At 39.9% G+C, this 72,089-nt stretch overlaps 1 protein-coding gene and 5 non-coding genes across 6 annotated transcripts; 2 read left to right on the top strand and 4 right to left on the bottom strand.

Annotated features, from left to right (window-relative positions):
- Positions 1–999: 999 nt before the first annotated feature.
- Positions 1,000–1,107, bottom strand: LOC148573588 (small nucleolar RNA R71). The gene has a single exon (XR_015905667.1). It is a non-coding gene; the product is annotated as a small nucleolar RNA R71 (small nucleolar RNA).
- Positions 1,108–7,990: 6,883 nt separating this feature from the next.
- LOC148573587 (small nucleolar RNA R71) lies at positions 7,991–8,098 on the bottom strand. The gene has a single exon (XR_015905520.1). It is a non-coding gene; the product is annotated as a small nucleolar RNA R71 (small nucleolar RNA).
- Positions 8,099–15,604: 7,506 nt separating this feature from the next.
- On the top strand, positions 15,605–15,712 carry LOC148573586 (small nucleolar RNA R71). The gene has a single exon (XR_015906002.1). It is a non-coding gene; the product is annotated as a small nucleolar RNA R71 (small nucleolar RNA).
- Positions 15,713–26,182: 10,470 nt separating this feature from the next.
- Positions 26,183–26,290, bottom strand: LOC148573585 (small nucleolar RNA R71). Its single transcript, XR_015905519.1, has one exon. It is a non-coding gene; the product is annotated as a small nucleolar RNA R71 (small nucleolar RNA).
- A 26,750-nt stretch (positions 26,291–53,040) lies between these two features.
- Positions 53,041–53,640, bottom strand: LOC148573584 (uncharacterized). The gene has a single exon (XM_088504631.1). The coding sequence runs from the start codon at positions 53,638–53,640 to the stop codon at positions 53,041–53,043; it is 600 nt and encodes a 199-aa protein (XP_088360757.1).
- Positions 53,641–60,608: 6,968 nt separating this feature from the next.
- On the top strand, positions 60,609–60,716 carry LOC148573583 (small nucleolar RNA R71). Its single transcript, XR_015906061.1, has one exon. It is a non-coding gene; the product is annotated as a small nucleolar RNA R71 (small nucleolar RNA).
- The last annotated feature ends 11,373 nt before the right edge of the window (positions 60,717–72,089 follow it).

Genomic DNA, 72,089 nt, shown 5'->3' with positions numbered 1-72,089 from the left:
TAACTTCTTATCTTTTCAAAATTTGTTTCAACTAACTAACTAACTTTTTGTTTGTTTCTTAACTTTTTCAAAACTACCTAACTAACTCTCTCTCTCTAATTTTCGAAAATATCTTCCCTCTTTTTCAAAAATTTCTTTTTAATTAACTAATTATTCTTATTTTTATTTTTGATTTTAAAAATTTTCGAAAAATACTAACATTTTTCAAAAACAATTTTCGAAAATCACTAACTCTTTTTCAAAAATATTTTTCGAAAATTCTCCCTCTCCCACCTTATTCTATTTATTTATTCATTTACTAACATCTCATCTCACATCTCAACCCTCCTCATAGTTGTGTTTCTTCCATTACATTACATCCTTTGTCTCCCTCTCTTCTTCTACTCACACAGGGATCCCTATACTATGGTATAAAGGATCTCTATTATTATTATTATTATTTTTCTGTGCCTTCTTCTTTGTCATATGAGCAGGAGCAAGGATAAGAACATTCTTGTGGAAGCAGATCCAGAACCTGAAAGGACTCTGAAAAGGAAACTAAGAGAAGCTAAAATACAACAATCCAGAGATAACCTTTTAGAAATTTTCGAACAGGAAGAGGAGATGGCAGCTGAAAATAATAATAATGCAAGGAGGATGCTTGGTGACTTTATTGCACCAAATTCCAGTTTACATGGAAGAAGCATCTCCATTCCTGCCATTGGAGCAAACAACTTTGAGCTGAAACCTCAATTAGTTTCTCTGATGCAGCAGAACTGCAAGTTTCATGGACTTCCATCTGAAGATCCTTTTCAGTTCTTAACTGAATTCTTGCAGATATGTCATACTGTAAAGACTAATGGAGTACATCCTGAAGTCTACAGGCTCATGCTTTTCCCTTTTGCTGTAAGAGACAGAGCTAGAGTATGGTTGGACTCTCAACCTAAGGATAGCCTGAACTCTTGGGATAAGCTGGTCACGGCTTTCTTAGCCAAGTACTTTCCTCCTCAAAAGCTGAGCAAGCTTAGAGCTGATGTTCAAACCTTCAGACAGAAAGAAGGTGAATCCCTCTATGAAGCTTGGGAAAGATACAAACAGTTGACCAAAAAGTGTCCTTCTGACATGCTTTCAGAATGGACCATCCTGGATATATTCTATGATGGTTTATCTGAGCTATCAAAGATGTCACTGGACACTTCTGCAGGTGGATCCATTAACCTAAAGAAAACGCCTGCAGAAGCTCAAGAACTCATTGACATGGTTGCAAATAACCAGTTCATGTACACTTCTGAATGGAATCCTGTGAATAATGGGACGCCTATGAAGAAGGGAGTTCTTGAAGTTGATACTCTGAATGCCATATTGGCTCAGAACAAAATATTGACTCAGCAAGTCAATATGATCTCTCAGAGTCTGAATGGAATGCAAGCTGCATCCAACAGTACTCAATAGGCTTCTTATGAAGAAGAAGCGTATGATCCTGAGAACCCTGCAATAGCAGAGGTGAATTACTTAGGTGAACCTTATGGAAACACCTATAACTCATCATGGAGAAATCATCCAAATTTCTCATGGAAGGATCAAAAGCCTCTACAAGGCTTTAATAATGGTGGAAGAAACAGGTTTAACAATAATAAACCTTTTCCATCATCCACTCAGCAACAGACAGAGAACTCTGAACAAAATACTTCTAATTTAACAAACTTAGTCTCTGATCTGTCCAAGGCCACTGTGAGTTTCATGAATGAAACAAGGTCTTTCATTAGAAATTTGGAAGCACAAGTGGGCCAGCTGAGTAAAAGGATCACTGAAATCCCTCCCAGTACTCTCCCAAGCAATACAGAAGAGAATCCAAAAGGAGAGTGCAAGGCCATTGACATAAGCAAAATGGCCGAACCCAATGAGGGAGAGGAGGACGTGAATCCCAAGGAGGAAGACCTCCTGGGACGTCCAGTGACCAATAAGGAGCTTCCCTCTGAGGAACCAAAGGAATCTGAGACTCATCTAGAGACCATAGAGATTCCATTGAACCTCCTTATGCCCTTCATGAGCTCTGATGAGTATTCCTCTTCTGAAGAGAATGAGGATGTTACTGAAGAGCAAACTGCCAAGTTTCTTGGTGCAATCATGAAGCTAAATGCCAAATTATTTGGCATTGATACTTGGGAAGTTGAACCTCCCTTGTTCATCAATGAACTAAGTGATCTGGATCAACTGACATTGCCTCAGAAGAGACAGGATCCTGGAAAGTTCATAATACCTTGTACCATAAGTACCATGATCTTTAAGGCTCTGTGTGACCTTGGTTCAGGAATAAACCTCATGCCCCTCTCTGTAATAGAGAAACTGGGAATCTATGGGGTGCAAGCTGCTAAAATCTCATTAGAGATGGCAGACAATTCAAGAAAACAGGCATATGGACAAGTAGAGGACGTGTTAGTAAAGGTTGAAGGCCTTTACATCCCTGCTGATTTCATAGTCCTGGATACTGGAAAGGAAGAGGATGAATCCATCATCCTAGGAAGACCTTTCCTGGCCACAGCAAGAGCTGTGATTGATGTTGACAGAGGTGAACTAGTTCTTCAATGGAATGAGGACTCCCTTGTGTTTAAAACTCAAGGATCTCCCTCTGCAACCATGGAGAGGAAGCATGAAAAGCTTCTCTCAAAGCAGAGTCAACCCAAGCCCCCACAGTCAAACTCTAAGTTTGGTGTTGGGAGGCCACAACCAAACTCTAAGTTTGGTGTTGAACTCCTATATCCAAACTCTAAGTTTGGTGTTGGAGAGTTTCAACAATGCTCTGAACATCTGTAAGGCTCCATGAGAGCCCACTGTCAAGCTATTGACATTAAAGAAGCGCTTGTTGGGAGGCAACCCAATGTTTATTTATCTAATTTTTATTTTCATTGTTTTTCATGTCTTTATAGGTTCATGATCATGTGGAGTCACAAAATAAATAGAAAAATTGAAAACAAAATCAAAAACAGCAGAAGAAAAATCACACCCTGGAGGAGCATCTGTCTGGCGTTCAGTGCCAGAACAGAGCATGATTCTGGCGTTGAACGCCCAAAATGGGCAGCTTCTGGGCGCTGAACGCCAGAACAGGCATGGTTCTGGCGTTCAACGCCAGAAATGGCACACAAATGGGCGTTGAATGCCCAAAATGGCCACCAACCTGGCGCTGAACGCCCAGAGTTGTGTGCAAAGGCATTTTTACATGCCTAATGGGTGCAGGGATGTAAATCCTTGAACACCTCAGGATCTGTGGACCCCACAGGATCCCCACCTACCTCCACTCACTTCTTCTCACCACTCTCTTTCACACAACCACATAAACACTCTTCCCCAAAAACCGTTCACCAATAACCTCAATTTCTCTTCCCCATCACCTCTTCACCACTCACATCCATCCACTCTTCCCCATAAACCTACCTCATAAACCCCACCTACCTTCAAAATTCAAAACCAATTTCCCACCCAAACCCACCCATATGGCCGAAACCTTCCCCCCTCCCTTCCCTATATAAAGCCCTCCATTCTTCATCAAATTCACACAACACACCCCTCTACACCCTTCTTGGCCGAAACACTTCCCACTTTCCACTCCCCCTCTCCTCCATTTCTTCTTCTTCTTCATCTATTCTTTCTTTTATTGCTCGAGGGCGAGCAAAATTCTAAGTTTGGTGTGGTAAAAAGCATAAGCTTTTTGTTTTTCCATTACCATTGATGGCACCTAAGACCGGAGAATCCTCTAGAAAGGGGAAAGGGAAGACAAAAGCTTCCACATCCGAGTCATGGGAGATGGAAAGGTTCATCTCCAAAGCCCATCAAGACCACTTCTATGATGTTGTGGCCAAGAAGAAGGTGATCCCCGAGGTCCCTTTCAAACTCAAAAGAAATGAGTATCCGGAGATCCGACATGAAATTCAAAGAAGAGGTTGGGAAGTTCTAACAAATCCCATCCAACAAGTCGGCATCCTAATGGTTCAAGAGTTCTATGCCAATGCATGGATCACCAGGAACCATGATCAAAGTAAGAACCCGGATCCAAAGAACTATGTTACAATGGTTCGGGGGAAATACTTGGATTTTAGTCCGGAAAATGTGAGGTTGGCGTTCAACTTGCCAAACATGGAAGAGAACGCACGCCCCTACACAAGGAGAGTCAACTTTGATCAAAGGTTGGACCAAGTCCTTATGAACATATGTGTAGAAGGAGCTCAATGGAAGATTGACTCCAAAGGCAAGCCGGTTCAACTAAGAAGATTGGACCTCAAGCCTGTAGCTAGAGGATGGTTGGAGTTTATTCAATGCTCAATCATTCCCACTAGCAACCGGTCTGAAGTTACTATAGACCGGGCCATCATGATCCATAGCATCATGATTGGAGAAGAGGTGGAAGTTCATGAGATTATACCTCAAGAACTCTACAAGGTGGCTGACAAGTCCTCCACTATGGCAAGGTTAGCCTTTCCTCACCTCATTTGCCACCTATGCAATTCGGCTGGGATTGACATAGAGGGAGATATCCTCATTAAAGAGGACAAGCCCATCACTAAGAAGAAGATGGAGCAAGCAAGAGAGCCCATTCATGGAGCTCAAGAGGCGCAAGAAGCTCATTACCATGAGATCCCGGAGATGCCTCAAATGCACTTTCCTCCATAAAATTATTGGGAGCAAATCAACACCTCCCTAGGAGAATTGAGTTCCAATATGGGACAACTAAGGGTGGAACATCAAGAGCACTCGATCATGCTTCATGAAATAAGAGAAGATCAAAAAGCAATGAGGGAGGAGCAACAAAGACAAGGAAGAGACATAGAAGAGCTCAAGGACATCATTGGTTCCTCAAGAAGGAAATGCCACCATCACTAAGGTGGATTCATTCCTTGTTCTTATTTCTTCTGTTTTTTCGTTTTCTATGTTATGTGCCTATCTATGTTTGTGTCTTCATTACATGATCATTAGTAGTAGTAACTATGTCTTAAAGTTATGAATGTCCTATGAATCCATCACCTCTCTTAAATGAAAAATGTTTTAATTCAAAAGAACAAGAAGTACATGAGTTTCGAATTTATCCTTGAACTTAGTTTAATTATATTGATGTGGTGACAATGCTTCTTGTTTTCTGAATGAATGCTTGAACATTGCATATGTCTTTTGAAGTTGTTGTTTAAGAATGTTAAATATGTTGGCTCTTGAAAGAATGATGACTAGGAGACATGTTATTTGATAATCTGAAAAATCATAAAAATGATTCTTGAAGCAAGAAAAAGCAGCAAAGAACAAAGCTTGCAGAAAAAAAAAATATAGGCGAAAAAAAAAATAGAAATAGAAAGAAAAAGAAAAAGCAAGCAGAAAAAGCCAAAGCTCTTAAAACCAAGAGGCAAGAGCAAAAAGCCAATAACCCTTAAAACCAAAAGGAAAGGGCAAATAAAAAGGATCCCAAGGCTTTGAGCATCAGTGGATAGGAGGGCCTAAAGGAATAAAATCCTGACCTAAGCGGCTAAATCAAGCTGTCCCTAACCATGTGCTTGTGGCGTGAAGGTGTCAAGTGAAAACTTGAGACTGAGCGGTTAAAGTCAAGGTCCAAAGCAAAAAAAAGAGTGTGCTTAAGAACCCTGGACACCTCTAATTGGGGACTTTAGCAAAGCTGAGTCACAATCTGAAAAGGTTCACCCAATTATGTGTCTGTGGCATTTATGTATCTGGTGGTAATACTGGAAAACAAAGTGCTTTGGGCCACGGCCAAGACTCATAAAAAAGTTGTGTTCAAGAATCATCATACTGAGCTAGGAGAATCAATAACACTATCTGAACTCTGAGTTCCTATAGATGCCAATCATTCTGAACCTCAATGGATAGAATGAGATGCCAAAACTATTCAAGAGGCAAAAAGCTATAAGTCCCGCTCATTTGATTGGAGCTATGTTTCATTGATAGTTTAGAATTTATAGTATATTCTCTTCTTTTTATCCTATTTGATTTTCAGTTGCTTGGGGACAAGCAACAATTTAAGTTTGGTATTGTGATTAGCGGATAATTTATACGCTTTTTGGCATTGTTTTTAGTATGTTTTTAGTAGGATCTAGTTACTTTTAGGGATGTTTTCATTAGTTTTTATGTTAAATTCACATTTCTGGACTTTACTATGAGTTTGTGTGTTTTTCTGTGATTTCAGGTATTTTCTGGATGAAATTGAGGGACTTGAGCAGAAATCAGATTCAGAGGTTGAAGAAGGACTGCTGATGCTGTTGGATTCTGACCTCCCTGCACTCAAAATGGATTTTCTGGAGCTACAGAACTCAAAATGGCGCGCTTCCAATTGCTTTGGAAAGTAGACATCCAGGGATTTCCAGAAATATATAATAGTCCAAACTTTGCCAAAGTTTAGATGACACAAACTGGCATTCAACGCCAGCTCTCTGCCCAATTCTGGCGTCTAGCGCCAGAAAAGGATCCAAAACCAGAGTTGAACGCCAGAAATGGATCAAAACCTAGCGTTCAACTCCACAAATGGCCTCTACACGTGGAAAGTTAAAGCTCAGCCCAAGCACACACCAAGTGGGCCCCGGAAGTGAATTTATGCATCAATTACTTACTCATGTAAACCCTAGTAGCTAGTTTATTTTAAATAGGACCTTTTACTATTGTATTAGACATCTTTGGTCTCAGTTTTAATCTATTGTTCATCTTAGGAGACTATTGATCACGTTTTAGAGGGGCTGGCCATTCGGCCATGCCTGGACCTTTCACTTATGTATTTTCAACGGCAGAGTTTCTGCACTCCATAGATTAAGGTGTGGAGCTCTGCTGTTCCTCAAAGATTAATGCAAAGTACTACTGTTTTCTATTCGATTCATCTTGTTTCGCTTCCAAGATATTCATTCGTACTTCAATCTGAATGTGATGAACGTGACAATCATCATCATTCCCTATGAACGCGTGCCTGACAACCACTTCCGTTCTACCTTCGACTGAATGAGTATCTCTTAGATCTCCTAACCAGAATCTTCGTGGTGTAAGCTAGAATGATGGCGGCATTCAAGAGAATCCGGAAAGTCTAAACCTTGTCTGTGGTATTCCGAGTAGGATTCAATGAATGAATGACTGTGACGAGCTCCTAACTCGCGATTGCAGGGCGTTAGTGACAGACGCAAAAGGATAGTAAATCCTATTCCAGCATGATCGAGAACCGACAGATGAATAGCTGTGCTGTGACAGGGTGCGTTGACCATTTTCACTGAGAGGATAAGATGAAGCCATTGACAAGGGTGATGCCTCCAGACGATTAGCCGTGCCGTGACAGGGCATTGGATCATTTTCCTGAGAGATGACCGAAAGTAGCCATTGACAGTGGTGATGTATCACATAAAGCCAGCCATGGAAAGGAGTAAGACTGATTGGATGAAGATAGTAGGAAAGCAGAGGTTCAGAGGAACGAAAGCATCTCTATTCGCTTATCTGAAACTCTCACCAATGATTTACATAAGTATTTCTATCCCTTCTTTTATTTAATTATTATTCGAAAACTCCATTACTATTTTATATCCGCCTGACTGAGATTTACAAGGTGACCATAGCTTGCTTCATACCAACAATCTCCGTGGGATTCGACCCTTACTCACATAAGGTATTACTTGGACGACCCAGTGCACTTGCTGGTTAGTTACACGGAGTTGTGAACCATGGTCTTGGCATCATGTTTTTGGCGCCATTTCCAGGGAAAGAAAGAGCAATAAATTTTACATAATTAAAGTGTAATCACGATTCCGCGTACCAACTTCCATCTGAAGATCCTTTTCAGTTCTTAACTGAATTCTTGCAGATCTGTGATACTGTTAAGACTAATGGAGTAGATCCTGAAGTCTACAGGCTCATGCTTTTCCCTTTTGCTGTAGGAGACATAGCTAGAGTATGGTTGGACTCTCAAACCAAAGACAGCCTAAACTCTTGGGATAAGGTGGTCACGGCTTTCTTAGCCAAGTTTTTTCCTCCTCAAAAGTTGAGCAAGCTTAGAGCTGATGTTCAAACCTTCAGACAGAAAGAAGGTGAATCCTTCTATGAAGCTTGGGAAAGATACAAGCAGCTGACCAAAAAGTGTCCTTCTGACATGCTTTCAGAATGGACCATCCTGAATATATTCTATGATTGTTTATCTGAGCTATCAAAGATGTCATTGGATATTTCTGCAGGTGGATCCATTCACCTAAAGAAAACGCCTTCAGAAGCTCAAGAACTCATTGACATGGTTGCTAATAACCAGTTTATGTACACTTCTGAGAGGAATCCTGTAAGTAAAGGGGATGCCTATGAAGAAGGGAGTTCTTGAAATTGATACTCTGAATGCCATATTGGCTTAGAAGAAAATATTGACTCAGCAAGTCAATATGATTTCTCAAAGTCTGAATGGAATGTAAGATCCATCCAACAGTACTCAAGAGGCATCTTTTAAAGAAGAAGCTTATGATCCTAAGAACCCTGCAATAGCAGAGGTAAATTACTTAGGTGAACCTTATGGAAAAACCTATAATCCATCATGGAGAAATCATCCAAATCTCTCATGGAAGGATCAAAGGCCTCAACAAGGCTTTAATAATGGTGGAAGAAACAGGTTTAGCAATAGCAAGCCTTTTCCATCATCCACTCAGCAACAGACAGAGAATTCTGAGCAGAATCCATCTAGCTTAGCAAATTTAGTCTCTGATCTACTTAAGGCCACTGTGAGTTTCATGAATGAAACAAGGTCTTCCATTAGAAATTTGGAAGCAGAAGTGGGCCAGTTGAGTAAAAGGATCACTGAAATCCCTCCTAGTACTCTCCCAAGCAATACTGAAGAGAATCCAAAAGGAGAGGGCAAGGCCATTGAATTAATTACCATGGCCGAACCCACAAGAGAGGAGAAGGACGTGAATCCCAAGGAGGAAGACCTCCTGGGACGTCCAGTGATCAATAAGGAGCTTCCCTCTGAGGAACCTAAGGAATCTGAGACTCATCTAGAGACCATAGAGATTCTATTAAACCTCCTTATGCCATTCATGAGCTCTGATGAGTATTCCTCTTCTGAAGAGAATGAGGATGTTACTGAAGAGCAAGCTACCAAGTTCCTTGGTGTAATCATGAAGCTAAATACCAAATTATTTGGTATTGAAACTTGGGAAGATGAACCTCCCTTGTTCACCAATGAACTAAGTGATTTGGATCAACTGACATTGCCTCAGAAGAGACAGGATCCTGGAAAGTTCTTAATACCTTGTACCATAGGCACCATGATCTTTAAGGCTCTGTGTGACCTTGGTTCAGGGATAAACCTCGTGCCTCTCTCTGTAATAGAGAAACTGGGAATCTATGGGGTGCAAGCTACTAAAATCTCATTAGAAATGGCAGACAATTCAAGAAAACAGGCTTACGGACAAGTAGAAGACATGTTAGTAAAGGTTGAAGGCCTTTACATCCCTGCTGATTTCATAGTCCTAGATACTGGGAAGGATGAGGATGAATCCATCATCCTAGGAAGACCTATCCTAGCCACAGCAAGAGCTGTGATTGATGTGGACAGAGGAGAATTGATCCTTCAATTGAATGAGGACAACCTTGTGTTTACAACTCAAGGATCTCTCTCTGCATCCATGGAGAGGAAGCAGAAAAAGCTTCTCTCAAAGCAGAGTCAACCAAAGCCCCCACAGTCAAACTCTAAGTTTGGTGTTGGGAGGCCGCAACCAAACTCTAAGTTTGGTGTTGGGAGGTCTCAACAAAGCTCTGCACATCTGTGAGGCTCCATGAGAGCCCACTGTCAAGCTATTGACATTAAAGAAGCGCTTGTTGGGAGGCAACCCAATTTTTATCTATCTAATTATATTTTTCTTAGTTATATGTCTTTATAGGTTCATGATTATGTGGAGTCACAAAATAAATATAAAAATTGAAAACGGAATAAAAAACAGCGGAAGAAAAATCACACCCTGGAGGAAGCATCTGTCTGGCGTTCAACGCCAGAACAGAGCATGGTTCTGGCACTGAACGCCCAAAATGGGCAGTATCTGGGCGCTTGGTATGCGAAATTGCTACTCAGGTTGTGAATTGTTGTTCGAAATTGATTCCCTGGCAATGGCACCAAAAACGGATGCACAGGACCATGGTCTAAACATATCTTCACAACTTCGCATAACTAACCAGCAAGTGAACTGGGTCGTCCAAGTAATACCTTACGTGAGTAAGGGTCGAATCCCACGGAGATTGTCGGTATGAAGCAAGCTATGGTCACCTTGTAAATCTCAGTCAGGCGGATATAAAACAGTAATGGGTTTTCGAAAATAAATAATAGAATAGGGATAGAGGTACTTATGTAAATCATTGGTAGGAATTTCAGATAAGCGAATGGAGATGCTTTTCGTTCCTCTGAACCTCTGCTTTCCTGCTATCTTCATCCAGTCAGTCTTACTCCTTTCCATGGCTGGATTTATGTGATACATCACCATTGTCAACGGCTACTTTCGGTCTTCTCTCGGAAAAATGATCCAAATGCCTGTCACGGCACGGCTAATCGTCTGGAGGCATCACCCTTGTCAATGGCTTCATCTTATCCTCTCAGTGAAAATGATCAACGCACCCTGTCACGGCACGGCTATTCATCTGTCGGTTCTCGATCATGCTGGAATAGGATTTACTATCCTTTTGCGTCTGTCACTAACGCCCCGCAATCGCGAGTTTGGAGCTCGTCACAGTCATTCATTCAATGAATCCTACTCGGAATACCACAGACAAGGTTTAGACCTTCCGGATTCTCTTGAATGCCGCCATCATTCTAGCTTACACCACGAGGATTCAGATTAGGAGATCTAAGAGATACTCATTCAGTCTAAGGTAGAACGGAAGTGGTTGTCAGGCACGCGTTCATAGGGAATGATGATGATTGTCACGTTCATCACATTCAGATTGAAGTACGAATGAATATCTTAGAAGCGAAACAAGATGAATTGAATAGAAAACAGTAGTACTTTGCATTAATCTTTGAGGAACAGCATAGCTCCACACCTTAATCTATGGAGTGTAGAAACTCTACCGTTAAAAATACATAAGTGAAAGTCCAGGCATGGCCAAGAGGCCAGCCCTCAAACGTGATCTAAGATAGCATACAACTGATCAAAGATACCAAATCCACTTCCGGGGCCCACTTGGTGTGTGCTTGGGCTGAGCTTGAGTGTTGCACGTGTAGAGGCCATTTGTGGAGTTGAACACCAGGTTTTGATCCATTTCTGGCGTTCAACTCTGGTTTTGGATCCTTTTCTGGTGCTGGACGCCAGATTTGGGCAGAGAGCTGGCGTTGAACGCCAGTTTACGTCGTCTATTCTTGGCCAAAGTATTGACTATTATATATTTCTGGAAAGCCCTGGATGTCTAGTTTCCATCGCAGTTGGAAGCGCGCCATTTCAAGTTCTGTAGCTCCAGCAAATCCACTTTGAGTGCAGAGAGGTCAGAATCCAACAGCATCAGCAGTCCTTCTTCAACCTCTGAATCTGATTTTTGCTCAAGTCCCTCAATTTCAGTCAGAAAATACCTGAAATCATAGAAAAACACACAAACTCATAGTAAAGTCCAGAAATGTGAATTTAACATAAAAACTAATGAAAACATCCCTAAAAGTAACTAGATCCTACTAAAAACATACTAAAAACAATGCCAAAAAGCGTATAAATTATCCGCTCATCACAACACCAAACTTAAATTGTTGCTTGTCCCCAAGCAACTGAAAATCAAATAGGATAAAAGGAAGAGAATATACTATAAATTCCAAACTATCAATGAAACATAGCTTCAATCATATGAGCGGGACTTGTAGCTTTTTGCCTCTTGAATAGTTTTGGCATCTCACTTTATCCATTGAGGTTCAGAATGATTGGCATCTATAGGAACTCAGAGTTCAGATAGTGTTATTGATTCTCCTAGTTCAGTGTGATGATTCTTGAACACAGCTTCTTTATGAGTCTTGGCCGTGGCCCTAAGCACTTTGTTTTCCAGTATTACCACCGGATACATAAATGCCACAGACACATAATTGGGTGAACCTTTTCAGATTGTGACTCAGCTTTGCTAAAGTCCCCAATTAGAGGTGTCCAGGGTTCTTAAGCACACTCTTCTTTTGCTTTGAACCTTGACTTTAACCGCACAGTCTTAAGTTTTCACTTGACACCTACACGCCACAAGCACATGGTTAGGGACAGCTTGGTTTAGCCGCTTAGACCAGGATTTTATTCCTTTAGGCCCTCCTATCCACTGATGCTCAAAGCCTTGGGATCCTTTTTATTTGCCCTTGCCTTTTGGTTTTAAGGGTTATTGGCTTTTTGCTCTTGCCTCTTGGTTTTAAGAGCTTTGGCTTTTTCTGCTTGCTTTTTCTTTTTCTTTCTATTTCTATTTTTTTTCGCCTATATTTTTTTTTCTGCAAGCTTTGTTCTTTGCTGCTTTTTCTTGCTTCAAGAATCATTTTTATGATTTTTCAGATTATCAAATAACATGTCTCCTAGTCATCATTCTTTCAAGAGCCAACATATTTAACATTCTTAAACAACAACTTCAAAAGACATATGCACTGTTCAAGCATACATTCAGAAAACAAGAAGCATTGTCACCACATCAATATAATTAAACTAAGTTCAAGGATAAATTCGAAACTCATGTACTTCTTGTTCTTTTTAATTAAAACATTTTTCATTTAAGAGAGGTGATGTGTTCATAGGACATTCATAACTTTAAGACAAAGTTACTACTACTAATGATCATGTAATGAAGACACAAACATAGATAAGCACATAACATAGAAAACAAAAATAGAAGAACAAGGAATAAATCCACCTTAGTGATGGTGGCATTTCCTTCTTGAGGAACCAATGATGTCCTTGAGCTCTTCTATGTCTCTTCCTTGTCTTTGTTGCTCCTCCTTCATTGCTTTTTGATCTTCTCTAATTTCATGAAGGATGATGGAGTGCTCTTGATGTTCCACCCTTAATTGTCCCATGTTGGAACTTAATTCTCCTAGGGAGGTGTTGATTTGCTCCCAATAGTTCTGTGGAGGAAAGTGCATCCCTTGAGGTATCTCAGGGATCTCTTGATGATGAGCTTCTTCATGTGCCTATTGAGATCCATGAATGTGCTCTCTTGTTTGCTCCATCTTTTTCTTAGTGATGGGCTAGTGAGATGAATCTTTCCATCTCCCATGGCTCAGAGGTGGAAGCATTTGTCTTCCCTTTCCTCTTTCTTGAGGTTTCTCTGGCCTTAGGTACCATTAATGGTAATGGAAAAACAAAAAGCTATGCTTTTACCATACCAAACTTAGAATGTTGCTCGCCCTCGAGCAAAAGAAGAAAAAATAGAGGAAGAAGAAGAAGATATGGAGGAGATGGGAGGATGTGTGTATTCGGCCATATGGGTGGGATTGGGTGGGAAAGAGATATTGAATTTTGTAGGTAAGTGGGATGTATGGATGTGAGTGGTGAATGGAAAACAGAAGGGATGATCATGAATGGAGAGAGAGGGTGAGGTAGGTGGGGATCCTGTGGGGTCCACAGATCCTGAGGTGATCCTGTGGGGTCCACAGATCCTGAGATGATCCTGTGGGATCCACAGATCCTGAGGTGTCAAGGCATTTGCATCCCTGCACCAATTTAGGCATGTAAAATGCCCTTGCACACAACTCTGGGCATTCAGTGCCAGGTTGGTGCCCATTTTGGGCGTTCAGCGCCAGAACCATGCTCTGTTCTGGCGTTGAACGCCAGGCAGATGCTTCCTCCAGGGTGTGATTTTTCTTCTGCTGTTTTTTATTCTGTTTTTACTTTTTCTATTTATTTTGTGACTCCACATGATCATGAACCTAAGAAAACATGAAAAACAAAAATAGAATTAGATAAATAAATATTGGGTGCCTCCCAACAAGCACTTCTTTAATGTCAATAGCTTGACAGTGGGCTCTCATGGAGCCTCACAGATGTTCAGAGCATTGTTGAGACTCTCCAACACCAAACTTAGAGTTTGATTGTGGCCTCCCAACACCAAACTTAGAGTTTGACTGTGGGGGCTTGGGTTGACTCTGCTTTGAGAGAAGCTTTTCATGCTTCCTCTCCATGGTTGCAGAGGGAGATCCTTGAGTTTTAAACACAAGGGAGTCCTCATTCCATTGAAGGACTAGTTCACCTCTGTCAACATCAATCACAGTTCTTGCTATGGCCAGGAAAGGTCTTCCTAGGATGATGGATTCATCCTCTTCCTTTCCAGTATCCAGGACTATGAAATCAGCAGGGATGTAAAGGCCTTCAACCTTTACTAACACGTCCTCTACTTGTCCATAAGCCTATTTTCTTGAACTGTCTGCCATCTCTAATGAGATTTTAGCAGCTTGCACCCCATAGATTCCCAGTTTCTCTATTACAGAGAGGGGCATGAGGTTTATTCCTGAACCAAGGTCACACAGAGCCTTAAAGATCATGGTGCCTATGGTATAGGGTTTTATGAACTTTCCAGGATCCTGTCTCTTCTGAGGCAATGTCAGTTGATCCAGATCACTTAGTTCATTGATGAACAAGGGAGGTTCAACTTCCCAAGTATCAATGCCAAATAATTTGGCATTCAGCTTCATGATTGCACCAAGAAACTTGGCAGTTTGCTCTTTAGTAACATCCTCATTCTCTTCAGAAGAGGAATACTCATCAGAGCTCATGAAGGGCATAAGGAGGTTCAATGGAATCTCTATGGTCTCTAGATGAGCCTCAGAGTCCTTTGGTTCCTCAGAGGGAAGCTCATTATTGATCACTGGACGTCCCAGGAGGTCTTCCTCCTTGGGATTCACGTCCTCCTCTCCTTCTTTGGGTTCGGCCATGGTGCTTATGTCAATGGCCTTGCACTCTCCTTTTGGATTCTCTTCTGTATTGCTTGGGAGTGTACTAGGAGGGATTTCAGTGATCCTTTTACTCAGCTGGCCCACTTGTGCTTCCAGATTTCTAATGGAATATCTTGTTTCATTCATGAAACTTATAGTGGCCTTAGATAGATCAGAGACTAAGTTTGTTAAATTAGAAGTATTTTGCTCAGAGTTCTCTGTCTGTTGCTGAGTGGATGATGGAAAAGGTTTATTATTGTTAAACCTGTTTCTTCCACCATTATTAAAGCCTTGTTGAGGCTTTTGATCCTTCCATGAGAAATTTGGATGATTTCTCCGTGATGAGTTATAGGTGTTTCCATAAGGTTCACCTAAGTAATTCACCTCTGCTATTGCAGGGTTCTCAGGATCATAGGCTTCTTCTTCATAAGAAGCCTCTTGAGTACTGTTGGATGCAGCTTGCATTCCATTCAGACTCTGAGAGATCATATTGACTTGCTGCGTCAATATTTTATTCTGAGCCAATATGGCATTCAGAGTATCAACTTCAAGAACTCCCTTCTTCATAGGCGTCCCATTATTCACAGGATTCCTCTCAGAAGTGTACATGAACTGGTTGTTAGCAACCATGTCAATGAGTTCTTGAGCTTCTGCAGGCATTTTCTTTAGGTGAATGGATCCACCTGCAGAAGTGTCCAGTGACATCTTTGATAGCTCAGATAAACCATCATAGAATATATCCAGGATGGTCCATTCTGAAAGCATGTCAGAAGGACACTTTTTGGTCAACTGTTTGTATCTTTCCCAAGCTTCATAGAGGGATTCACCTTCTTTCTGTCTGAAGGTTTGAACATCCACTCTAAGCTTGCTCAGCTTTTGAGGAGGAAAGAACTTGGCTAAGAAAGCCTTGACCAGCTTATCCCAAGAGTTCAGGCTATCCTTGGGTTGAGAATCCAACCACAGTCTAGCTCTGTCTCTTACAGCAAAAGGGAAAAGCATGAGCCTATAGACTTCAGGATCTACTCCATTAGTCTTAACAGTATCACATATCTGCAAGAACTCAGTTAAGAACTGAAAAGGATCTTCAGATGGAAGTCCATGAAACTTGCAGTTCTGCTGCATCAGAGAAACTAATTGGGGTTTCAGCTCAAAGTTGTTTGCTCCAATGGCAGGAATAGAGATGCTTCTTCCATGTAAATTGGAATTAGGTTCAGTAAAGTCACCAAGCATCCTCCTTGCATTGTTGTTGGATTCGGCTTCCATCTCCTTTACTTGTTCGAAATTTTCAATCAAGTTGTCTCTGGATTGTTGTAATTTAGCTTCTCTTAATTTTCTCTTCAGAGTCCTTTCAGGTTCTGGATCAGCTTCAACAAGAATGCCTTTTTCTCTGTCCCTGCTCATAAGAAAGAGGAGAGAAAAAGAAAAGAAGAGGAATCCTCTATGTCACAGTAAAGAGGTTCCTTATTGTTAGTAGAAGAAAAGAAGAGAAAAATCTGAACTCAGAAAGAGAGAGAGAGGGTTCAGATTTTTTTTTGTGGGTGAGGAAGAGATGTTAGTAGATGAATAAATAAATAGAATAAGATGAGATAGGGAAAATTTCGAAAATAATTTTTGAAAAAGTGTTAATTGATTTTTGAAAATAGTTTTTGAAAAAGGTTAGTGGTTTTTCGAAAATAAAAAAAATAAAAAATAAAAAAGAATTTTTGAAAAAGGGGGAAGATATTTTCGAAAATTAGAGAGAGAGAGTTAGTTAGGTAGTTTTGAAGAAGATAAGAAACAAACAAAAAAGTTAGTTTGTTAGTTGAAACAAATTTTGAAAAGGTGAGAAGTTAGGAAGTTAGAAAAGATATTTTGAAATCAAATTTAAAAAAAAAGATAAGATGAGAAGATATTTTTGAAAAGATATGATAAAAATTAGTTTTGAAAAAGATTTGATTTTTAAAATCACAATTAATGACTTGATTCACAAGAAATCACAAGATATGATTCTAGAACTTAAAGTTTGAATCTTTCTTAACAAGCAAGTAACAAACTTGAAATTTTTGAATCAAAACATTAATTGTTGATGTTATTCTCGAAAATATGATGTAAAATTAAGAAAAAGATTTTTGAAAAATATTTTTTGGAATTTTCGAAAATAACTGAGAAATTTGAAAAAGATTTGATTTTTTGAAAAAGATTTTGAAAAAGATAAGATTTTCAAATTGAAAATTTGATTTGACTCATAAGAAACAACTTGATTTTAAAAATTTTTGAAAAAGTCAACTCAAATTTTCGAATTTGATGAGAGAAAAAGAGAAAGATATTTTTTTTATTTTTGAATTTTTATGATGCAAGAGAAAAACAAGAAAAATGATGCAATGCATGAAATTTTTAGATCAAAACAATGAATGCATGCAAGAATGCTATGAATGTCAAGATGAACACCAAGAACACTTTGAATGTCAAGATCAACATCAAGAACATATTTTTGAAAAATTTTTAATGCAAGGAAAACATGCAAGACACCAAACTTAGAATTCTTTAATGCTTAGACACTAAGAATTCTAGAATGCATATGAAAAACAAGAAAAGACACAAAACATGCAAATGCAAAGATCAAACAAGAAGACTTACCAAGAACAACTTGAAGATCATGAAGAACACTATGAATGCATGAAATTTTTCGAAAAATGCAAGATGCACATGCAAATGACACCAAACTTATAACATGACTCATGACTCAAACAAGAAACATGAAAAATATTTTTGATTTTTATGATTTTATGATTTTTTTGTATTTTTTTTTATATTTTTCGAAAATTATTTAGAAAGAAAGAAAAATAAGGATTCCAAAAATTTTTAATATGAATTCCAGGAATCTCGCATTTTTAATTTAAAGCTTCAGTCCAGGAATTAGACATGGCTCACTAGCCAGCCAAGCTTTCAATGAAAGCTCCGGTCCAAAACACTAGACATGGCCAATGGCCAGCCAAGCTTTAGCATGTAATTCAGACATGACATGACTGACATACCCTACAGTCGTATAACAGCTGATGGTTGGAAGCCTCAGTCCAAAAGAATTTAGACATGGCTATACAGCCAACCAGGCTTCACATGCTTCATGAAACACTAGAATTCATTCTTAAAAATTTTGAATCTAAGAAATTTTTTTTTTCGAAAACAAAAGAAAAATTTTTGAAAGATTTTTTGAAAAATTTTTTTTTGAAAACAAAACAAAAAGAAAATTACCTAATCTGAGCAACAGGATGAACCGTCAGTTGTCCAAACTCGAACAATCCCCGGCAACGGCGCCAAAAACTTGGTGTTGTTGCCGGATCAAAATTTGGCACTGATGTTACCGGACCAAAAGCTTGCCGAAAACTCGAACAATCCCCGGCAACGGCGCCAAAAACATGGTATGCGAAATTGCTACTCAGGTTGTGAATTGTTGTTCGAAATTGATTCCCTGGCAATGGCACCAAAAACGGATGCACAGGACCATGGTCTAAACATATCTTCACAACTTCGCATAACTAACCAGCAAGTGCACTGGGTCGTCCAAGTAATACCTTACGTGAGTAAGGGTCGAATCCCACGGAGATTGTCGGTATGAAGCAAGCTATGGTCACCTTGAAAATCTCAGTCAGGCGGATATAAAACAGTAATGGGTTTTCGAAAATAAATAATAGAATAGGGATAGAGGTACTTATGTAAATCATTGGTAGGAATTTCAGATAAGCGAATGGAGATGCTTTTCGTTCCTCTGAACCTCTGCTTTCCTGCTATCTTCATCCAGTCAGTTTTACTCCTTTCCATGGCTGGCTTTATGTGATACATCACCATTGTCAACGGCTACTTTCAATCTTCTCTCGGGAAAATGATCCAAATGCCCTGTCACGGCACGGCTAATCGTCTGGAGGCATCACCCTTGTCAATGGCTTCATCTTATCCTCTCAGTGAAAATGATCAACGCACCCTGTCACGGCACGGCTATTCATCTGTCGGTTCTCGATCATGCTGGAATAGGATTTACTATCCTTTTGCGTCTGTCACTAACGCCCCGCAATCGCGAGGTTGGAGCTCGTCACAGTCATTCATTCATTGAATCCTACTCGGAATACCACAGACAAGGTTTAGACCTTTTGGATTCTCTTGAATGCCGCCATCATTCTAGCTTACACCACGAAGATTCTGATTAGGAGATCTAAGAGATACTCATTCAGTCTAAGGTAGAACGGAAGTGGTTGTCAGGCACGCGTTCATAGGGAATGATGATGATTGTCACGTTCATCACATTCAGATTGAAGTACGAATGAATATCTTAGAAGCGAAACAAGATGAATTGAATAGAAAACAATAGTACTTTGCATTAATCTTTGAGGAACAGCAGAGCTCCACACCTTAATCTATGGAGTGTAGAAACTCTACCGTTAAAAATACATAAGTGAAAGTCCAGGCATGGCCAAGAGGCCAGCCCTCAAACGTGATCTAAGATAGCATACAACTGATCAAAGATACCTAATACAATAGTAAAAGGTCCTATTTATAATAAACTAGCTACTAGGGTTTACAGGAGTAAGTAATTGATGCATAAATCCACTTCCGGGGCCCACTTGGTGTGTGCTTGGGCTGAGCTTGAGTGTTGCACGTGTAGAGGCCATTTGTGGAGTTGAACGCCAGGTTTTGATTCATTTCTGGCGTTCAACTCTGGTTTTGGATCCTTTTCTGGCGCTGGACGCCAGATTTGGGCAGAGAGCTGGCGTTGAACGCCAGTTTACGTCGTCTATTCTTGGCCAAAGTATGGACTATTATATATTGCTGGAAAGCCCTGGATGTCTACTTTCCAACACAATTAGAAGCGCACCATTTCGAGTTCTGTAGCTCCAGAAAATCCACTTTGAGTGCAGGGAGATCAGAATCCAATAGCATCAGCAGTCCTTCTTCAACCTCTGAATCTGATTTTTGCTCAAGTCCCTCAATTTCAGTCAGAAAATACCTGAAATCACAGAAAAACACACAAACTCATAGTAAAGTCCAGAAATGTGAATTTAACATAAAAACTAATGAAAACATCCCTAAAAGTAACTAGATCTTACTAAAAACATACTAAAAACAATGCCAAAAAGCGTATAAATTATCTGCTCATCAGCGCTGAACTCCCAAAATGGGCAGCATCTGGGTGCTGAACGCCAGAATTGCACCCTGGAGAAGAGCTGGCGCTGAACGCCCAGAACAAGCATGGTTCTGGCGTTCAACGCCAGAAATGGGCATCAAATGGGCGTTGAATGCCCAAAATGGGCACCAACCTGGCGCTGAACGCCCAGAGTTGTGTGCAAGGGCATTTTACATGCCTAATTTAGTGCAAGGCTGTAAATCCTTAAACACCTCAGGATCTGTGGACCCCACAGGATCATCTCAGGATCTGTGGACCCCACAGGATCCCCACCTACCTCCACTCACTCTCTTCTCTCTTCTCAATCATCCTCTATTCCCAATAAACACTCTTCCCCATAAACCTACCCAATAAACTCCACCTACCTTCAAAATTCAAAATCAATTTCCCACCCAAACCCACCCACATGGCCGAAACACACCTCCCCCCTCTTCTCCATATTTTCTTCTTCTTCATCATCTAATTCTTTCTTTTCTTGCTCGAGGGCGAGCAATATTCTAAGTTTGGTGTGGTAAAAGCATAAGCTTTTTGTTTTTCCATTACCATTGATGGCACCTATGACCGGAGAATCCTCTAGAAAAGGAAAAGGGAAGACAAAAGCTTCCACCTCCGAGTCATGGGAGATGGAAAGATTCATCTCCAAAGCTCATCAAGACCACTTCTATGATGTTGTGGCTAAGAAGAAGGTAATCCCTGAGGTCCCTTTCAAAATCAAGAGGTGCAGGAAGCTCATCACCATGAGATCCCGGAAATGCCCCAAATGCATTTTCCTCCACAAAACTATTGGGAGCAAATCAACACCTCCCTAGGAGAATTAAGTTCCAACATGGGACAATTAAGGGTGGAACATCAAGAGCACTCCATCATCCTTCATGAAATTAGAGAAGATCAAAAAGCAATGAGGGAGGAGCAACAAAGACAAGGAAGAGACATAGAAGAGCTCAAGGACATCATTGGTTCCTCAAGAAGGAAACGCCACCATCACTAAGGTGGATTCGTTCCTTGTTCTAATTTCTTCTGTTTTTCATTTTCTATGCTGAGTGCTTATCTATGTTTGTGTCTTCATTACATGATCATTAGTAGTTAGTAACTATGTCTTAAAGTTGTGAATGTCCTATGAATCCATCACCTCTCTTAAATGAAAACTGTTTTAATTCAAAAGAACAAGAAGTACATGAGTTTCGAATTTATCCTTGAACTTAGTTTAATTATATTGATGTGGTGACAATGCTTCTTGTTTTCTGAATGAATGCTTGAACAGTGAATATGTCTTTTGAAGTTGTTGTTTTAAGAATGTTAAATATGTTGGCTCTTGAAAGAATGATGACAAGGAGACATGTTATTTGATAATCTGAAAAATTATAAAAATGATTCTTAAAGCAAGAAAAAGCAGCAAAGAATAAAGCTTGCAGAAAAAAAAATAGGAAAAAAAATAGAAAAAGAAAAAGCAAGCAGAAAAAGTCAAAAGCTCTTAAAACCAAGAGGCAAGAGCAAAAAGCCAATAGCCCTTAAAACCAAAAGGCAAGGGTAATAAGAAGGATCCCAAGGCTTTGAGTATCAGTGGGTAGGAGGGCCTAAAGGAATAAAATCCTGGCCTAAGCGGCTAAACCAAGCTGTCCCTAACCATGTGCTTGTGGCATGTATGTCATGTGAAAACTTGAGACTGAGTGGTTAAAGTCAAGGTCCAAAGCAAAAAAAAAAAGAGTGAGCTTAAGAACCCTGGACACCTCTAATTGGGGACTTTAGCAAAGCTGAGTCACAATCTGAAAAGGTTCACCCAATTATGTGTCTGTGGCATTTATGTATCCGGTGGTAATACTGGAAAACAAAGTGCTTAGGGCCACAGCCAAGACTAATAAAATAGCTGTGTTCAAGAATCATCATACTGAACTAGGAGAATCAATAACACTATCTAAACTCTGAGTTCCTATAGATGCCAATCATTCTGAACTTCAATGGATAGAGTGAGATGCCAAAACTATTCAAGAGGCAAAAAGCTACAAGTCCCGCTCATCTGATTGGAGCTATGTTTCATTGATAGTTTGGAATTTATAGTATATTCTCTTCTTTTTATCCTAATTGATTTTCAGTTGCTTGGGGACAAGCAACAATTTAAGTTTGGTATTGTGATGAGCGGATAATTTATACGCTTTTTGGCATTGTTTTTAGTATGTTTTTAGTAAAATCTAGTTACTTTTAGGGATGTTTTCATTAGTTTTTATGTTAAATTCACATTTCTGGACTTTACTAAGAGTTTGTGTGTTTTTCTGTGATTTCAGGTATTTTCTGGCTGAAATTGTGGGACTTGAGCAAAAATCAGATTCAGAGGTTGAAGAAGGACTGTTGATGCTGTTGGATTCTGACTTCCCTGCACTCAAAATGAATTTTCTGGAGCTACAGAACTCAAAATGGCGTGCTTCCAATTGCATTGGAAAGTAGACATCCAGGGCTTTCCAGAAATATATAATAGTCTATACTTTGCACAAGTTTAGACGACGCAAACTGGCGTTCAACGCCAGCACTCTGCCCAATTCTGGCGTCCAGCGCCAGAAACAAGTTGCAAAGTGGAGTTCAACGCCCAAACTGGCACAAAAGCTGGAGTTCAACTCCAAGAATGACCTCTCCACGTGTAGACTTCAAGCTCAGCCCAAGCACACACCAAGTGGGCCCCGGAAGTGGATTTATGCATCAATTACTTACTTCTGTAAACCCTAGTGACTAGTTTTTTATAAATAGAACTTTTTATCATTGTATTCGTAGTCTTGGTTACTCCGGTTCCCCTCTGGAGCCGAGACCAATGAAATCCATTATCACTTATGTATTTTCAAACGGTAGAGTTTCTACACTCAATAGATTAAGGTGTGGAGCTCTGCTGTTCCTCAAAGATTAATGCAAAGTACTACTGTTTTTCTATTCAATTCAACTTATTCCGCTTCTAAGATATTCATTCGCACTTCAACTTGAATGTGATGAACGTGACAATCATCATCATTCCCTATGAACGCGTGCCTGACAACCACTTCCGTTCTACATTAGATTGAATGAGTATCTCTTAGATCTCTTAATCAGAATCTTCGTGGTATAAGCTAGATTGATGGCGGCATTCATGAGAGTCTGGAAAGTCTAAACCTTGTCCGTGGTATTCCGAGTAGGACTCTGGGATTGAATGACTGTGACGAACTCCAAACTCGCGAGTGCTGGGCGTAGTGACAGACGCAAAAGGATAGTAAATCTATTCCAGTATGATCGAGAACCTCCAAGATGATTAGCCATGCAGTGACAGCGCATCGGACCATTTTCACAGAGAGGAATAGGATGCAACCAACGACAAGGGTGATGCCTCCAGACGATTAGCCGTGCTGTGACAGAGCATTTGGACCATTTTCCCGAGAGGATTGAAAGTAGCCATTGGCACCGGTGACATCCTTACACAAAGCCAGCCATAGAAAGGAGTAAGACTGATTGGATAAAGACAGCAGGAAAGCAGAGGTTCAGAGGAACGATTGCATCTCCATACGCTTATCTGAAATTCTCACCAATGATTTACATAAATATTTCTATCCTTAGTTTATTATTTATTTTCAAAAACTCCATAACTATTTTATATCCGCCTGACTGAGATTTACAAGGTGACCATAGCTTGCTTCATACCAACAATCTCTGTGGGATCGACCCTTACTCACGTAAGGTTTATTACTTGGACGACCCAGTGCACTTGCTGGTTAGTTGTATCGAAGTTGTGACAAATTATGAATTGAGATTAGAGCACCAAGTTTTTGGAGCCATTACCAGAGATCACAATTTCGTGCACCAAGTTTTTGGCGCCGTTGCCGGGGATTGTTCGAGTTTGGACAACTGACGGTTCATCTTGTTGCTCAGATTGGGTAACTTTCTTTTCGTTTTCTTTTCAAAAAGTTTTCAAAATTTTTTCAAAAATCTTTTAAAAATTTCTCCTTTGTTTTCGAAAAAAAAAAATAATAATAATAAAAATGTTTTCAAAAATATTATTTCTTCTTCAGAATTTTTAAGAATGAATTCTAGTGTTTCATGAAACATGTTGAATCCTAGCTGGCTGTAAAGCCATACCCAAACTGCTTTGGGATTGGTCTTCAACTAATCACCTCAATGGATGTAATTTACATACTAAAGCTTGGCTGGCTATTAAGCCATGCCTGACCCTTTGATTGGAGCTTTAGGCTAAAAGAGCATAAGATTCCTGGAATTCATATTAAAAATTTTGGAATCCTTATTTTTCTTTTTCACAAATAATTTTCGAAAAAAAAATACAAAAAAAATTATAAAATCAAAAAAATCAAAAATATTTTGTGTTTCTTGTTTGAGTCTTGAGCCAAATTTCAAGTTTGGTGTCAATTGCATGTTCATCTTGCATTTTTTGAAAAAATTCATGCATTCATAGTGTTCTTCATGATCTTCAAGTTGTTCTTGGTAAGTCTTCTTGTTTGATCTTTGCATTTGCATGTTTTGTGTCTTTTCTTGTTTTTCATATGCATTCCTGAATTCTTTATGTCTAAGCATTAAAGAATTCTAAGTTTGGTGTCTTGCATGTTTTCTTTGCATTAAAAATTTTTCAAAAATGTGTTCTTGATGTTCATCATGATCTTCATAGTGTTCTTGGTGTTCATCTTGACATTCATAGCATTCTTGCATGCATTCATTGTTTTGATCCATAACTATCATGCATTGCATCATTTTTTTGTTTTTTTCTCTCATCATAAAAAAATTCAAAAATAAAAAAAATATCTTTCCCTTTTTCTCTCTTAAAATTTCGAAAATTAGATTTGACTTTTTCAAAAATTTTTAAAGTCTAGTTGTTTTTATGAGTCAAATCAAATTTCCAATTTAAAGATCTTATCTTTTTCAAAATCTTTTTCAAAAATCAAATCTTTTTCAATTTTTTTTAGTTATTTTCGAAAATTTCAAAAATATTTTTCAAAAAATCTTTTTCTTAATTTTACATCATATTTTCAAAAATAACATCATCAATTAATGTTTTGATTTAAAAATTTCAAGTTTGTTACTTGCTTGTTAAGAAAGATTCAAACTTTAAGTTCTAGAATCATACCTTATGATTTCTTGAGAATCAAGTCATTAATTGTGATTTTAAAAATCAAATCTTTTTCAAAACTAACTTCAATCATATCTTTTCAAAAATATCTTCTTATCTTATCTTTTTCAAAAATTTGATTTCAAAATATCTTTTCTATCTTCCTAACTTCTTATCTTTTCAAAATTTGTTTCAACTAACTAACTAACTTTTTGTTTGTTTCTTACCTTTTTCAAAACTACCTAACTAACTCTCTCTCTCTAATTTTCGAAAATATCTCCCTCTTTTTCAAAAATTCTTTTTAATTAACCAATTATTTTAATCTTTGATTTTAAAAAATTTTTCGAAAAATTACTAACTTCTTTCAAAAATTATTTTCGAAAATCCTCTCCCTCTCTCATCTTATTCTATTTATTCATTCATCTACTAACATCTCTTCCTCACATCACTCACCAAATTCGAACCCCCTCTTCTATCTGTGTTCGAATTTTTTCTTCTTCTCTTCTTCTACTAACAATAAGGAACCTTTTAACTGTGACATAGAGGATTCCTCTTCTTTTCTTTTTCTCTTCTCTTTCTTATGAGCAGGGACAAAGAAAAAGGCATTCTTGTTGAAGCTGATCCAGAACCTGAAAGGACTCTGAAGAGGAAACTAAGAGAAGCTAAATTACAACAATCCAGAGACAACCTTATTGAAAATTTCAAACAAGTAAAGGAGATGGCAGCCGAACCCAACAACAATAATGCAAGGAGAATGCTTGGTGACTTTACTGCACCTAATTCCAATTTACATGGAAGGAGCATCTCCATCCCTACCATTGGAGCAAACAACTTTGAGCTGAAACCTCAGCTAGTTTCTCTGATGCAGCAGAACTGCAAGTTTCATGGACTTCCATCTGAAGATCCTTTTCAGTTCTTAACTGAATTCTTGCAGATCTGTGATACTGTTAAGACTAATGGAGTAGATCCTGAAGTCTACAGGCTCATGCTTTTCCCTTTTGCTGTAGGAGACAGAGCTAGAGTATGGTTGGACTCTCAACCCAAAGATAGCCTGAACTCTTGGGATAAGGTGGTCACGGCTTTCTTAGCCAAGTTCTTTCATCCTCAAAAGCTGAGCAAGCTTAGAGCTGATGTTCAAACCTTCAGACAGAAAGAAGGTGAATCCTTCTATGAAGCTTGGGAAAGATACAAGCAGCTGACCAAAAAGTGTCCTTCTGACATGCTTTCAGAATGGACCATCCTGAATATATTCTATGATGGTTTATCTGAGCTATCAAAGATGTCATTGGATACTTTTGCAGGTGGATCCATTCACCTAAAGAAAACGCCTTTAGAAGCTCAAGAACTCATTGACATGGTTGCTAATAACCAGTTTATGTACACTTTTGAGAGGAATCCTGTAAGTAAAGGGGACGCCAATGAAGAAGGGAGTTCTTGAAATTGATACTCTGAATGCCATATTGGCTCAGAATAAAATATTGAATCAGCAAGTCAATATGATTTCTCAAAGTCTGAATGGAATGCAAGCTGCATCCAACAGTACTCAAGAGGCATCTTCTGAAGAAGAAGCTTATGATCCTGAGAACCCTGCAATAGCAGAGGTAAATTACTTAGGTGAACCTTATGGATACACCTATAATCCATCATGGAGAAATCATCCAAATCTCTCATGGAAGGATCAAAGGCCTCAACAAGGCCTTAATAATGGTGGAAGAAACAGGTTTAGCAATAGCAAGCCTTTTCCATCATCCACTCAACAACAGACAGAGAATTCTGAGCAGAATCCATCTAGCTTAGCAAATTTACTCTCTGATCTATCTAAGGCCACTGTGAGTTTCATGAATGAAACAAGGTCTTCCATTAGAAATTTGGAAGCACAAGTGGGCCAGCTGAGTTAAAGGATCACTGAAATCCCTCCTAGTACTCACCCAAGCAATACAGAAGATAATCCAAAAGGAGAGTGCAAGGCCATTGAATTAATTACCATGGCCGAACCCACAAGAGAGGAGAAGGACGTGAATCCCAAGGAGAAAGACCTCCTGGGACGTCCAGTGATCAATAAAGAGCTTCCCTCTGAGGAACCTAAGGAATTTGAGACTCATCTAGAGACCATAGAGATTCCATTAAACCTCCTTATGCCATTCATGAGCTCTGATGAGTATTCCTCTTCTAAAGAGAATGAGGATGTTACTGAAGAGCAAGCTACCAAGTTCCTTGGTGCAATCATGAAGCTAAATACCAAATTATTTGGTATTGAAACTTGGGAAGATGAACCTCCCTTGTTCACCAATGAACTAAGTGATTTGGATCAACTGACATTGCCTCAGAAGAGACAGGATCCTGGAGAGTTCTTAATACCTTGTACCATAGGCACCATGATCTTTAAGGCTCTGTGTGACCTTGGTTCAGGGATAAACCTCGTACCTCTCTCTGTAATAGAGAAACTGGGAATCTATGGGGTGCAAGCTACTAAAATCTCATTAGAAATGGCAGACAATTCAAGAAAACAGGCTTATGGACAAGTAGAGGACGTGTTAGTAAAGGTTGAAGGCCTTTACATCCCTGCTAATTTCATAGTCCTAGATACTGGGAAGGATGAGGATGAATCCATCATCCTAGGAAGACCTTTCCTAGCCACAGCAAGAGCTATGATTGATGTGGACAGAGGAGAATTGATCCTTCAATTGAATGAGGACAACCTTGTGTTTACAACTCAAGGATCTCTCTCTGCATCCATGGAGAGGAAGCAGAAAAAACTTCTCTCAAAGCAGAGTCAACCAAAGCCCCCACAGTCAAGTGAAAACTTAAGACTGAGCGGTTAAAGTCAAGGTTCAAAGCAAAAGAAGAGTGTGCTTAAGAACCCTGGACACCTCTAATTGGGGACTTTAGCAAAGCTGAGTCACAATCTGAAAAGGTTCACCCAATTATGTGTCTGTGGCATTTATGTATCCGGTGGTAATACTGGAAAACAAAGTGCTTAGGGCCACGACCAAGACTCATAAAATAGCTGTGTTCAAGAATCATCATACTGAACTAGGAGAATCAATAACACTATCTAAACTCTGAGTTCCTATAGATGCCAATCATTCTGAACTTCAATGGATAGAGTGAGATGCCAAAACTATTCAAGAGGCAAAAAGCTACAAGTCCCGCACATCTGATTGGAGCTATGTTTCATTGATAGTTTGGAATTTATAGTATATTCTCTTCTTTTTATCCTAATTGATTTTCAGTTGCTTGCGGACAAGCAACAATTTAAGTTTGGTGTTGTGATGAGCGGATAATTTATACGCTTTTTGGCATTGTTTTTAGTATGTTTTTAGTAGAATCTAGTTACTTTTAGGGATGTTTTCATTAGTTTTTATGTTAAATTCACATTTCTGGACTTTACTAAGAGTTTGTGTGTTTTTCTGTGATTTCAGGTATTTTCTGGCTGAAATTGTGGGACTTGAGCAAAAATCAGATTCAGAGGTTGAAGAAGGACTGTTGATGCTGTTGGATTCTGACCTCCCTGCACTCAAAATGAATTTTCTGGAGCTACAAAACTCAAAATGGCGTGCTTCTAATTGCATTGAAAAGTAGACATCTAGGGCTTTCCAGAAATATATAATAGTCTATACTTTGCACAAGTTTAGACGACGCAAACTGGCGTTCAACGCCAGCTCTCTGCCCAATTCTGGCGTCCAGCGCCAGAAACAAGTTGCAAAGTGGAGTTCAACGCCCAAACTGGCACAAAAGCTGGCGTTCAACTCCAAGAATGACCTCTCCACGTGTAGACTTGAAGCTCAGCCCAAGCACACACCAAGTGGGCCCCAGAAGTGGATTTATGCATCAATTACTTACTTCTGTAAACCCTAGTGACTAGTTTATTATAAATAAAACTTTTTATCATTGTATTCGTAGTCTTGGTTACTCCGGTTCCCCTCTGGGGCCGAGACCAATGAACTCCATTATCACTTATGTATTTTCAAACGGTAGAGTTTCTACACTCCATAGATTAAGGTGTGGAGCTCTGCTGTTCCTCAAAGATTAATGCAAAGTACTACTGTTTTCTATTCAATTCAACTTATTCCGCTTCTAAGATATTCATTCGCACTTCAACTTGAATGTGATGAACGTGACAATCATCATCATTCCCTATGAACGTGTGCCTGACAACCACTTCCGTTCTACATTAGATTGAATGAGTATCTCTTAGATCTCTTAATCAGAATCTTCGTGGTATAAGCTAGATTGATGGCGGCATTCATGAGAGTCCGGAAAGTCTAAACCTTGTCCGTGGTATTCCGAGTAGGACTCTGGGATTGAATGACTGTGACGAACTCCAAACTCGCGAGTGCTGGGCGTAGTGACAGATGCAAAAGGATTGTAAATTCTATTCCAGTATGATCGAGAACCTCCAAGATGATTAGCCATGCAGTGACAGCACATCGGACCATTTTCACAGAGAGGAATAGGATGCAACCAACGACAAGGGTGATGCCTCCAGAAGATTAGCCGTGCTGTGACAGAGCATTTGGACCATTTTCCCGAGAGGATTGAAAGTAGCCATTGGCACCGGTGACATCCTTACACAAAGCCAGCCATAGAAAGGAGTAAGACTGATTGGATGAAGACAGCAGGAAAGCAGAGGTTCAGAGGAACGATTGCATCTCCATACGCTTATCTGAAATTCTCGCCAATGATTTACATAAGTATTTCTATCCTTAGTTTATTATTTATTTTCAAAAACTCCATAACTATTTTATATCCGCCTGACTGAGATTTACAAGGTGACCATAGCTTGCTTCATACCAACAATCTCCGTGGGATCGACCCTTACTCACATAAGGTTTATTACTTGGACGACCCAGTGCACTTGCTGGTTAGTTGTATCAAAGTTGTGACAAATTATGAATTGAGATTAGAGCACCAATTTTTTGGAGCCATTACCAGAGATCACAATTTCGTGCACCAACCATCTAACTACTTTTTCACTCATCATTTTCGAAAACTAACTAACAACTTTTTCAAAAAATCTTTTTAATTAATTAATTTATTTAGTTTTCAATTTTATTTTATTTCTTTTCTTAAATTTCGAATTCTAACTTATAATCAAAATAAAAACAAAAATATTTTTCTTTTCTTTTAATTAATAATTCGAACCCTCTCTCCCTCTCTGTGTTCGAATTTCTTCTTCTACCTCATTCTTCTATTCTTCTATTCTTATACTCACATAAAGGAATCTCTATACTGTGACATAGAGGATTCCTCTTCTTTCTATGCTCTTCTTTTTCATATGAGCAAAAACAAGGATAAAGACATTCTTGTTGAAGCTGATCCTGAACCTGAAAGGACTCTGAAGAGGAAGCTAAGAGAAGCTAAAGCACAACACTCCGGAGAAGACCTGATAGGAATTTTTGAAAAAGAAGTAGACATGGCAGCCGAACCCAACAACAATGGTGGAGATGCAAGGAAGGTGCTTGGTGACTTTACTGCACCAACTTCCAACTTCAATGGAAGAAGTGAATTACATGGGAGAATCCTATGGAAACACTTACAATCTTTCATGGAGGAATCATCCTAATTTCTCATGGAAGGATCAGCAGAAGCCTAATCAAAGCTTCAACAATAATAATGGTGGGAGAAATAGGTTTGGCAATAGCAAGCCTTCTCCATCATCTTCTGAACAACAGACAGAGAATTCTAAGCAGAGCCTCTCTGACTTAGCAACCATAGTCTCTGATCTATCTAAGATCACTCTCAGTTTCATGACTGAAACAAGGTCCCCCATCAGAAATTTGGAGGCACAAGTGGATAAAAGAGTGACTGAAACTCCTCCTAGTACTCTCCCAAGCAATACAGAAGAGAATCCAAAAAGAGAGTGCAAGGCCATCAATATACCTAACATGGCCAAACCTAGAGAGAGTCAAAAGGCAGTGATTTCCAGTGAGGAAGACCTCTATGGACGTCCACTAACCACTAAGGAGTTCCCTCCTGAGGAACCAAAGGAATCTAAGGCTCATACAAAGACCATAGGGATTCCACTGAACTTATTGTCGCCATTCATGAGCTCTGATGAGTATTCTTCCTCTGAAGAAGATGAAGATATTGTTGAAGAGCAAGTTGCTCAGTATCTAGGAGCGATCATGAAGCTGAATGCCAAGTTATTTGGTAATGAGACTTGGGAGGATGAACCTCCATTGCTCATCAATGAACTAAATGCCTTGGTTCAACAAAAATTACCTCAGAAGAAACCGGATCCCGAAAAGTTCTTAATACCTTGTACCATAGGCACCATGACCTTTGAGATGGTTCTGTGTGACCTAGGGTCAAGAATAAACCTCATGCCACTCTCTGTAATGGAGAAACTAGGGATCTTTGAGGTACAAGCTGCAAGAATCTCACTAGAGATGGCAGATAATTCAAGGAAACAGGCTTATGGACTTGTAGAGGATGTCTTAGTGAAGGTTGAAGGCTTTTACATCCCTGCTGATTTCATAATCCTAGACATTGGGAAGGAAGATGATGAATCCATCATTCTTGGAAGACCCTTCCTAGCCACAGCAAGAGCTGTGATTGATGTGGACAGAGGAGAGTTAGTCCTTCAATTGAATAAGGACTACCTTGTGTTTAAGGCTCAAGGATCTTCTTCTGTAATCATGGAGAGGAAGCATGAGAAGCTTCTCTCAATACAGAGTCAAACAGAGCCCCCACACTCAACTTTTAAGTTTGGTGTTGGGAGGCCACCATTAAGTTCTGAGTCTCTGTGAAGCTCTCTAAGAGCTCACTGTTAAGCTATTGACATTAAAGAAGCGCTTGTTGGGAGGCAACCCAATGTTATTTAATTATATTTATTTATTTTCCATTGTTATTTTATGTTTTCTTTAGGTTGATGATCATGTGAAGTCATAAAAACAACTACAAAATTAAAGCAAAATGAAAAACAGCATCAAAAACAGCACACCCTGGAGGACAGGCTTACTGGTGTTTAAACGCCAGTAGGGATAGCAGAATGGGCGTTTAACGCCCAGCCTGGCAGCATTCTGGGCGTTAAACGCCAGAATGGGTAGCACTCTGGGCGTTTAACGCCAGAAAAGGCTGTCTGGCATCTGGCTGGCTTTAAACGCCAGAAATGGGCAGCAGACTGGCGTTTAACGCTAGGAATGGTAGCAGAGCTGGCGTTTAACGCCAGAAAAGGTAGCAGAGCTGGCGTTTAATGCCAGGAAAGGTAGCAGAGCTGGTGTGTAATGCCAGAAATGGCACACAAGGTGTTTGAATGCCAGAATGGTGCAGGGAGCAGAATTCCTTGACACCTCAGGATCTGTAGACCCCACAGGATTCCCACCTACCCCACCTCTTCTTCTCTCCTCTTTACACCTTTCCATAACACTCTTCCCCAAATACCCTTGACCAATCCCATCAATAACTCTTCCCCAAATATCCTTCACCTATCAAATCTTACCCTCTTCTCCATAATCTCTTCATCACTCACATCCATCCATCACAAAACCCCACCTACCTCACCATTCAAATTCAAACCATTTTCCTCCCAAACCCACCCCTTAATGACCGAATTCCCTTTCTCCCTTACCTTATAAATACCCCTCCTCACTACCTTCAATTTCACACATCATACACACTACTACCCCCTTTGGCCGAAACCACCACTACCCTCCATCTCCTCCATTTCTTATTCTACTCCTTTATTTCTTCCTTTGCTCGGGAATGAGCAAACCTTTTAAGTTTGGTGTGGAAAAAGCTAAGCTTTTTGTTTTTCCATAGCCATCAATGGCACCTAAGGCTGGAGAAACCTCTAGAAAGAGGAAAGGGAACGCAATAGCTTCCACCTCCAAGTCATGGGAGATGGAGAGATTCATCTCAAAGGTCCATCAAGACCACTTCTATGAAGTTGTGGCCAAGAAAAAGGTGATTCCCGAGGTCCCCTTCAAGCTCAAAAAGAGTGAATATCCAAAGATCCGACATGAGATTCAAAGAAGAGGTTGGAAAACTCTCACCAACCCCATTCAACAAGTCAGAATCTTAATGGTTCAAGAGTTCTATACTAATGCATGGATCACTAAGAACCATGATCGAAGTGCGAACCCGAACCCAAAGAATTGGTTCACAATGGTTCGGGGGAATTACTTGGATTTCAGTCCGGAAAATGTGAGGTTGGCATTCAACTTGCCAATGATGCAAGGAGATCCTTACCCTTTCACTAGAAGGGTCAACTTTGATTAAAGGTTGGACTAAATCCTCATGGACATCTGTGTAGAAGGAGCTCAATGGAAGAGAGACTCAAGAGGCACGCCGGTTCAACTAAGAAGGCATGACCTCAAGCCTGTGGCTAGGGGATGGTTAGAGTTCATCCAACGCTCTATCATTCCTACTAGCAACCGGTCTGAAGTTATAATAGATCGGGTTATCATGATCCATAGCATCATGAATGGAGAGGAAGTAGAAGTTCATGAGATCATATCCCTAGAACTCTACAAGGTGGCGGACAAGCCCTCCACTTTGGCAAGGTTAGCCTTCCCTCATCTCATTTGTACCCTATGCAATTCAGCTGGAATTGTCGTAGAGGAAGACATCCTCATTGAAGGAGACAAGCCCATCACTAAGAAGAAGATGTAGCAAACAAGAGAGCCCACTCATGGACCTCAACAAGAGCATGAGGAAATTCCTCATCAAGAAATCCCTGAGATACCTCAAGGGATGCACTTTCCTCCACAAAACTATTGGGAGCAAATCAACACCTCCTTAGGAGAATTGAGTCCCAACATAGGGCAACTAAGGATGGAGCACCAAAAGCATTCCATCATCCTCCATGAAATTAGAGAAGACCAAAGAGCCATGAGGGAGGAACAACAAAGGCAAGGAAGAGACATAGAGGAGCTCAAGCACTCCATAAGATCTTCAAGAGGAAGAACTAGCCGCCATCACTAAGGTGGACCTGTTCTTTAATTTCCTTGTTTTTATTTTTCTATTTTTTCGAATTCTATGCTTTATGTTTTGTCTATGTTTTTGTCTTTATTACACGATCATTAGTGTCCAGTGTCTATGTCTTAAAGCTATTAATGTCCTATGAATCCATCACCTTTCTTAAATGAAAAATGCTTTTATTTGCAAAAGAACAAGAAGTACATGAATTTTGAATTTTATCTTGAAATTAGTTTAATTATTTTGATGTGGTGGCAATACCTTTTGTTTTCTGAATGAATTCTTGAACAGTACATATTTTTTAATTTGTTGTTTATGAATGTTAAAATTGTTGGCTCTTGAAAAAATAATGAAAAAAGAGAAATGTTATTGATAATCTGAAAAATCATAAAATTGATTCTTGAAGCAAGAAAAAGTAGTGAACACAAAAGCTTGCAGAAAAAAAAGTGGCAAAAAAAAGAGAAAAAGAAAGAAAAAGAAAAAGTAAGCAAAAAAAGCCAATAACCCTTTAAACCAAAAGGCAAGGGTAAAAAGGATCCAAGGCTTTGAGCATTAATGGATAGGAGGGCTCAAAGGAATAAAATCCTGGCCTAAGCGGCTAAATCATGCTGTCCCTAACTATGTGCTTGTGGCGTGAAGGTGTCAAGTGAAAAGCTTGAGACTGAGCAGTTAAAGTCGTGGTCCAAAGTAAAAAGAGTGTGCTTAAGAGCTCTGGGCACCTCTAACTGGGGACTCTAGCAAAGCTAAGTCACAATCTGAAAAGGTTCACCCAGTTATATGTCTGTGACATTTATGTATCCGGTGGTAATACTGGAAAATAAAATTCTTAGGGTTACGGCCAAGACTCATAAAGTAGCTGTGTTCAAGAATCAACATACTAAACTAAGAGAATCAATAACACTATCTGAATTCTAAGTTCCTATAGATGCCAATCATTCTAAACTTCAAAGGATAAAGTGAGATGCCAAAACTGTTCAGAAGCAAAAAGGCTACTAGCCTAGCTCAACTAATTGGAACTAAGTTCATTGATAAGTTTGGAAATTATTGTATATTCTCTTCTTTTTATCCTATTTTGTTTTTAGTTGCTTGGGGACAAGCAACAATTTAAGTTTGGTGTTGTGATGAGCGGATAATTTATACCCTTTTTGGCATTGTTTTTACTTAGTTTTTAGTATGTTTTAGTTAATTTTTATTATATTTTCATTAGTTTTTATGCAAAAACCACATTTCTGGACTTTACTATGAGTTTATGTGTTTTTCTATGATTTCAGGTATTTTCTGGCTGAAATTGTAGGACCTGAGCAAAAATCTGATTTAGAGGTTGAAAAAAGACTGCAAATGCTGTTGGATTCTGACCCTCCTGCACTCGAAGTAGATTTTCTGGAGCTACAGAATCCCAATTGGTGCGCTCTCAATTGTGTTGGAAAGTAGACATCCTGAGCTTTCCAGAAATATATAATATTCTATACTTTTTCTGAGATTTGATGGCCCAAACTGGCGTTCAAAGCCAACCTAAAACTTCCTGGCGTAAAACGCCCAAACTGGCACCCAAGCTGGCGTTTAACTCCAAGAACAGCCTATGCACGAAAAAGCTTCAATGCTCAGCCCAAGCACACACCAAGTGGGCCCCGAAAGTGGATTTCTACACTATCTGCACTTAGTTACTCATTTTCTGTAAACCTAACTTACTAGTTTAGTATAAATAGCACTTTTTACCATTGTATTCATATCTCTGGACGTTTAGTCCTTAGACCTTTAGCATGGAGGCTGGCCTCACGGCCACGCCTAGACCTTTTTCACTTATGTATTTTCTACGGTGGAGTTTCTACACCCCATAGATTAAGGTGTGGAGCTCTGCTATTCTTCATGAATTAATGCATTTACTATTGTTTTTCTTTCAATTCACGCCTACTTCTTCTCCAAAATATACTCTCGTACTTAATTCATTTAAGTCAGAATGAAGGGGTGACCCGTGACAATCACCCAATCTTCGTTACTCGCTTAGCCAAGATCTACGTGCCTGACAACCACAAAGCAGTCTACATGATGTTCAACGTAGTCATTAGACGACAGCCGGAGTATATTCTTTTGGATATCTAATACACGGATCGAGTCCATGAGATTAGTATCTTCGTGGTATAGGCTAGAATCATTGGCAGCATTCCAGGGATCCGGAAAGTCTAAACCTTGTCTGTGGTATTCCGAGTAGGATCCGGGAAGGGATGACTGTGACGAACTTCAAACCTGCGAATGTTGGGCGCAGTGATAGTGTGCAAAAGGATCAATGGATTCTATTCCGACGCTAACGGGAATCGACAGATGATTAGCCATATGGTAGCTGTGCCTGTTATTTTTCATCCGAGACGAGAAATCTGACAGTTAATTAGCCGTGCAGAAACCGTAGAGGACCATTTTCACTGAGAGGATCTTACAGCTTGCCATGGAAGGGAGCACGCATGATTAGAAGAATGCATTAGGAAAGCAAAGGTTCAGAAGCAACAAAGCATCTCCAGACGCTTATCTGAAATTCCCACCAATGAATCACATAAGTATCTTTATCTTATTTTATGTTTTATTTACCCTTTAATTATCAAAACCACATAACCATTTGAATCCGCCTGACTGAGATTTACAAGATGACCATAGCTTGCTTCAAGCCGACAATCTCCATGGGATCGACCCTTACTCACGTAAAGTATTACTTGGACGACCTAGTGCACTTGCTGGTTAGTTGTGTGGAGTTGTGAAAAGTGTGAATCACGATTTCCCACACCAGCAAGCAAGGTGGATGTACTGCACTTTGCTTCGAGGAGCCGCTATAGCGCGGAAGGCGGAATCTTCCTTGGCAGGAACGCGGTCTCTGGAAATGAAGCTTGAATCTTCTGTCAAGGCCAATACCAAGTACAGAGATGAAGTGAAGTTGCTTCGTGAACAACTTGCTGCTGCCGAGTAGAGGGCCACGACAGCCGAGGATAAGGTCAAGGCTGCTGAGGAGGAAGTCAAAACTGCTAAAGAGACGATTAAGATCACTGACGCCTCCGTGGCGCGTCTTACTAAGCGAGAGCTCACCCTGGAAAGTCAACTTAACACTGCTCAGGGTCGGGTCGTTGCGCTGGAGAAGGAGCACGATGAGGCCTCTCTTCGGCCAAGGCGGCCCAAGGTAAAGCTGCTGAATTTAAGAAGAAGTACAAAGACACCGTGAAGAAGGGTAAGAATGCTATCTTGATGACCGAGGAGGCCCTCAAGGCCCAAGTAAAGCTGCTGGCCCCCGATTTTGATACCTCAGCAGTTGGCATCTTCTGATAAACCCCAATTTTGTGGTTTATCTTGTACTTATTTCAGGAGATTTTATCAACTTTTCTCACATTTATTCAATGAAATAGCATGGTTTTGTAATCTTCCCTAAATTTGTGCTTAAGTGTAAAAACATGCTTTTTAGGCCCTTAAATTGGTGATTTTAATTCACTTTAATTCCATTCGATGCCTTGATGTGTTTGTTGAGTGATTTCAGGTTCATAAGGCAAGTATGGGATGGAAGAAATGAAGAGAAAAGCATAAAAATTGGAGAATGCATGAGGAAACAAGGATTTGGAGTACATCAACCCACGCGCACGCGCAGAAGACGCGCACGCGTGGAAGTGAAGTTGCATGGCGACGCGTACGCGTGGATAGAAAAATTGCCAAGCGATGCGCACAAGTGACCCACGCATACGCGTCGATGCTCGCACGTGGCTCACTTAAAGGCAAAATGCTGGGGGCAATTTCTGAGCTGCCCAGGCCCAAATCAAACTTGTTTCTGAGGGTATTTGATGCAGAATTGAAGATTGAGCAAAGGGGGAGCACTTAGTTGTAGAATAGCATCATGTAGTTTAGTTTCTAGAGAGAGAAGCTCCCTCTTCTCTCTAGAATTATGGTTCTTAGGCTTATTTCCATCTTAGATCTAGGTTTTGATTATTGTTCTCATCTTGTTTTCTTTACAATTTCATGCTTCTACACTTTGATTCTCTTAGTTCTTATGTTAATTTCACTTTTATGTCTCTTTCATGTTTATGAATGCTCATGTTGGATATGGATCTCTTTTAATGAAATTTGGTGTTGATGTTCTTTTATTGATGATTTGAGTTGTTGATTTACTTTCCTTGCAATTGGTAGTTGGTAGATTTATATTTCTTGCACTTTTACTATGCTTTCCTTTTATGCCTTCTAAGTGTTTGACAAAATGCTTGGTTGGATGTTAGAGTAGATTTTGAGCATTCTTGGCTTGGAAAGAGTAATTAGGTAATCTTGAGTCATGAATACCCAACTCATATTGGCAATCTAGAGTTGTTGTTTAATATTATTTCCATTGACTCTAATCTCTTGCTAATTCAATTAGTGAGTTGATTAGGATTTTTAGATTGAGATTAACTAGTCTTGTTTGACTTTCTCTTATGGAAGATAACTTACATCTTCTTCCAATATTGGAGATGACGAAATAAGATAAATTTTTGTTAATTATTGTTATTAGTGACTAGGATAGAAAGCCTATGATCTCAATCCTTGCCATGAATGTCTCTCTTTATTAATTGCTTTCCTTAATTGCTTGATTTACTCTTCTTGTCATTTAAATTCTTGCCCATTTAATTTCTTGCCCTCTTATCAATCAACCCCTTGTCCCTTCATAGCCAATAATTGACCACTTCATTGCAATTCCTTGTGAGACGACTCGGGGTTTAAATACTTTGGTTAATTCTTATTGGGGTTTGTACATGTGACAAAACTCAAAATTTTGATGTGAGAATTGTTTGTTAGTTTAGAGCTATGCTTACAACAAAGTTCTATTTCTATAAGAGAAATTCTAGACCAACATGACAAATTCTTCATTATCAAAATGGCGCCGTTGCCGGAAAATTGCAATGGTGTTATGTTATTGGCTATTGTATATATTGTGAATGGCTTGATTTTTGGTTTGTTTGTTAAGTTTTGCTAGTTTTAGTATTTTCTTCTCTTTGTTTCTTATTAATACTTGTTTTTATTTTCTCTTTAACTATGAATTCTCATCCTTTTGGCTATGAATGTGGTTCTAACTATGTTGTAGGAGATGGAAGCTACAATGAGGATATGCATCAAGGAAAGAACAACCAAAGATGGGAGGAACCGCAAGCTTATGGACAACCTTCATGGCAACAACCTCCACCAATGTACTATGCTCAAGAGCCATACCAAGATGTATACCAATCTAATGTGTGTGATGATCCTAATTGTGGTTGTCAACCACAATCATCATATGCATATAATCCCACTCCTTAATATAGCCCTCCACCATACTCACAAGCCTCATACCACCATTCACTTCCATATGACTCCAACCCATATCCACTATACCAACCACCATATAAACCATATCTAAAGTCACCACCATTCCAATACCAATACTCCCATAGACCACAAAATCTATACACACCACCTCAAGAATTTCACCAATATGAACCACCTTCCAACTACAATGCCCTTCCCTCAAACAATGAATCCTCTCTTCCACCACCACCTCCCAATGAAGCCATCATGCTAGAACTGAAAGATCTTGAATCTCATATCTTAAGGCAAAACACAAGGAGGATAAAAAAAAGTTTGAGGAGTTAAGAGCCAAGACGAATATCATGGTAGAAGCCATTGGCAACATAGTCTCATCCTGCCTAAGCTTGCGCGATCAAAGCACTCCCATTATTGAATGTGGAGAAGCAACCAAAGAGCTTAGTAAGGGAGTGGAATTGGAGCTTCAAGATGGAGAAGAAGAGTTAAAGCGAGAAGTGCAACAAGAAGAGAAGGTAGAGATGATTGAACCAAAGGAAGTAGTGGTTGGAACCTTAGGATATGTTGAGTACATATAGAAATCACAAATTAAAAAGCCTTCTTCCATGGAATTTGAAGTTGATGTTGAGGAAGAGAGTGCATGACGAGCGAATTCCTTGTGATGGTATAGAATTTCCTCAAATAAATGAAATCTCGTTGTAAGTATAGTTCTACACCAACAAACAATCCTCCCAATCAAAAAATTTGGTTGTCACAAATACAAATCCCAAATGAATTTATAACCGAAGTATTTAGACTCTGGGTCGTCTCACAAGGAATTGCAATGAAGTGTTTAATTATTGGCTCTGAAGATGTGGGGGGTTTGATTTGGTAATTAGCAAGAAAATATATGGCAAGGAAAGTAAATGAACAATTAACTAATAAAAGAAATGAAAAGTACTCTTGGCTAGACATAGGTAATTGAGATCACCATCTTTGTCAACAAACCATATATTGACAAATATGAGAGGCCAACATATTAAGTCTACTTCCAAAAGCCTTAAGTACGTAATATCTACTCCTAGGCTTGAAGTACGTCAAATATGCCTGATCACATCAACCCATAAGTCCTAACCTATCTACTAATTAGATTAGTAGTGGGTTGGTGTCAATGGATATCAAATTGATCACCAAGGGTTCTCAAATCACCAAATCAATGAGACCCAATGACTCAAGGTCACTCAATTCCCTTAGCCTAGGCCAAGAGTAAAGAAAACTACTCAAAAACTAGTGGAAGTATTTTATCAAACACCTAGTGTACAAGGAAAGTAAACATCATAAAATGCAAGAATTAAAGGAAACTCATGACTACCACAAATATGAAATCAACAATAGCAATTAAGATGAACATAAAAAGGACATAGAAACATAAAATTGCATTAAAAGAAATCAAGATCCAACAATTGTTCATAAACATAAAAGAGAGTAAAACAAGAAATTAACAAGAGAAACTAAGAAGATTAAGACAATAGAACACTAAAATATAAAGAGAATTGAAATCAAAACAAGAATTGAAAGACAAATTTGAGAGAGATTAACCTAATTTTTACCTTAATTACTATCCTAAATCTAGAGAGAAGAGAGAGCTTCTCTCTCTAGAATTCTAACCTAAAACATGATTAAAACTAAACTATGAATACTTAGTTCATTCCCCCTTCAATCCTTGGGTTCAATATCATTAGAAATGAGTTTGATTGGGCCCAAAATGAGCTAGAAATCGCCCCCAACGAGTTGCCCAAAATGGACCCACGCTATTCCATCAGCGCGTGCACATCATGTGCGCGTACGCCCCCTTATACGTCAGAAAATTATGGCAAATTTTATATCATTTCGAAGCCCCGGATGTTGGCTTTCCAATGTAACTAGAACCGCCTCATTTGAACCTCTGTAGCTCAAGTTATGATTGATTGAGTGCGAAAAGGTCAGGCTTGACAGCTTTACAGTTCCTTCATTTCTTCATGAGTTCTCCCACTTTGCATGCTTTTCCTTCACTCCTTTAATTCAATCTTTGCCTTCTAAACCTGAAATCGCTTAACAAACATATCAAGGCATTGAATGGAATTAAAGTGGATTAAATTTAGCTATTTTAAAGCCTAAAAAGCATGTTTTCACATTTAAGCACAAATCAAGGGAGAATTGCAAAACCTTGCTATTTCATTGAATAAATGTGGGAAAAGGTGATAAAATCCCCCAAATTAAGCACAAGATAAACCACAAAATTGAGGTTTATCAAATCTCTCCACACTTAAACTAAGCATGTCCTCATGCTATGAATAAAGAAGGACAAGAAAAAGGGGTATGAACATTTATTCAATGCAAATAAACTATATGCACCTATCTATATGAATGCAACTAAATGCAAAATAATTCTACCTACATGGTGAAAAGCAAATCAATCTCCAAGAACACATATGCACATGTAGGGCTAAGTAGTATGATGACTCATAATTCCTACCAATTCAAATATCAAAATGAAGTACAAGTAGACTTGCAAGAAGAAAAGCTCATGAAAGCCGGGAACAAGGAATTGAGTATCGAACCCTCACCGGAAGTGTATCCACTCTAGTTGCTCAAGTGTATAGGGTCGATCACTCAATTCTCTTCTAATCATGCTTTCCAAGATTTGTTTTTCATCTAACAATCAACAATTATTCAATGCATACATACATTCATCATGAGGACTTATTCATAGGTTGTAATGGGGCTAGGGTAGTAAAGGTAGGGATGTATATGGTTAAGTGAGTTTGAAATTTGCATCTTTGATTAGCCTAAGATCTCACCAAACACATACAACAACCTATACAATTCTAATACACAAACTAGCTACCCATGATTCCCACTTTTTCACATACTCATGCATTCTCTTTAATTAACATTCCATATGCATTGATTTTTATTGAACTTTACTTTGGGGCATTTTTGTCCCCTTTTTATTTCTTTTTCTCTTTTTTCTTTTTCTATATTTTTTTCTTTTATATATATATATATATATATATATATATATGTGTGTGTTCTTTTTCTTTTTCTTTATCATTTTTTTTCTAAAGTATATACAAATGTATCAATGCATATGGTTTTACATATAGTTCGTGAATATGTACCCAATTCCCAATATTTTTAACAAAAAAATTACACTTTTACCTCAACTAATGTCCCAAGTTTTCCATATCCAAATGATACACACCCTCACTAGCCTAAGCTAATCAAAGATCCAAATTAAGGATATTTATTGTTTTTCACTTAGGGGTAGTGATGTGCTAATATTAAAAACAAGTGGGATTAAATAGGCTCAAAATTGGCTAATAATAGTTGATGAAAGGTAGGCCATTTGGGTAAGTGAGCTATATGAAATGATGGCCTCAATCATACAAATGCATATATACAAAGAATAATGGACATAAAGAATCAAACAAATCAAAGATTATAATCATAGAGAGAGAATAATACACACAAGAATGGAAATAAGTGGTTATAAGATGTAACCACACAATTGGGCTCAAAACTCACATGCTTGTGTTCTTAGCTCAAAAACCATGTTCCAAAATAAATTCTTCAAGCAAGTTCAAAATTTTTTTTTTCAAATTGGTAGGGTGCCCTAAAAACAGTTTTCTTTGAAAAGAAATCATCACCCTAACCAAGTAGTCCTAAAATAAAAAGAAGTAATAAAATATATACAAATTCTAACTAACATGCAACCTATCATGCAATGCAACAACTAGCCAACAAAGATAAAAATTGAAAAATTGGTGTTGAAAGGGAAATTGTTACCCATGGAGATCGGTCGGACGACCTCCCCACACTTAGAAATTTACACCGTCCTCGGTGCATGCAAAGAAGAGCAAGGTGGACGAGTAGCTACAATTGATGAGCTCCTTCAAAAGGTTGTGCGGGTGAACTTGTTTGTTGCCACATTTAGAAGCTTTTCCTTTCCCTCTTTCGGTGGCCAACCTAAAAGGAAAGAAAGAGAAAGAAAATTAAGCCTACAACAAAGATATCAAAGCAAATAGAACATAGGCGAGGGCTAATGCCAAATAAGAGTAAGGTTCTCACTACATGGTAGCTACAACATGTGAGTGAGAAAACAATATAAGCTAAGGCATATTAACTAACACTTGATGCAAGAGTAAAGTCAAAGCATGGGTACATGACATGAAGAGCATGTTGCATCAAGCTTAATCAATAATTGATACAAACAAGATTAGTGATAAGCATTAGAGCATTTGGTCCCATCCTAACTCAATAATGATGAGGCGTAAAAACAAAGAATAATGAGTTAGGAAGGACTAAAGCACTAATCTTGTTGTGTAAAGCGAATATTACAATTAATGCAACAAGTCACAGAGCACCAATACTGACCAAGAAAGTCTCAACAATTGAGTAAGAGAATTCAACACCATTATTCAAATAAGAAGCTAAAAAAATAAGAAGGTAAAAACAAGCTATAAAAACAAAATGAAAATGCAAAGAATAAAAGTATGTGAATGAAATGGACAAAAGAAAATGAAAGATGAGAAAAAAAACTTTTTTTGCGACGTAGACGCGTCATGCACGCTTATGCGCCGATGCGCAGTGTGGCCGAAGGGCACGTATGCGCCAGGTGCGCACACGCGCAGGTTAGGTTGGGTGCAGGGCACAATGTCAGCTCAGGATTGGCCCAACTCTCTGAAAAATGTACCAGGAGGGCAGATAGCACAATCGACGCGCGCGCGCGCACAGCGTGCGTGCGCGTGTATTGCGCAATTAGAGTCAACGGCGCGTACGCACCAGGTGCGCATACGCGCGGGTTGGTTTGTGCCTTAGGCCCAATGTTCATACAGTGCAGGCCTAACTCTCGGGTTTTTGGCTGGGGATGGAATTTTTCAATCCACGCGTACGTGCACATGGCGCGTGTGCGTGGAGGGGTGAAAATGCTTAATGCACGCGTACGCGTGCAGTGCGCGTACGCGTGGATGGTGCTCTATTTTTTAAAATTTTTCCAAGTTCTTGCACCAAACCAAGCCTTCCGAACCTCCGAACAGCTACCAAAACACCCTAGAACCTTATTTAACCTACTAAACTACCAATTATACTCAACAAACTCAACAAAACATGAAATTAAACTAATTACCAATATGTACAAAAGGGAAAAATGAAAAGAATTTACCATGGTGGGGTGTCTCCCACCTAGCACTTTTGTTTATTGTCCTTAAGTTGGACTTATGGGGATCTCCTCTTAAGGTGGCTTGTGCTTGAAGCTATCCTTGAACATCCACCAATGCTTGAATCTCCAATAAGCTTTAGTCTTCAAAGATGATAACTCCAAGCCTTGATGGAGTTCCACACAAGCCATGGGCTCCCAAATTTGATTCTCCTTGTGCGATCCGGGATCCCACACTTTGTTTTGACACCCATCTTCAAATTGATCATCATGATTCCAATTGGGTGGCATGACCTTAGAATTCTTAATTAAGCATCCAAACATTCTCCTAGACCCACACAATTTAGCTCCACACCAAATATTACCATTCAACTTTGAGCATGCAACTATCATGAACTTAGAATGGTGTTTCCAACCACTACACAACTCTCTTATACTCTTAACTCCACAAAGAGCTATAAGTTGACCATAATTTTCAATCAAACCATATTCAAGTGAGAAAGTGAAGCTTAGGGATAAGAATTTTACCCACTTGAATGTTGTATTGGATGATGGTGACTTAGGAAGGGAGACCTCCCCACACTTAGCCAATGTGAGATCCATTCCCTTGTGCTCTTCCCTTGTAACTTCCACCTCTTTGCAAGCTTCTTTATGTTCAATTCCTTGCTCACCAACTTCTTCTATACACCCTTCATTGCTCAAACCATGTGTCAGAGGTTGTGTACGGTCCTCCTTGTTATCAATTTCATAGCACAATGAAGGAGATTCATCAATTCCAAAAGACTCATTAGTTGGTGTGAAATTATCTTCAATGATGGAGCTTGCTTCTTGCTCAACCTCCTCCTCTTGGTGGCTTCCTTCTAATTCAATCTCTTCTTCATTGCTTATCAAGGGTATGGGAGGTGAGGTATCTTCTTCTTCACTCTCTATGTCAAGCCCAATGGGAGAGGATTCAATTGTACATAAGAATTCCTCAATGATTGAATCCATCTCTTGGTCAACCTCTTCAAATTTTTTCACCATGATATGCCTTGGAGGTTGTATACCCTCCTCAACATCAATGTCAAGCTTCTTGGAAGAGGGCTTTATGATTCTACATTCCTATGGACTTCCAACATCTCCTAGGTCTTCAACCACTCCTTCCGGCTCAATTGTCTTAACTTCCTCCCCTTGTGGCAATTCTTGCTTCAACTCCTCTTCTTCACCTTGAAGTTCTAAACTCACTCCCTCACTATTCTCCTTAATTGCTTCTCTACATTCGTCAATGGGAGTGCCTTGGTTGCTTAGGCTTAGTTGGGAAGAGGCCATATTGCTAACGGCTTCCACTAGGATAGCCATCTTGGCTTCTAGCTCCTTAAACTCCTTTTCCATCCCCTCTTGTTGCCTTTGGAATTGAGAGTTAAGATCTCCTAGTTCTAGTATGAGGGCTTTATTGGGGGGCGGTGGTGGAAGAGAGGGTTCATTGTTTGAGGGAAAGGCATTGTAGTTGGAAGGTGTCTCATATTGGTAAGGGTATGGAGATGGTGTATATGGAGGTGGTTCTTGAAAGTAGTTGTGTTGAAATTGTGGTGGTTCTGTGTATGGTTCATATGGCTCATAAGGTGGTTGGTATGGTGGATAAGGATTAGGATCATATGGGGGTGTTTGGTGGTATGGGGCTGATGCGACTCCAAGGGCGTATTGGTAAAGATTTTTCTCAATAAAATTGCGTTGCAAGTATAGCTCTACCAACAATAATCCTTGGGTATCAAATATAGAAGAGGGATTTGGTTGTCACAAGTTCAACCGCAATAGAAATAACCAAAGTATTCAAACCTCGGGTCGTCTCACAAGGAATGGGCAAACATGTGCTTCAACATTGGTTAGAAATCCGTGGTTGTGAGTTATGAGCAAGAAAATAAATGGGAATCTTAACAAGCAAGTAATCTTAAATTGCAAGAAACTAATTCAATTAACTAAGCAAAACATGAGCAATTCCAATGAACAAGTAACATCCCGCATAATTCTATTCTAAACCAAACAAGTAACTATAACTAAGACAAGTAATTGATAATTTTGGTTTTCAAATATGAATATAAAAGCAACTCTTGGCTAGGCATGGGAATTGGGGTCACCATCCTTGTCTAATAACCATATCTTGACAATTATGAGGAACCAAACTCATTAAGTCTACTTCTATACTTGAAGCCCATCAAATGGTTTGGTCAACATCAACCCATAAGTTCTAACCTCACTATTAATTAACTTAATAGAAGGTTAGCGTCAATAGTTATCAAATTGACCACTAAGGGCTCCCAAATCATCAAATCCATTAGACCCAATGACTCAAGTTTACCCAATTCCCTTGGCCTAGGCCAAGAGTGAAGAGAACTACTCCATAATCGAAGTAAACATTTCATCAAACACATGGTAAGCATTAACAAAAGACATGTTCAAAATAGCAATTAAATTGAAATCAACAAGTACCCACTAGCAATTATCAACATACAATCATCCAAACAACACAATTAAACATAGAAATCATCAATGTAACATCAACAAGTCAAGATTCATAACATTCATGAAATGGGTGTAAAATGACAATTGACAAGAATTCATAAAACTATCACAAGATCTAAGTAAAATTATATTAAGGAATTCAAATTGAACAATTAAAACTAGTAATTAACAAGATCCAATTCACAATTCAACAAGGAAAGATCAAATTAAAACTAGATCTAGAGAGGAACAAGGGTTTCTCTCTCTAGAAGAACAAAGAACCAAAAACTAGCTAAAATTGTGTCTTAGTGTAAAATGATTGATCCCCCCTTTCCCCTAGCATCCTTGCGTGTTTTCCATGTAGAAACAGCTTGAAATTGGGCCTGATGAGCCTCAGAAATCGCCAGCCATGATTTCCTTTAATGAGGTCACGTGCAGCTTCCCACGTGTGCGCGCCATGCATGCGTGCGCGCCGATTGCTTTCGTGATCCACGCGTGCACGCCAAGTGCGCGTGCACGTCGAGAGGAATCTTCTGATCCGTGCGAATGCATTCATCCTTGCGCGCCGCTTCCAGCCAACCTCATCCACGCGTGCGTGTGGAGTGCGCAGGCGCGCCAATGCAACTTTTTCCAAAATTTCAATTCTTCATGTTCCTCCCTTTTGTACATGCTTTCTTCCTCTCTTCTAGGCCATTCCTACCCTATAATTCCTGAAATCACTCAACAAATACATCACGGCATCAAATGGCAATAGAAGAGGATTAAAATATGGCAATTTTAAGGCAAAATAAGCATGTTTTTCATCATGGAGCAATATTAGCAAGTGAACACAAAACCATGCATTTCTTGTGAATAAGTGTGAGAAATATTGACAAAACCTTCCAGATTCTACACAATATAAACCACAAAATTGGGGTTTATCAAATCTCTCCACACTTAAACCAAGCATGTCCTCATGCTTAAAATAAAAAGACCAAAGATCATGGTGAGAAAGGGTTTATGAAATGCAAACTACCTAAGTGTATGCATGCAACTAATGTAAAATCATCTACCTACTTGGTCAAGAGTAAATCTATCCTCCAAGAATACATGTGAGCATATAGGGTAAAAATAGTATGTAATTCATGAATCCTACCAAATTGAACATCACTAAGGAGTGCATATAACTTGCTAAGTAAACGCTTGTGAAAGCCGGGAACAAAGAATTGAGCATCGAACTCTCACCGAAAGTGTATCCGCTCTATTCGCTCAAGTGTATAGGGATCGTCACTCAATCTTCTCCTAATCATGCTTTCCAAGATTTGTCTTTCATCTAATAAGCAACAATTACTTATTGCATGCTTACAAGTATCATGAGGTCTTATTCATGGGTTGTAACGGGGCTAGGGTGAAGGTAAGGATGTATATGGCCAAGTGAGCTTAAAATTTGAGTCCTTGATTAACCTAGGATCCCACTAGACACATATAATAACCTATACAACTATAATACATTACCTAGCTACCCTTGAGTTTCACTTTTTGCATATTCATGCATTCTTTTCAATTTACACCCATATGCATTGTTTTCTTTTTTTACTTTGTCTTGGAGTTTCTTTGTCCCTTTTGTTGCTTATTATTTTATTTTTATTATTATTATTATTATTATTATTTTTATTATTATCCCCTTTTCTTGGGGGCCTTGTGAACAAAAGTTTCAATGCATACAGTTTAATCATTCAATACATGAGTATGTTCCCAAATCCTAGAATTTTCAATTACACTACAATTACACACCTATATATCTACTCAAATTTCCCAAGTATACCCTCCTATTTGAATGATACACATCCTAACTTACCTAAGCTAATCAAGGATCCAAATTTAGGGACATTCATGATTTTTCACTTAAGGTTGTTGATGTGCTCTATCTAAGAACAAAAAGGGTTTATCATGGGCTCAAAATTGGTTAGCAATGGTAGATAAGATGGTTAAGGCCATTTGGAAAAAGTGACTATTGAAATGATGGCCTCGATCATGTAAATGCATTCATACACAAAGTAATGGATATATAGAATCAGACAAAGCAAGGATCACAATCATAGAGAGAGATATATGCACACAAGAATGAAAATAATGGTTAGAAGATGTAACCATGCAATAGGCTCAAAACTTTCATGCTTGTGTTCTTAGCTCAATCACTATGTTCCAAAATACATTCTTAAAGCAAGTTTACTGCAAAAATTTTCAAAATTTGGTAGGGTACCCCAAAACACAGTTTCTTGGAAAAGAAGTTATTGTTTTGACCAAGCAACTCTATAGAAACTAACTATCATGCAAAGGGGTATTTACAAGCAAAACTAACTACACATGCAATATACTAACTACTAAGCAAAAGATAAATCCATGGGTATTGAAGGGAAGAGATTGTTACCCATGGAGATCGGTCGAACGACCTCCCCACACTTAAGAATTAGCACGGTCCTCCGTGCTACGAACAATGCGCAAAGGGCAGTCGGGACCGAAACCGTCACTATCCTCTCCTTCAGAGCTCCCATAACTCGGGTTTGAGGTGGATGTGAATATTTCGGGTTCCTCCATGCTAGGGGTAACACAACGCAGAAGCTTCTTGATGTAGGTGTATCGGCGTTGATTGCGCCACTCATATCTATTAAGCTTCCGGTGTAGATCTTCTATCCTTTGATGTGTGGATCTTTTCCGTGAGTGATGATGAAGTGGAAGGAATAGTAGATGGAAGGATGACGTAGAGGAAATTGACGAGTCAAGAATTGTTATAAGATATGCGTTGTAAGTATAGTTCTTAACCAACCAGAAATCCGCTTATCAATTTAGAAGGGTTGTCGCAAAAATTAAAATTAAAATACTGGGAGTATGAATCCCAGGTCGTCTCCCAATGAGTTACAGAAAGGTGTGCTATTTTATTAATCAGATGTTTTCAAAAAGAGTTTGAGTTGAATAAACAGGAAATTAAATTGGAGAAATTAAGTAATTTAAATAAAAACCTTGACTGGGAGTAGATTAGTTGGAAGCCCTATTCTTGTTGCAGTACTCTCTAGATTAATTGATAATTGAAGGTTGTTCTGTTTAGTCATCCCTTACTAGGTAAGGGAAAGTCAAACAAGTTGGAATGCTATTTCTATTCACAAGTCCCAATCCGCTTACTTGGAAGGACTGGCGTTAGTGACTAGAGAGCAATCCAACAATAAACCCAATTACAATTTCTCTTTTGAGCATTCCAACTCAAGGGTTTCTTTCAATCAACTCCCCATCAAGTTAGGGAACTACTCGCTCATTGTGAATGTAGAACTCATAACATAGGAAAGGGAATTAAAGAAAGACATGATAAATAAAACTCAAAGGAATCAATTAAAAATAAAAATAACTCTTGTATTAATAAATTCTAAAATAATCCAATAGTAAAATTGAGTAAATTAAAGGACATGGAAGAGTAAAGCCAAGTAAAGAAAACGAACTAGAATGACGAAGTCTTGATGAGGTAATAACTCTTCTCAATATCCCAATGCAAAGAACAATAGAAAATAAAATCCTAAGAACTATGAATGTGTAGAGAGAAAACCTAGAGGAGGAGTAAAACTATATCTAAACTAAAAATTGTGTAGAATGAATGTTGTTGTTGGTTTCTGCATGTCCTCTGGCTCTAGTCTACTTTTTCGGGCCGAAAACTGGGTCAAAACAGGGCCCAAAATTGCCCCCAGCGAATTCTGCAGATTATGCAGATCGCGCATGTCACGCGATCGCGTCATTCATGCGGACGCGTCATTCGGCGTTTTGCTTTGCCACGCGGGCGCGTCGTCCACGCCTCCGCGTCACTTGTGCTATTCCAATCCGCGCGGTCGCGTGAGCCATGCGGCCGCGTCACTGCGATTTCCTCTCTTTCGCGCGGTCACGTGAGCCATGCGGCCACGTCACTTCTCGCTGGTCATCTTCTCAACTTCTTGTGTTCCTTCCATTTTTGCAAGCTTCCTTTCCAATCTCCAACTCATTCATGCCCTATAAAGCCTGAAACACTTAACACACAGATTACGGCATCGAACGGAATAAAGGAGAATTAAAATACATAATTAAAAGTCTCTAGGAAGCAGTTTTCAATCATGTAATAATTTTAGGAAGGAATTATAAATGCATGCTAATTATATGAATAAGTGGGTAAAGATCATGATAAAACCACACAATTAAACACATTATAAACCATAAAATAGTGGTTTATCAACCTCCCCAAACTTAAACATTAGCATGTCCTCATGCTTAGTTGAAGGAGATAAAACAGATGAGCAGGAACATGTAAAACTCATGTAATGCAATGCAACCTATATATGTGAATGCGACTATATGATTCTTGTCCACTTGATCAATAGTAAATAAGCTCTTCAAAATAATTACAAATCAAATTCCACTAATTTAATTCTCATGCAGTAAGAACAGATAAAAATGCAAGAAGGTAGCTCATGAAAGCAGGGAACATATAATTTTAAGCATTGAACCCTCACTGATGATGTATGTACGCTCTAATCTCTCTAGTGTATAGGGCAATCACTCTATCCTTCTCTAATCGTGCTTTCTAATTTTTGTTCTTCTCCTAACCAATCAACAACATTTAATATACCAATGCAAACATCATGAGGTCTTTTCAAGGTTGTAATGGGGCTAAGGTAATGGTAAGGATACATATATGGCTAAGTAAGCTTATAAACTGAATCTTTAATTAACCCAAGATTTAACATAACCTATATAAATATATATATATATATATATATATATATATATATATATATATATATATATATATATATATATATATATATATATATATATATATATATATAAAGCAGGGAACATATAATTTTAAGCATTGAACCCTCACTGATGATGTATGTACGCTCTAATCTCTCTAGTGTATAGGGCAATCACTCTATCCTTCTCTAATCGTGCTCTCTAATTTTTGTTCTTCTCCTAACCAATCAACAACATTTAATATACCAATGCAAACATCATGAGGTCTTTTCAAGGTTGTAATGGGGCTAAGATAATGGTAAGGATACATATATGGCTAAGTAAGCTTATAAACTGAATCTTTAATTAACCCAAGCTTTAACATAACCTATATATATATATATATATATATATATATATATATATATATATATATATATATATATATATAACTTCAGAATTCATACCTAGCTACCTAGAATGTCCCTTTCACATTCCATACTCATGTATCAACTTTCTATCTTAATTTTATCATAGATGCATTGATCTTTGAATTCTTAACTTAACATTGGGGTAATTTTGTCCCCTTATTTATTTATTGAATATTTTTGTTTTTTTTTCATAAGCATAAAAATAGACATAGCTTATCAATGCACATAGATTTTTAATTTTTATAGTTTCACATGAGTAGGTCTCCAAATTTCCATTATATTATCATGACACATTCCCTTATTATCTTTTGTTCCCACAATTTTCCATACTTAATTAGTACACACAATTCTATCTTAAGCTAACCAAAGATTCAGTTTGGGATATATAATTGTTTTTCCGCTTAAGGCTAGTAATGTGGCAAAATATAGAACAAATGGGATTCAAAGGCTCAAAGTGGCTAACAAAGGTAATTGAAAGGGTAGGCTTAATTTGGATAAGTGAGCTAAACAAATAATGGCCTCAATCATATGCAAGCATACAAATATAATAAACATTAGACATATAGGATGAAACAAAATATAGATTACAATCATAGAGAAGTAAACACACAAGAATAAAATAATTATGGTTAAGTAATGTAACCATGCATAAAGGCTCAAATCTCACAGGTTGTGTGTTCTTTAGCTTAAAAATCATGTTCTAAATACAACTTCAAGCAAATTTATCATAAAAGTTTTAATTAAAATTAGCGAAATTTTGTTCCAAAAATAGAGTCTTAGAAGAAACTTATTGTCTTTTCAATCAAGTATAACATGCATGCGACTAATCTATTACTATGCAATTTATCCTATTCTACAAAAGAAAAACTAACTAAATATCCTAATTTATTGGTGTTTAGGGAAGAGAAATTACCTCCGAAAGTCAGGTACTGACCGAACTCCCCACACTTAAGGCTTTGCACGGCCCTCGGTGCCATCTGTCAGAAACAAAGGTGGGCTGGTAGCAGTATCTCCATAGTTTGGGCCATCATGGCTTCCTGTGCTAGTAAAGGACGTGGAGTCCGGGGTGTCTGAGTCCTTGAATTTTCCCATAATCAACTCCTTGAGGAATGTGAATCGGCGCTTGTTACGGCGCTCTCTCATCTTAGCTTTGTGTTCCTGCCGATCCAACCTTTCGAGTATCTGATGGAGTAGTTGGTCTGTGGTAGGTGCTTGTGGTGTTGAAGAAGGAATATCTACAACCAGTTCAGTAGGATGGCTTGTGGCGGCTGGTGGAAGTCTGATGTATTTCCCGTTAGGGACATATTGATCATCCCATGGAAGCATGGCTTTGGTGTCCCCAGCTCTGTAGGAGATTCCAGCTGCGGAGACAAGATCGGAGACCAAGGCAGTAAAAGGTAAGTTGCCCACAATTTGTACGTGTCCCATGGCATTCCGGATGTGTCTTGGTAGGTTCAGAGGTTGGTCTGTAAGGATGCACCATAGTAGAACGGCCATGTCCGCAGTGAAGGAGGACTCGTGAGTGCTCGGAAAGACGTAATAGGACATGATCTGTGCCTATACGCAAGCCTCCAAGGTAAGTGCTAAAGCCGATATTCCCTTAGAGCGGGTACGATGGTATCCATAGATCCATCTGCTGCCAAGTAGTGCAATAACTCTGAGAACGGCGTCCTAGTCAAATTGGTACATCTGGCGCTTGAGTGCGGCCTCTTGAAAGGCGTCCAAACCTTCTGGAATAGGGGAAGACCTAGAGCTCTTTGAATGGCCTCTTTTGTAATGGGGACTTGCTTCTGACGGACAAAGACAGACTGCAGGGTTGGCAGGTGGAAGTTGGAGTAGAACTCGACTACCCAAGAAAGATTGACCTGCCTCGGCTATCTCTGTAGGAAACTCCATTGTCTTTGTGCAATTTGCGGCTCAACAAAGGTAGCAATATGGCTTGGGAGGAGAAGAAGGTATTCGTTGTTGTAACTCCTTTCTGCCAGGATGGGGAACATCTGCTCACAGTAGCGGTTGGGAAATCGCGCAGTGTCCTTTGCTGGGAAGGATTTTTCTTTATCATCAACCTTTATAATCCTCTTAGTTCTTTTTGTTGAGGGTTTAACCGTAGTTGAAGAGGGCTCTACCACTAATGCTCTTTTTGTTCCTCTTCTTGTTGTAGATTTGAGAGTAGCTTTCTCTTTGCCCTTCTTGGTGGCCATTCCGAAAAAGGGAAGAGAAAGTAAATTAAATTCAAAGAGATAGAGCATGGAAGAGAACGGAAAAGGGTGGTTATGAATGCACATTAAAAGGTAAATGATGTTAACACATGGTCATGACTACATGTGAAAAGTTATCAATGGAATATAGTTAGTGCATATGACGACAAGTGAATGCAAGGTGTTTATTGGCATGCTGGCAAAGGCATGAGTAGCATAGATCAAGCATCGCTCGTAACAAACCATCACGTTTGTAGTGACAATTAATTTCAATTAATACAATAGTAAAGGAAATTTGTGAAAAGCAAGCATTGAATAGTAGGATAATGTAGAAAAATGCATAATGCCATATGGGCATTTTCACAAATACATAGCATGCATGGTAAATAGGGTATGGAAAGTATTAAAGTGAACATGCAAGCAATCCTTTAAAAAATATATATATAATTGTCAAACAATTTAACAACAATCTACAAGCATATAATGAGAAATAATGACTCAAATAAATTTCCAACACCAAGTAAAAAGGAAAAAGAAAGAAAAAGAAAATATGAATAATGAAAGTAAAAAGAAAAGAAAAGAAGATAACATGTAAAAATAAGAGGAAAAATAGAAAAGTAAGGAGGGAAGAAGAAAAGAAAACCTTGTTAATGGGAGTGAGAGAGAGAGAGAGAGAGAGTAGAAAGTGAGAAAGAAGGAAGAAGGGAGAAAGAAGAAATAGGGAGGGAAAAGAGAAAATAGGATTTGGGAAAAGGAAAGATAAGATAATTGGCAAATCAGGGGAGCTGTGCGGCGCAAGCGACGCGGCCGCGTGGGGCACGCGGTCGTGCAACTAGCGCTTATACTGATTGACGCGGTCGCGTCGGTCACGCGGTCACGTGACCCGTTTTATGCTACTGGCGCGAGGGCAGCCTCGCACTCGCACAACTCTCTGTTCAAAATTATTAATTGCCAAATATTGGGTGACGCGATCACGTGAGGCATGCGATCGCGTGAGTGGCCATTTATGAGGATATGACGCGGTCGCGTCGGTCATGCGGCCGCGTGGGAAGAATTTGTGCGTTAGCATCAATCCAGCACCACTCTAGCACAACTTTCGGTCGTGCACCCTTTTCACGTCGAAATCCAGGGCATGCGGCCGCGTGGGTCATGCGGTCACGTGGGAGGCCAATGTTCCCATGTGACGCGGCCGCGTCGGCGACGCAGTCACGTGGGGAGATTTGTGCCACTGCCATGCCTACAGCCACGCTCTTGCGTGACTCTCTGTTCATTTTATTAATTCCTCCCCTCTCCTGCGACGCGGACACATCAATGTGGCGGTCGCGTCGCGTGAAATTTTTTTTTTAAATAAAAGTATGTAAATGCAGATGCACGAAAATGTACTAATAAAGAGAAGAGTTATTGAATAGAAAAAACTAAGAATAAAAAAAGAACGATCATACCATGGTAGGTTGTCTCCCACCTAGCACTTTGCTTTAACGTCCGTAAGTTGGACGCTCCACTAGCTCAGTCTTCGGCTATGTGGGGATCTTCCAAGTGGAAGACCTCGAGCTCCTTGTTTTTCTGCATCCTCTCTCCATGGTATAGCTTTAAACGATGTCCATTAACTTTGATAAGTTCAGAGCTTGAAGGATGGCTTAGGTGATAAACTCCGTATGGTTCGGCCTTCTCTACTCTGTATGGACCTTCCCATCTTGATCTCAACTTGCCTGGCATGAGCCTTAGTCGAGATTTGTAAAGGAGGACTAAGTCCCCAGGTTGGAACTCTTTTCTCTTAATGTGCTGATCATGTACAGCCTTCATCTTCTCCTTGCATAGTCTTGAGTTCTCATAAGCTTCTAGGCGAAGGCTTTCTAGTTCTTGCAGTTGTAACTTCTTTTCAACTCCGACTTTCTCAATTCCCATGTTGCACTTCTTTACTGCCCAAAAGGCTTTATGCTCTACTTCAACAGGGAGATGACAAGCTTTTTCATAAACTAAGCGGAAAGGACTCATCCCAATGGGTGTTTTGTATGCTGTTCTGTATGCCCAGAGTGCATCTTGTAGCCTGGTGCTCCAGTCTCTTCTATGAGGTTTGACTATCTTCTGCAAGATACGCTTTATCTCTCTGTTTGACACCTTGGCTTGCCCATTAGTCTGAGGATGGTAGGCTGTTGCAACCTTATCAATTATTCCATGCTTCTTCATTAATCCTGTTAGTCTCCTGTTACAAAAATGGGTGCCTTGATCGCTCACGATTGCTCGTGGTGATCCAAAGCGACAAATAATGTGGTTTCTCACAAAGGAAACAACAGTGTTAGCATCATCAGTGCAGGTAGAAATTGCTTCCACCCATTTAGAAACGTAATCCACAGCTAACAATATATAAAAATAACCATTAGAATTTGGAAATGGACCCATGAAGTCAATGCCCCAAACATCAAAAATTTCACAGAAAAGCATAATTTGTTGAGGCATCTCATCCCTCTTGGATATATTACCAAATTTTTGGCATGGAAAACAAGATTTACAAAACTCAGCAGCGTCTCTAAAAAGAGTAGGCCACCAGAATCCACAGTCTATGATTTTTCTAGCTGTTCTTTGAGGGCCAAAATGTCCTCCACTCTGAGATGAGTGACAGGCCTCTAAGATGAACTGGAATTCGGATTGAGGCATACACCGTCTAATTACCTGGTCAGCGCCACATCTCCATAAATATGGGTCATCCCATATATAATATTTAGACTCGCTTTTCAGTTTGTCTCTTTGTTGCTTAGAAAACTTTGGAGGAAAGGTGCGGCTAACTAGATAATTAGCTACAGGTGCATACCAAGGGACTACCTCAGATACTGCTTGCAGGTTATCAAATGGGAAATTATTAGCTATAGGAGTGGGGTCATCTGTAATGTGCTCAAGGCGACTCAAGTGGTCTGCTACTAAATTCTGGTTACCACTCCTATCCTTAATTTCTAAATCAAATTCTTGTAATAGCAGTATCCAACGTATAAGCCTTGGTTTGGACTGCTTTTTAGCTAATAGATACTTTAGAGCTGCGTGGTCTGAGTACACTACTACCTTCGTACCAAGTAAATAGGCTCGGAATTTATCCAGAGCAAAAACAATAGCAAGAAGCTCTTTCTCAGTAGTAGTGTAATTGGACTGTGCGGCATCTAGAGTTTTAGACGCATAAGCAATAACAAAAGGATCCTTACCTTCACGCTAAGCCAGTGCTGCTCCTACTGCATGGTTGGAAGCGTCGCACATTATTTCGAATGGCTGGAGTCAGGGCGGTCTTCAACTTATCAAACGCTTGTTTCCAATCCTCACTGAACTCGAACTCAATATCCTTCTACAGTAACCTGGATAAGGGAAGTGCTACCTTACTGAAGTCCTTAATGAATCTCCTGTAAAAACCTGCATGGCCAAGGAACGAACGGACTTCCCTCACAGAGAAGGGGTAAGGTAAAGTAGAAATAACATCCACCTTTGCTGGATCTACAGAAATGCCAGTATTAGACACAACATGTCCTAGTACAATACCTTGTTTACCATAAAGTGACATTTTTCAAAATTTAATACAAGGTTTGTATTGACACATCTATCTAATACTCTAGATAATCCATCTAAGCAAAGGCTAAAGGAATCGCCGTACACACTAAAATCATCCATAAAAACTTCCATACAGTACTCAATAAGATCAGAGAAAAGACTCATCATGCACCTTTGGAAGGTAGCTGGTACATTGCACAAGCCAAAGGGCATTCTCTTGTAAGCATAAGTCCCAAAAGGACATGTAAAAGTGGTCTTTTCCTGATCCTCAGAAGCTATATGAATCTGGAAATAACCTGTGTAACCATCTAGAAAACAATAATGCGATTTACCTGACAGGCGATCCAGTATTTGATCAATGAATGGGAGAGGATAGTGATCCTTACGAGTGGCCTGGTTGAGGCATCTGTAGTCAATGCAGACCCTCCAGGCGTTCTGAACTCTGGTTGCAATGAGATCTCCGTGCTCATTCTTCACTGTAGTGACTCCAGACTTCTTGGGCACCACTTGTACTGGGCTTAGCCATTCACTATCTGAGATGGGATAGATAATGTCTGCCTCCAGTAGTCTGGTCACTTCCTTCTTGACAACCTCTAAGATAGTGGGGTTCAGTCTTCTCTGGGATTGACGGACGGGCCTTGCTCCCTCTTCTAAAAATATTCTGTACTCACATACTTGAGGGTTGATGCCTACTATATCTACCAAACACCAACCAATTGCCTTCTTGTGCATCCTCAGCACACTAAGTAACTGCTCTTCCTGATGAGAAGTGAGTTCCCTTACAATGATAACTGGAAACTTTTGCTCGTCCTCAAGGTACGCATATTTGAGGTGTGGAGGAAGGGGTTTTAATTCTAACATCTGATCATGGTCAGGCTCTGGGTTGTCTAGAGCTGGTAACAATGGTAAAGCACTGCCATTGTCCTCTGAGAATGTCTCCACACTTGGACCTTGTCCTATGTACTTCTCTTCAAATTCCTCCTGGTGAACTTCAGCCACGGTTTCATCTATAATGTCACACTGGAGGATAGAATGATCCTCCAGAGGATGCTTCATAACTCCATTCAGATTGAAGATTACTACTCGGCCATCTATTTCAAAAGAGTATGTTCCTAAAAAAGCATCTAATTTGAACTTCGAGGTTTTTAGGAATGGTCTTCCGAGTAGGATTGATGATGGCTTCTCTGAGTCATTTTGGGGCATCTCCAGGATATAAAAATCAGTAGGAAATGTGAGCCCCTTAATGCCCACTAATACAACTTCAGCAACTCCAGCCATTGTAATAATGCTTTTATCTGCTAACACAAAACAAGCTACCGACCTTTTTAAGGGAGGGAGCCTCAAAATATCATATATAGACAAAGGCATTATACTCACACATGCTCCTAAATCACACATGCAGTCAGAAAATACTACACCACCAATAGTACAATTAACCATACATAGACCTGGGTCACTACACTTTTCAGGTAAACATCCCATTAAAGCAGATATGGAACTACCTAAAGGAATAGTTTCTAATTCATTAATTTTGTCTTTCTGTATACATAAATCTTTTAGAAACTTTGCATATTTAGGTACCTGTTGAATAACATCAAAAAGAGGAACAGTTACCTCAACCTTTTTGAATATCTCTACCATTTTGGGATCAGGTTCCAGTTACTTCCTGGGCTTCCTTGCAAGTTGTGAAAATGGAATGGGAGTGGTGTTTTCTGCAGTGTCTACGTCCTTTGGTGCTTCCTCCTGTGGCTGAATTTCTTCTTTTTCAGCTATGTCCTGTATGTCCTCTTCCTCTTCAACATCTTCTGTTTCCACTACCTCTTCAGCTGAGGCATTTTTTGGTGGGCTTGGCTCCTCCTGATTCCTCTCCTGCAGTGTGGTTCCGGACCTTAGGGTGATGGCATTAATGCCACCCTTTGGATTAGGTAATGGTTGAGAGGGGATTCCACTGGAGCTCAAGGGCTGGTTATTGGAGTTATTCATTGATCCAATCTGTGAGACAAGAGCTTCCAAAGTAGAGTTCAGACCATTTAGTGTAGCATAAAGGTTATTTTCCATGGTTTGTTGTCTCCGATCAATAGATTGTAGTAAGTCATCATTAGAAGATGAGGAAGGATAAGTAATTTGAGAGGTCTGCTGTTGGGTATTTTGTGGTCTTTGGGATTGCCTCAGGTGAGGTGCTCTGTAGGGCTGGTTCTGGTTCTGTTGCCTGTTGTTATTATTATTCCACCTCTGATTTCCCTGATTGTCTCTGCCTCCTCTATTGTTGTTGTTGTCCCTCCAATTCTGGTTAGAATTGTCCTACCATCCATGGCTGTAATTGCCACCTTGATTGTACCCTTGGTTGGGGCGGTCATAGAAGTTATGAGTGGCTGCCACGGTGTTGTCTTCCTGCTGGAGCTGCGGACATTCATCAGTATAATGGCTATAATCAGCACAGATTCCACAAACTCTCTGTGGGACTAACTGTTGGCTTTGCTGTGGTGGAGAAGGTTGAGCTTGTTGAACTTGTTGTTGATTCATTTGCATCTGCTTCAGCAAGTTGGTCATTTCATAGATACTCTGAGTTAGAGCAGCAGTCTCTCTGCTAGAGGATACTTCTGCAACGGCTTTTGAACGGCCTTGTTTCTGCCTATGATTCCGAGTGGATTCAGCTAAGTCACTGATCAATTGCCATGCCTCATCAATGGTCTTGTACTTTTTCATAGACCCATTGCTAGCACTTTCCAATATGGTCTTATCTTGGGGCCTCATGCCCTGTGTGACGTAACCGAGTAACACTATCTTGTCAATCATATGGTGGGGGCAATCTTCCAGAAGATTATTGAACCGCTCCCAGTATTCATAGAGAGTCTCGAATTCATCCTGAACAATCATGGAAATGTCTTTCCTCAGTTTATCAGTAACTTCAGTTGGAAAGAACTTTTCCAAAAATTCTCTTCTAAGTATATCCCAGTTGGATAAAGTTGCTACGGGTTGAGTGTAGTACCACTCTCTCGCCTTTCCCTCAAGAGAGAACGGGAAGGCTTTTAGCAAAATAGAAGTTTCATTCGCACCATCACGCCTGACAGTAGAACAGGCTGCTTGAAAATCTCTCAGGTGCTTGATAGGCTCTTGAGCAAATAAGCCATGAAACTTGGGCATCAAATTGAGCAGTGCAGTCTTTATTTCAAAGTCTGTAGCCACCGCTGGGTGATGCACTTGAAACGGTTGCATTGTAAAATCAGGGGCTCCAGCCTCCTAGATAGTAACTCTCCTAGGTGCTGCCATGTCACCTACACGTAAATCAACCGAATCAGAAGAACGGGGGCTGGTTTCTTCCTCAAACGACGTTTCAGATCCGCCCTCTGAGAGGACTAACCAACACCGAGCTTGCCTTATTGGTGAAATAGTTCTTTCAATCTCAGGATCGACTTCTGGCAAACTTGGATCAGGAAGTGAACGCGTCATCTAACGAAAGAAACAAGCAGCTCATAGTAGCAAAATAAAATAAAATGCAAATAAATAAAATCCAATAAATAACTTTAGCACTCTATTGCAACTCCTCGGCAACGGCGCCAAAAATTGACGTGGCGAAAATTGGCGAGTCAAGAATTGTTATAAGATGTGCGTTGCAAGTATAGTTCTTAACCAACCAGAAATCCGCTTATCAATTTAGAAGGGTTGTCACAAAAATTAAAATTAAAATACTGGGAGTATGAATCCCAGGTCGTCTCCCAACGAGTTGTAGAAAGGTGTGCTATTTTATTAATCAGATGTTTTCAAAAAGAGTTTGAGTTGAATAAACAGGAAATTAAATTGGAGAAATTAAGTAATTTAAATAAAAGCCTTGACTGGGAGTAGATTAGTTGGAAGCCCTATTCTTGTTGCATTACTCTCAAGATTAATTGATAATTGAAGGTTGTTCTATTTTGTCATCTTTTACTAGGTAAGGGAAAGTCAAACAAGTTGAAATGCTGTTTCTATTCACAAGTCCCAATCTGCTTACTTGGAAGGACTGGCATTAGTGACTAGAGAGTAATCCAACAATAAACCCAATTACAATTTCTCTTTTCAGCATTCCAACTCAAGGGTTCCTTTCAATCAACTCCCCATCAAGTTAGGGAACTACTCGCTCATTGTGAATGTAGAACTCATAACATAGGAAAGGGAATTAAAGAAAGACATGATAAATAAAACTCAAAGGAATAAATTAAAAATAAAAATAACTCTTGTATTAATAAATTCTAAAATAATCCAATAGTAAAATTGAGTAAATTAAAGGACATGGAAGAGTAAAGCCAAGTAAAGAAAACGAACTAGAATGACGAAGTCTTGATGAGGTAATAACTCTTCTCAATATCCCAATGCAAAGAACAATAGAAAATAAAATCCTAAGAACTATGAATGTGTAGAGAGAAAACCTAGAGGAGGAGTAAAACTAGATCTAAACTAAAAATTGTGTAGAATGAATGTTGTTGTTGGTTTCTGCATGTCCTTTAGCTCTAGTCTGCTTTTCCGGGCCGAAAACTGGGTCAAAACAGGGCCCAAAATCGCCCCCAGCGAATTCTGCAGATTATGCAGATCGCGCATGTCACGCGATCGCGTCATTCATGCGGACGCGTCATTCGGCGTTTTGCTTTGCCATGCGGGCGCATCATCCATGCCTCCGCGTCACTTGTGCTACTCCAATCGCGCCGTCGCGTGAGCCATGCGGCCGCGTCACTGCGATTTCCTCTCTTTCACGCGATCGCGTGAGCCATGCGGCCGCGTCACTTCTCGCTGGTCATCTCCTCAACTTCTTGTGTTCCTTCCATTTTTGCAAGCTTCCTTTCCAATCTCCAACTCATTCATGCCCTATAAAGCCTGAAACACTTAACACACAGATCACGACATCGAACGGAATAAAGGAGAATTAAAAAACATAATTAAAAGTCTCTAGGAAGCAGTTTTCAATCATGTAATAATTTTAGGAAGGAATTATAAATGCATGCTAATTATATGAATAAGTGGGTAAAGATCATGATAAAACCACACAATTAAACACATTATAAACCATAAAATAGTGGTTTATCAAAGGGCTATGTCAAGTCTTGGGTTGTTCATGGGAAGATGTAAGTATTTTCTGCTTGGGACCACATCGCCCTTAGCCGGAACTATAATCTTCCTGTCCTTTGCTTCCCAAGGAACACCTGCAGCAGCAACTAAATCAGATACCAATGCCAATGGAAAATTACCCCGGTCGTGAACTTGACTCATCGCTTGCTTGACAAGAAACGGAATGTTCACCGGCCTCTCCGTGAGAACACACCAAACAAGCAAGGCGAGGTCCGCCGTGAAGGACGACTTGTGGGTGCTAGGTAGCACATAGTGAGATAGGATCTGGGCCCAAGCTCTAGCTTCCACAGTGAGGAAGCGAGCGTCAATGCTTTTGGGCCTCATCTGGAGTCGACCTTGGATCCAATATGCCTTTGGCTCAGCAATGACTCAAAGGATCGAGTCCCAATCAAATCCAAACTTCTCTCGCTGACGTAAGACTTCTTAGTAGCCATCCATGTCACTTGGCACTGGTAGGACATTAAGCACTTGCTGAATAGCCTCTTCTGAAACTAAGACTTGCCTCCGTCGCATGTATACCGATTGAAGGGAGGAGAGATGGTAGTTAGTATAGAATTCCTCTACCCAAGAGAGGTTGATTTCCCTTGGTTTTCTCAAAAAAAACTCCCATCCTCGTCGTTCAATGCGGGGTAGAATACAAGGAGCAACGTTGTCCGGCGGAGCAAGTAGGTGCTCGGGATGATAGTTCCGTACAGCTATGGAAGGGAACATAAGTTCACATAAGCGGTTAGGAAACCTTGAAGAATCTTTCGCCGGCTTGCTCTTTTCCTTCTCATCAATAGGAGCGGGTGTCTTCGCCTTCTTAGTTAAGGATCTGGCTTCCAATGACGAGTGCGCCTTAGAAGTAGATCTTTGGGATGCCCTCTTTGCGGCCGGTTTCCTTGGAGCTTTCTCCTTGCCTTTCTTGGTGGCCATCCTGAGAAAGGAGGGAAAACAGGAAAATATTAAACCCAAAGAATCATTTTAATAAAAACATGCAAGTGAAGGATATTAATCATAAAGACATGGGTCACAACACTTAGCATGGGATGCAAGAGGAAGTAAAGCATGCAATGGCATGAGAGGAGTAATCTCAAGCATCCATAACAAAGAGCAAGTCATGTTCAATGAGTATCTAATTAGCAAGCAAAGTGGACGCAATGCGTATAGAAGACAACAAATAAACGAGGAGAAGCATCCAATTGAAAGTGCATTATTAAAAGAAACCAAAATGGTATTCATGCATTTTCTCGAACACTTGGTGTGTAATTATTAAGCAAAGAGTAATTATGAGATACTCAATCAATTCAAAGCCCAAAATGGAACATCAATCATCACATAAACGTCACACATTGGCAAAGATAAGAAAAAGAAATGACAAAAGATCTATTAAAGCAAATTAAGCTCAAATTCAACATCCATGGAAAAATAAGGAAAAGTGAAAAGTAAGCAAACAAAAAGCAAGAAACATCATCATGCAATTAAAAGAGAAACTAAGTAAAGCAACAAGAAGCATCTAACTAGAAGAAAGAATGCAAAGAAAATGAAAGAAAAGAAATGGAAGAAGTGAAACCTTGAGAAGTATAAGAGAACAAGGTTGAGTTTTCTTTTGTGAAGATGAGAAAGAAATAAGAGAGATGTAGTACCACCGGAAAAGGTGATTGTCGCCGGTGAGTGGCCGGAGACGGTGGTGGTGGATTGTGGAAGAAGGAGGAGAGAAGGAGGTATGATGGAGGAAGAAGAAAAAAGAATTAAGAAAGAAAAGGGGTTGAGAAAGGGGAAACAGAACAAGGCGCGAAGTTATAAAACTGATTCACGCAACCGGCGCGTGCGCGCACAGCGCGCTGGTGCGTCGATGAGAGTGTTAGCAAAGGACGCGTGCGCGTCAGTGGTGCACACGCGCGAGGGGAGTTGTGCCTCTGGCACAGAAGTGGCACAAATTTGGCATAAGTCTCTGGTTTTTGGACCAGAGTTGGTGAGTGGCGCAGGCGCGCAGACTCACACCTTGCGCGGACGCGTGCTTGAGAGATTTTGCGACTGGTGCGGACGCGTTAGTTTTGGCACAAGGTTGGCCCAAGTGTGGCACAACTCTCTGGTTTTGTACCAGGGAGTCCAGATATCGCCATCGGCGTGCGCGCGCACAGTACGCTTGCGCATCGATGGTTAAATTGCAATGGTGTGCACAGGCGGCAAGTACGCAGACGCGTGAGTGCCTGGCATGATTTGGGCATGAAATGGGCATAACTCTCGGGTATTTGGCCCAAGAGGTGGAATTGCACCACCGGCGCACGCGCGCACAGTGCGCTGGCGCGTCGGTGCCCATTTTTTCATTTTTCTATCTTTTCTTTTTTTTTTTCAACATAACAAGATCTATTCTAATACATACTTGGTAGGTGCTTAAGCTAGTAGTCAAAGAGAATGCTTCACAATGTCATGCACAATCCAAAACATAGCATTCTCCCTACTTCAACAATTCATCCATACCAAAATGAGAAAAACTACATTAACATCCTATCTATTCAACAAGAAGAATAAAACTAGCATTCCGATGCAATCAATTAATCATCAAGAAATCACAAAATTCACAAGAATTTAAGGTTACAAACAAGATGGTATAAACAAGGAAGATCTTACCACGGTGGGGTGCCTCCTACCAAGCACTTTTCTTTAACATCCTTAAGTTGGACGGTCCTTTTCTTAAGCTTCCTCTCTCCTTGGTGCATCCTCAGATAGGTACACCTCTAGCTCTTTTGGGGGCTTGTAACCATGATACTTCTTCACTCTATGTCTATTCACTTTGAAAGTTGCTTCATGACAGGCTCCCAAGGGTGTATTGGTAAAGATTTTCTCTAATAAAACCACGTTGCAAGTATAGCTCTACCAACAACAATCCTTGGGGGTCAAATTTAGAGAGGGATTTGGTTGTCAAAAGTTCAACCCCAATAGAAATAACCGAAGTATTCAAACCTCGGGTCGTCTCACAAGGAATGGGCAAACATGTGCTTCAACATTGGTTAGAAATCCGGGGTTGTGAGTTATGAGCATGAAAATAAATGGGAATCTTAACAAGCAAGTAATCTTAAATTGTAACAAACTAATTCAACTATCTAAGAAAAACATGAGCAATTCCAATGAACAAGCAACATTCCACTTAATTCTATTATAAACCGAGCAAGTAACTGTAACTAAAGCAAATAATTTGGGAAAATTGGTTTTCAAATATGAATAATAAAAGCAACTCTTGGCTAGGCATGGGAATTGGGGTCACGATCCTTGTCTAACAACCGTATCTTGACAATTATGAGGAACCAATTGTGGCACAACTCTCTGGTTTTTGTAGCAGAGAGTCCACATATCTCCCACGGCGCGCGCGCGCACCGTGCGCTGGCGCGTCGATGGTTGAATTGCAAGGGTGCGCGCAGGCAGCATGTACGCGAACGCGTCGGTGCCTGGCGCGAGTTGGGCACAAAGTGGGCATGACTCTCGGGTATTTGGCCCAAGAGTGGAATTTCGCCGCTGGCGCGCGCGCACTGTACGCTGGCGCGTCGGTGCCCTTCTTCAAAGAAATATTTTTGTTTTCTTTATCTTTTTCACATCCTATCTATATGAACATTCTACCTATCCAACAAAAGCAACAAAGCTAGCATTCCTATGCACTCAATCAGTCATCAAAAGATCACAAAATTCACAAGAAACTAAAGATACGAACAAGATGGTATAAACAAGCAAGATCTTACCACGGTGGGGTGCCTCCCACCAAGCACTTTTCTTTAACGTCCTTAAGTTGGACGGTCCTTTTCTTAAGCTTCCTCTCTCCTTGGTGCATCCTCCAATATGTACACCTCTAGCTCTCTTGGGGGCTTACAACCATGATACTTCTTCACTCTATGTCCATTCACTTTGAAAGTTGCTTCACTCTTGGGATCAAACAATTCCACCACTCCGTAGGGCTTCATCTCCTTCACCTTGAAAGGTCCTTCCCATCTAGAACGGAGCTTGCCAGGCATAAATCGGAGCTTTGAGTTGTAGAGGAGGACCTCATCACCTTCTTGAAAGTTCTTCTTCTAGATGTGATGGTCATGAAATGCCTTAGTCTTTTCCTTGTAAATTCGGGCATTCTCATATGAATCGTTCCTCAAACACTCAAGCTCTTCTAGTTGTAACTTCCTAGCTTTACCCGCCTTGGCTAAATCCATGTTGCACTGCTTTACCGCCTAATAGGCTCGATGCTCAATCTCCACTGGAAGGTGGCACGCCTTACCGTAGACGATCCGGAAAGGACTCATCCCTATCGGAGTCTCGTAGGCCGTTCTATACGCCCATAGTGCATCTCCTAACCGGAGGCTCCAATCCTTTCTTTGTGGATTGACCACTTTCTCCAATGCTTCTACCTTCCTGTTACAAAAGTGGGATCCTTGGTAACTCACGATTGCTCGTGGCGACCCATAACGGCATACAATGTGATTCCTAATGAAAGAAACAACGGCATTGGCGTCGTCAAGGTGGGTAGGTACGGCCTCTACCCACTTTGACAGGTAGTCAACTGCTAACAGAATATACAGATACACACTAGAGTTGGGAAACAGTCCCATAAAGTCAATGCCCCATACATCAAATATCTCACTGAACAACATAGGTTGCTGAGGCATTTCATCCCTTTGGGATGCGTTTCCTGACTTCTGACACTGATGGCAAGACACACATAACCGGTTAGCATCCTTGAATAAGGTTGGCCACCAGAATCCACAATCCAACACTTTTTTAGCGGTCCTTTGTGGGCCAAAGTGGCCACCACATTCGGACGAATGACAAGCTTCAAGAATTGGTTGGAATTCAGACTCCGGGACACATCTTCGAATTACTTGGTCTACGCCCCTCTTCCACAAGTGAGGGTCATCCCAAATATAGTATTTGGAATCACTCCTCAACTTGTCCCTTTGGTTTTTCGAAAAGTTGGGAGGGAAGATTCTTGCAACCAAGTAGTTCGCCATTGGGGAAAACCAAGAAAAGCTATCCGACACAGCATGCAAACTATCCAATGGGAATGAGTCATTGATCGGAAATGGATCAAATTTTAAATTCTCAATGTGGCTTAAATGATCCGTAACCAGGTTTTGAAATCCACTCCGGTCCCTAATCTCAATGTCGAATTCATGCAAAAGCAAGATCCAACGTATGAGTCTAGGCTTTGACTCATTCTTTGTCAACAAGTACTTTAAAGCTGCATGATCCGTGTATACCACTATCTTTGACCCTAGCAAATAAGATCTGAATTTATCTAAAGCATGAACAATAGCTAAGAGTTCTTTTTCAGTAGTGGTATAGTTGGATTGTGCTGCATCTAGTGTCTTACAAGAGTAAGCAATGACATAAGGGATTTTACCATCATGCTGTGCAAGCGCGGCACCTATAGCATGGTTTGACGCATCGCACATTATCTCAAATGGCAACGTCCAGTTGGGGCCTCGCACAATTGGTTCCATGGTAAGAACTCTCCTTAGCTCTTCAAAAGCTTTCACACATTCACTATCAAACTCAAAATCCACATCTTTTTGGAGTAGGCGCGACAACGGCAAAGCAATCTTGCTGAAATCCTTGATAAAGCACCTATAAAATCCTGCATGTCCCAAAAACGAGCGGACCTCCCTCACAGATGAGGGGTGAGGTAAAGTGGTGATAACATCGACCTTGGCCGGGTCTACAGAAATGCCTTCATGAGATACTACATGTCCTAACACTATGCCTTGTCGTACCATGAAGTGACATTTTTCAAAATTTAAGACAAGGTTAGTGTCAACACATCTAGCTAAGACCTTGGCCAAGTTCTCCAGACAACAATCAAATGAAGTACCGTAAACGCTGAAATCATCCATAAACACTTCCAGATAATTCTCCATTAGATCGGAGAAAACACTCGTCATGCACCGCTAAAAGGTAGCGGGTGCGTTACATAGTCCAAATGGCATCCTTTTTATAGGCAAAGGTGCCAAACGGACAAGTAAACGTGGTCTTCTCCTGATCTTCAGGAGCAATATGTATCTGGAAGTAGCCAGTAAATCCATCAAGAAAGCAATAGTGAGATTTACCTGCCAAGCGGTCTAGCATCTGATCGATGAAGGGTAAGGAGTAATGGTCCTTCCGTGTGGCGGTGTTTAGTCTTCTGTAGTCAATACATACTCGCCACGCATTTTGTACTCTTTTAATGACCATTTCACCGTCGTCCTTCTTGACTGTTGTGATGCCCAAATTCTTGGGGATAACCTGAACTGGGCTCACCCACTCACTATCTGATATTGGGTATATGATACCCGCATCCAGTAATCTGGTGACCTCTTTCTTCACTACATCGAGGATGGTCGAGTTGAGCCTCCTTTGTGGTTGCCTAACCGGCCTAGCTCCATCTTGGAGAAATATCCGATGCATGCAATTGCGGGGGTCAATTCCCACAATATCCGCTAGGCTCCATCCTATTGCTTTCTTGTACTTTCTTAGAACATCTAGGAGCTTTTCTTCTTCTTCACTTGAAAGCTCACTAGCAATAATGACCGGAAACTTTTGGTTGTCCTCTAAGAAAGCATACTTCAAATGAGATGGAAGGAGCTTCAGTTCACTTTTTGCCTCAAGCTGAGGTTCCTTTTCATCAAGCTCATGGAGTTCATTCTTTACAACTTTTTCATGTTTATCCTCTTGGTCATCCGTCTCCTCAAAAATAGGGTAGCACAACTTGTCATGGTCTTCTTCTTGTACTTCCGCTATCACTTCATCAATCACATCACATCGGAGCACGGAATGTTCTTCGGGAGGATGTTTCATGGCTTTCTCTAAATTGAACTGGATAGTCTTGTCTCCAACCTCAAAGGAATATGTGCTGGTGAAGGCATCTAACTTTAATTTGGAGGTCTTGAGGAAGGGTCTACCAAGTAGAACGTAGGATGAGCTTCTATTTTCCGTTGGAGGTATTTCAAGGATGTAAAAGTCAATCGGAAAAACCAAATCCTTGATCGCTACAAGTACATCTTCCGCTATTTCCATAACTGTGATCACACTTTTATCGGCTAAGACAAACTTCGCCGTCGACTTCTATAATGGAGCTAAATTCAACCGCACATAGATAGAAAGTGGCATGATGCTTACACAAGCTCCCAAGTCACACATACAATAATGAAAAGTGCGTCCACCAATACAACAAGACACTAAGCAAGGTCCAGGGTCACCACATTTCTTTGGAATAGGTTCCATCAAGGAAGAAATTGAACTACCCAAGGATAATGTCTCCAATTCTCCTATCCTATCTTTGTGTGTACACAAGTCTTTTAAAAATTTTGCATATTTTGGAATTTGTTGAATAGCATCAAGAAGGGGTATGGTTACCTCAACCTTCTTGAACACTTGAAGCATGTTCAAATCAAATTTTGGCGTTTTCTTTGCCTTCTTCACCATGGAAGGGAATGAAATAGGAATGGACTCATCCACTAAAGCTTTCCTCTTGGGTTCCTTGAGGTTTACTCCTTCTTCCTCATGCCTTTTATCTACAACCTCCTCTTCATGTGTAGCTTCAACAACCATTTCTTCCTCATGAATGTCTCCCATGACCCTTGGAGGTATCTCCTCTAATGTAGTTCCCGACCGTAGAGTGATCGCGTTGAGACCGCTCTTTGGGTTTGGTTGGGGTTGGGATGGAAGGTTAGAAGAACTTGAGGGTTGGTTGGTGTTGTTGTTGGGAGTTGGTATTATTATGGTGGTATTGGGATGAAGATTGGTTATTGTTGTGGTGAGAAGAAGAGTTGTTCCATCTTTGGTTTTGATTGCTTCCTTGTGCATTATCCCTCCACTCTTGATGTTGATTACCACCTTGACGGTAATTGTTTTGGCCTTGAGAAGGGTAAGGTGGACGGTCGTTGTAATTCACATTGGCTACTACAAGAGCATGTTCCTCTTGAATTTGATGGCATTGATTGGTGTAATGAGTGGTGCTAGAGCACAAACCACAAATCCTAGGAGGACCTTCAAGTTGAGCAATCGGAGGTGGGGCTTGGACGGCTTGGATGGAGTAGTATTCCTTTTGGCCTTTTGTATTTGGGTAAGGATGGTAGTCATATCTTCAAGTGCTTTGGTTAGACTTGATTCGGAAGGGGATGGTTCTACCACACCCTTGAGAGGATTACTTCTCACCCTTGTGTGTTGTGTAGCTTTGGCAACATCCTTTATCAAATTCCAAGCTTCTCCCTCTGTCTTATTTTTCGAAAGGAAACCACCGCTAGAAGCGGTAAGCAATCTTCTATCTTCCACACAAAGACCTCCGGTGAAGTAGCTAATGAGCAAGTGAGTGTTCATTCCATGATGCGAACAAGATTCCAATAGCCTCTTGAACCGAGACCAATACTCATACAAACTCTCTTGGTCTCTTTGCATTATGCCCGAAATCTTTTTCCGGATGTAGTCGGTCTTCTCCGGTGGGAAGAACTTATCTAGAAACTCTCTTCTCAAGAAATCCCAATTAATCACAATCTCATCCGGTAGCGAATAAAATCATGTCTTTGCTTGCCCTTCAAGAGAGAAATGGAAGGCAAAAACCATGATAACCACCTCATCGGCTCCATGCCTTCGAGCCGTAGAACAAGCAACTTGAAAATCTCTTAGATGTCGAATGGGGTCTTGACCCGGCAACCCATGATATTTAGGAAGTAAATGTATCAAGCTACTCTTCAATTCAAAGTTTGGATCAAGGTTAGGATACCTTAATTGCTTGCAACGGTTGAAGTATGATATTCAGAGCTCCTTGCTCATGCAAAGTGATCCGTCGTGGCTCCACCATGTGTGGCTCACCTGTAGGATGTAAAGATGTATTATTAGTGCCAACAGAAGAATTGGAAGTAGCGGACTCCAAGTCACTCTCGGTACCGCCTAGTGATTCGGTATGTTCCTCAAGAGAGGCCGAAGTACTAGCCGTATAATCCAACCGCCGTCTAGCTTGCCGAGTATGTAACAAAGTTTTTTCAATCTCGGGATCAAAATCGGCTAAGCTAGAATTCGGTTGAGACCGAGTCATCAAACTTGAGAGTCATAGCACAAATGTAAAAGAAATCTAAAGTATGGCTAAGTATTGAAAGCAATTAAAATATCTACAATATTCGCATATTCACATAACCAATATCAAGGCATATGTTGCAACCATTCCCCGGCAACGGCGCCAAA

The sequence above is a fragment of the Arachis ipaensis genome, chromosome B2, assembly GCF_059453495.1.
Source record: "Arachis ipaensis isolate K30076 ecotype BB chromosome B2, ASM5945349v1, whole genome shotgun sequence".
In the NCBI taxonomy this organism is placed as follows: Eukaryota; Viridiplantae; Streptophyta; class Magnoliopsida; order Fabales; family Fabaceae; genus Arachis; species Arachis ipaensis.
Note: the sequence above shows the minus strand (reverse complement) of the source record. Positions and strands in the feature narration are given on the sequence as shown.

Bases quoted from the DNA above. Each gene is read 5' to 3' on its own strand.
- LOC148573584 (XM_088504631.1), bottom strand. From the start codon at position 53,640: ATGTCCTATTACGTCTTTCCGAGCACTCACGAGTCCTCCTTCACTGCG.